Consider the following 56,031-nt stretch of genomic DNA (forward strand, 5'->3'; position numbering starts at 1 on the left):
GTAGCCCAGGCTACCCTTGCCACACAGTCATGCTCCTGCTAGCTCAGTCTCTTAAATTTTTGGGATCAAGGACATTTTTGTCATGCATTCTATACATGTGTGTGTGTGTGTGTGTGTGTGTGTGAGAGAGAGAAAGAGAGAGAGAGAGAGAGAGAGAGAGAGAGAGAGAGAGAGACAGACAGACAGACAGACAGAGACAGAGACCCAGAGACAGAGACCCAGAAAGACTCCTGCCTGCTTTGCTTCCTCCCACCCCACCCCCCCATTCCTAGCATCATCAGGATAAAGAGAAGGAAAATCACAGATGATTAGATGATTCTAATGTGCAAGATAAATACCGCCTCAGTGAGCGCATTATGCAAATCTATGCAATTAACATCACAAATGAGGTGAGGCCTGGGGCCAAGCAGCGGAACTTCTCAGGGGGTATCATATCAGCTCTACACTTCCTGGTCTCTCCAGGCCAGAAAGTGGTCTGGATGGAAGAGACAGACTAGAGTGGTCAGGGCTGAGGTGTGCCTCAGATACCTCAGATGTACATTTTATTCTGTGGAGAAGACGTGGGCACTGCTGCATTTTCTGGCCAAGGGTGGAAGCACCTGGTGTGCCTGGACACTTTGTGCCCAGCTCCGGGTGGGACTCCTTCCCATTAACGAACTGCATTTTGTTCCTTCCTGTGGTACAGTGAACTAGGAAAGAGGTGCAGGGTCTGGGCTAAAGTCAGGTGTGCGGTGACTTAAGGGATCTGTGGGTCCTAGCTCTCTGTTTTGCTGTACACTTCTCCTGTGAAAGGCAATTGTCACCTGTCTTTCAGTTCTGTCTCCATGTTGTCAACCACTGGGCCAAAATACTTCCTTATGGCTCTCAGGGTGGACTCTGTGTGGGGATTAGGTAAAGCTTCCTTATAGCTTGTTGGTCAGGCTCCAAGACAGCCAAACAAGAATGCATTTTTATGTCCCTGCTTTGAAGTCACACAGAGTCAAACTGCTGTCGCACTGTTCTCAAAGGGAAGGGACTTCCACCTGCACAGTCAGGGAGCCAAGGTCAATCTGTAAGAAGGCTTCCTGGAATGAGAGATGCTCATTGTTACGGGCAGCTCTGGATAATGTCGTCCACTGTACCTAGAACCTGAGGACCCTGAAGTGGGGTCTGGGTGAGAGTCTTGCTTTCTGAGAGACTCCAGGATACATCAATTTTGTCAGCAATTGCCCCACCTCCTCCCAGACCTGTGAGACCCTTTTCTGGGTCAAGTCAGTCCCCTCACCCCCCAGTCCTGGACCTTCTTGCACAAAGAACTCAGAGCTGTACAGCAGCCTGGCCTTGGCCACTGGTCTTGTGGAGCCTTTCCTTAGAAACAATGAAGTAAAAGCCCCCACCTACACATCTCCCCATGGCCCAGCAGTGGGCGCAGCGTTGGTCAAGGAGATGTGGAAACCCTGAGGCAGCCATTGAGGAAAAAGACTGTCAGGCCAGAGGGTGTGACTTCGGTGAGGGTCAGAGGGTGGACCGGGCTCGCAGGGTCATTGCTGAATTCTGAGATCCCAGCTGTTGGACCTCAAGGAAGATGACCCCCCCCCCCCCCCCCCGCCCAGGCTCGAGCGTGGAAAGTGGACCGAGGTTCTCTGATGCAGTTTGTTTTGTTGCAGAGCTATGGCTACGGCGTGGGAAGGTCTTCTGATCTGAATGACCCTGACAGGCTCAGGAGGATTGCGGGAAGTGGGAGGTAAGGGTAGAGAGCGGAGGTGGTGAGGAGTTTGCAGGCCTGGTGGGCGGGGCTGGCCTGGTGGGCGGGGCTGGCCTGGTGGGCAGGGCTGGCCTGGTTCTCACACTGAGCAGGACGCAAATCCCACTGCACTAGTTCAGTGAAGGACTCCTTGGGTTCCGAATGCTTAGGACGTGGCTCTGTTGTGCTACCTGCCTCTCCGAGAATCCTCCATGTTGCCTCATCCAAGCCCAAGGCCACAATTTATAGCCTTTTTTTTTTTTTTCTAGAGAAAGACGTGTGACTTACAGAGACGGGAACCGCAAAGTTTGGCTGTCACACTCAGGATGCGTTTATGGGAGCCCCTCCCACAAGATACTGGAGTGCTAGGATGTTCCCAAGCTTTTGTTCAGCTTACTGGAGTTTCCAGGCCATTGAAAACTAGTGATCCCGAGAGACCCTCTGCCTGTCGTTTCCTCTGCAGGAGATCCTGGGACATTCGAAGCCTTGGCAGGAGGTTCTGGGGCATTCAAAGCAGTGGATTGTGCTGACACCCCACTCCCAGCCATCCTGGCCCAAGTAACAGCCCCTTTAACAGACGGATAAACCAAGGTGGACAGGAAATCAGTTCCCCCATAAGGGCTAGGGAGAGCCGCAGTGGGGATGGGCTGGCTGGATGCCTGGGAACGGCAGGAAGCCAGGACAGCCAGCCGCTGCTCCCTGCAACTTCAGACGGTCAAAAGCCCCCCCACCCCCGTGACTCATCCCATATCCCAGGGGCCCCAGCCTCAGCTCCCTACCCAGCCTAGTTCTTCGGGAGCGAGAATGGCCCCAGGACTCTCCCCCTGCTTCTCCCAGGATCCCAGGGAGGTACTGTTCTAAGTACATACAGCAGATGGGATGGGTATCCATGCAATTTACCGGCCAAATTGGAACACTTTAGGGAGTCGCTGATAATTACACTGGGATTCTGCATGGCAAATAGCGGTGCCTGCTGTCCCACCAGATAGTTCTTATTGCTTAACTCATATCTTAGGCCTCAGCCATGGGATTAGAGCCAAAGAGCTCAGGGGCAGGTGTGGGTTTGAGAACTCCACACCCTGAAGGGAACCTGAGTGTGTAAGAGACTGCGGAGGATGGAGTGAGACAAGCCTGCCTGGGTTCACATCCTACTTCTGCCACTTGTGGGCTGTGTGAGCTCAAGCATGTTACTTAACCTCTCTGGTCCTCAGTTTTCCCATTCATAAACATACTCACACGACAGAGGGAACAGCTATGAGATGGGATGATACAAATACACTGAGCACAGAGGCTCACACTTAGTAAGTAAGTGGCTATTGTCAGTGTGTGAGTTTAAGATTATTGGCTCTGACAGGTGTTGAGATTAAACATCACAATTGCAGCCACAGCCCTGACTGGTGACTTAGGCACCGAACTGTAGGAATGAAGGCCAGGTGAACGAGTTGTCCAGGAAGGGACTTTCTCACAGGGCAAGGACATCAGAGTTGTTCCAGGAGGAAGCAGCCTCGGGGCAGTGACAGTCGAGCCTTTCTGGACTATTAAGACACATGTCAGTAGGGCCATCATGTCATAACCCACAGAAAGAAAGCTTTCTCCATTCTGCTTCTTGTGGAGACAGGCTTGCTCTGTAACCCAGGCTGGCTTTGAACTTGTGATCCTCCTGCCACAACCTCCAGAGTGATTGGATTGCATATGAACACAACCATGTTCTGTTGGTGACCTGCTTTTTACCCCCATGTTAAAGACAAACAAACAAACAAACAACCCTCAGTGCTTAGTGATCTTGCAGAGCATCGGTCAGGGCTAGGTTTCCCAGAACTTCGGATCTGTACTTCCGATCCTCGCGCCCTCTTCTGGTCACTGTGGGTACTGCATGCACGTGGTGCACTTAACCCAGTGCACTTAGCTTAGCTCTCTACCTAGCTCTGTTCCTCGGGAACATTTAACAAAATAAAAATAAATAAACCTTAGGAGAAGAACCACAGGGCCCTTTTTGAGATGTCAGCCGCTACTCTTTCCCTCCATAGGTTTTCCTTGATGTCCTTGGGCTCACGTGTCACCTGCATACTGTTTAGTTCAGGTGGGAGGAGAATGGGAGAGGGTGTTCAGAGCAGGGTTGGGGTTAGTGGAGCCTGGCCTGAAGAGGCAGGAGAGGCTGCTGCCTCCAGGCCTCCCAAATCTACCTCTGAGCCTATCAATGAGGCCTGTTCTTTTGATTTCTAAGAACACATGGCCCTCTGACCATATGCTGGGTTCAGAAGTCACCTAACCTCTTGCCCCCCCAAGTTAAAAGCCTGAGCTAGTTTTTCTGGCTGCTTGAGCCTCCCCTCTCCAAGCATCAGTGTACGATGATGAGGCATAGCATAGGCTAGGCAAAGGTCTAACTGCGAATAGAGGTTGGTAAGAAAGAAGTCTATGATCAATTAATGATGTCTGCCACAGGTACCGGCTGGGTAAAGGTGATGTGTGTGTTTCAAACTTGAGAACATAGAACTAGATAAGGCCATGCCACAGGCATGCTGAGTGCTGCCGACTGTGCCCAGTGATAGATACTATTGTGCCAGGAGAGAGAGGAGGCTTCTAAAGGGCACAGCCGGGGCAGAAGCTTAGGTGTGGGAATCTGACCTCAGAGTGCAGAACACTGGGCGGGTAAGCTTGTATCAGCCCTTCAGTGGCTGCTTGAAGGGCAGCTCCCCCAGCCACACCCCTGTCCCTGTCCCTGTACCTGATGTCACAGCCCCAGCCTGGAGAAAGTCATAGGTGGGTCTGCAGCTGAGCCCAAGCTCAAACAAACCCTCTTTCCTTTGCCAGCCCATCCTCTCTGCTGTGGCAGAGGAGGGAGAAGGAGCACGGGAGCGGGAGATGAGATCAGGAAATAACAGGCTTCTCGGGAGCAGTAATGACATTTTAACTTGAAAATTGCAAGAAGACAGGGCTGCGGAGGCATATGCAAATTTCACATAAACGAGATGCAAATGAACCTGCCTCTGCCTGCCTCTTGCACCTGGATGTGGCTCAATGACAAATCCTAATGGGCACAGCGTGGCTGTGTGATTGATTATCAAGGCCAGCTGGGATGACAACTGTGCTCTTTTTCTGGGAGCTTGGGGGAGAGATGTGATTGTTCCTAGGTGGCCCTGAGCTCTTTCTGGCAGGGGACCCCAAGGCATAGCCCTATCAAGCTCAAGGTTAGTGAATTTAGGGCATATCTACTACCTGTATTCCTGCCAGCACCCATGGCAGACATCATTAATCAATCATAGAGTTCTTACTGAGCTCTGGGCAGTCCTTATTAATAGAAAAAGAGTTACTGCTCATTCACTTATTCATTCATGCACCTGACCACCATGAAGTCCAAAGGACACAGAATAGGCAGACTCAGTTCTTGTTCTCACAAAACAGTTTAATAAAATATTGCAAAACGGCAATTTAAGTACATGATATCAAGGAAAAGTATAGGTTTATGTAAGGGGTATGTGTGTGTGTGTGTGTACATGATCCAAGGCCTCTCCCTACTTCAAGCTACACCTTTAGTCCTAAAAGGAGTCTTACACCTTCAAGGTGGCCAGGAAAGGCTGACCCTGCCAATCAGAAGGCTAAGGAACCTTGATAGTTAAAAGAGGCAGGCAGAATTCTCTAAGCCCTAGAAAAAGAAAGCCTGCGTGACACACCATCATTACTATCCAGATTCCCGGGTCACCATCTCTCATTTTCTTTTTTCTGTGCTTTCCTCTTTTTTTTTTTTTTTTTTTTTTTTTTTGGCTTCTGTCTGTCTGTGTTTTATGTGTATGTTTAAAATAGCTATATGGAGATAAAGCCCACATACCCCAAAATCCACTCATTTAAAAAACATTCAACACAATGCTTTCTAATATATTTATAAGTGTATCCTGCCATTACCACAGTTAATTTTAGAACGCTTTCATCTCAAGAGGATGATGGTGATGGTGATGATGATAATGATGATGACGACGACGATGACAATGATGACATCTGGGGTTAGAGAGATCTCACTTGCTCTTGCAAAGGACTGAGGTTCCATTCCCAGCACTTGTATGGTGGTTTACAGCCACCCCTAACTATCACAGTCCCAGAGGATCTGATGCCCTTTTCTGACCTCCAAGTCAACAAGCATGCAAGTGGTGCTTATATATACTCACCCCCCCCAAAAAAATCTACTGAATAAATTTATCAAAAGATCTACTTGGGGAAATGAGAAGAAAGCAAATGGCGTGTTGTGTTCTGTAAGCATCACACTAGACCCGATACAGTCAGTCTTAGGTGCCACCCACGCTTCTTGTGTTCTGTGTAAATGTAGTCACGGTAACTGCAGCCTCCCAATCTCTTCCACATAGCATGAAGTCTGTAAGGCCATCCAGGTTGCCGCATGAATCACTATTTATCGCCGAGAATTTTCACTGTGGGAAAGGAAAATACGCACAGTGTAAGTGTTCACTGGAGTCATCTCCTAAATGTGTGGGCACCAGCACTGGCTATTTCCAAATATCTTTCTTATGTCCAAACAAAAACCCCCCACCCACTAACAATTCCCACTCTCTCCTCCTCCCAGCCCCAACTAACTCCTCCCCGACTAAACGTCTCTGTGAACATCTGGCCATTTCACACAACAGAATCGCAAACAGTCCTCCTTCTGTATCTGGTTCATTGCACCGGCATAAGGTTTGCCCCGAGTTGCAGCGTGCATCGGAACTTGGCTCCCGTTTAAGTGGAGTGTAGCTCAGTAGGTTGAGCTGGTTGAGCATCTCCTTAAGCTCTGGGTGCCATGGCACATGTCCGTTCCAGGGAGGTAAGGAGATTAGAAAAGCAAAGTCATCCTTGGCTACATAGTAAGCTCAAGGCTGGCCTGGGATATGAGACCCAGCCTCAAATAAACAAGGACATTGTTTCTTTCTCTAAATATGGATGGTGAGTGTGTGTGTATCCATATTTTCTGGATATTTGTGTTGCTTCTGCCTTTAGCTATTATGAATAATGCTGCACAGTTTGCATAAACTATCTTTTCTTTTTCCCTGTTTGTTCCCAGTTCCTGGAGTGGGATTGTAGGGTTATCTAAGCATAGCAGCTGCACCATTGTGCATCTAAAGGTTCTGTTTCATGACCTTCCCACATGTGGTATCGTCTGCATTTGTTATTGTAACCCTCCCCCCGCTCCCTCTCTCTGTTTTTTTGAGACAGGGTTTCTTTGTGTAGCCCTGGCTGTCCTGGAACTCACTCTGTAGACCAGGCTGGCCTCGAACTCGGAAATCTGCCTGCCTCTGCTTCCCAAGTCCTGGGATTAAAGGCCTGCACCACCACTGCCTGGCTGTATCAGTTCTTTATGTACCCTGGCTAAAGAAGTCTTCAAAGACTTTTGTATTCGTGTATGTGTGCATGCGTGCATGTGTGTGTGTTGGAGCACAACTGTGGAGACCTGGCTTTTCCCTTCCACCTTTACAGTCAGACTTGTGTGGTCAGCACTTTGTTCTCTGAGTGGGCCCCAGACAATTGACTCATTTCATGTGCTATCTGCAAATATTGGGTCCTATTCTACATAGTGTCTTTTCACTTTCATTTTTAAATTTTTTATTTTATGTGTGTGTGTATGAGTGTTTTGTCTGCATGTACACTTGTTTGTGTATGTCTGATGCCCACAGAGGTCAGAAGGAGGCATCAAATGGAGTTACAGGAAGTAGTGACCCATCATGTGGGTGCTAGGAACTGAACCTGGGTCTTCTGCAAGAGCGACAGGTGGTCTTAACCACCCAACCATCTCTCTATCCCTTCTTTTTGCTTTCTTGATAAGATCCTTTGATGTATAGAGGTTTTAACTGGGGCGAGAGTGTCTCATTTCAGAGCCTACGCTGACCTTGAAAACAACCTACCCTCTTGCCTTTACTTCCTGAATGCCAGGATTAGAGGTATGTGTCACCACACCAGCCTAGCAGCTTCAGTTTCTTTCTGCTGTTGGTTTGAGATGAGGTCTCATTATGTAGCCCAGGCTGGCCTTCAGCTCAGATCCTCCTGCTACCCTCCTGGAGGACAGTGGTAAAAGCCAGATGCCAAGGAGAGGGTGCAAATAAACCCTTATGACATGTTTTAAGCAGCCAAGGATGTGTAGAATAACTCTTATATCAGGCTTCACAGGAGTCTGTTCTTGAATTTATTTTAATTTTTGAGAACTTCATAAATGAGTACACTATATTGACATCATTTCTATCCCTCTCTCTCCCCCTTCTCCACCATCCATGCTGTTATGCCAACTGGTGTGATCTTTCTTTCTTTTTTTAGATTTATTTATTTAGTTTATGTATGTGAGTACACTATAGCTGACTTCAGACACACCAGTAGAGGGCATTAGATCCCATTACAGATGGCTGTGAGCCACCATGTGGTTGCTGGGACTTGAACTCAGGACCTCTGGAAGAGCAGTCAGTGCTCTTAACTGTTTAGCCATCTCTCCAGCCCAACTGGTGTGGTCTTATGCAGGCAGCCATATTATTCAGAGTCTATACACAGCTCCCCTGTCATACCCAGCAGACACACTTGCAGCAAGCCACCATCTCCATCCTCTGGCTCTAAGATTTCTGCCCTCTCTTTTTGCTGTTCCCTGAGCCTTAGGCATAAGGATAATGTACAAGTTCCATTTGGGATTTCACACCCCGAGTTACTTGTTCTGTGCATCATGACCAGTTGTGGAATCTCTACAATAGCTTCTATCTGCTGTAGCAAGCACCTTCTTTGATGAGGAGGGGGGAAGTTGTATTTATCTATGGGCATAAGGATAAGTGTTTAGAAGGCAGTTGGGAGCTATATTAATTTAGCTAAATGGTAGTTATAGATTCTGGGGTCTATGACTCTCCAGTCAGGGGTTCCTGGCTTGGTTAATGGTCCCAGGCATGAGTTCTGTCCTACCGAGCAGGCCATGAGTCTAATCACACATCTATTGGTTGCCCCCAAGATATACATGCCACCATTGCACCTCTGAAGCTATCTTGGTGGGCCAGTTGTTATATTGGTTCACAGGCTTTCCAGCGAGATAGAACTGGTGATAAGTGTTCTCTCAGTTTGCGTAGCTCCTTCTGCCACCGTGAGAGCTAGCTTCAGGGGCGAGGCTTCCAGAAAAGAACCGTCTTGATTTCTGCGAGTCCTATAACCAAAATGTGCAGTGTTTTCAGCGACAGGGTCTTCTGTCAAGTTCTGGCAGTCAACCAAGAGAATTAACTCTGTCAGTTTTATGGGTGATGTGTTAGAGTCAGAAAACAATCCCCCCACCCCACCCCCACATACACATACTGCTTATGTAGTAAAAAACGGCAGCTGCAATTCTGCAGACTGTTACCAGACAACAGTGATACAGTTTTACCAAAATACAACCAACAGGAGCAAATATTTAAGGAAAACTAGCCTGCAGCTTCTCTGCTTGTTTACAGACATAATTCCCTAAGTGACTAGTGTCTAATACCTCTTAATTATTAGGAAGCGCTGCTTGGAGTGCTCAAAGCTGGGGCCTGTCTAATTATCCTTGCTTCAAGAGAACAGTCAGGATACAATGAGGAACACACGGAGCGGGGCCTGGGAACCGTAAGCAAGTCTCCTCTGGAACAGACTGGCTTGGTAAAGGGTTCTCTCCTGGTTCAGATTGTAGAGAGCTGAGTTGACAGAGGGGAACACTTGTACCCTGGACAGGTAGAGGAGCCACTGTTGCTGTAGTGACATGTAAATGCAAGGGCCAGCGCTAGTGACAACAAATGGACCTGTTTTCTGATGTGCCAATACACCCATAGACACAACAGCAGAACGTCTTTAGACAAGGCGAATAGATGTGGACCAGGATTTAAATAGGAGGCCTGCCTACATGGTGAGCCTGTAGTCTAAACAGCACTGATTTAATAATGGCAGAAACTCCAGGGGGAATTTCCTTGGCTCTTTTATGTGTTAAAAATCCAAATATAAAACATATCATATAAAAGAGAGCACTTACTAGTCATTTTGCACACATCAAATTTACATGCTTTTACCTCTGTGAGCTTTTACCTCTGTGAGCTTTGGTATTATATAGGGAAAGGGTTGCCAATGTGGCTCAGAAAGCAAAGGCGATTGCCACCAAGCCTGATGACCTGAGTTTGGTTCCTGGAAGCCACGTGGTGAAAGGAGAGAAGTGGCTCCTGTGAGCCTCCCTCTGGCACATGGGGTGTGGCACGCTCACGTGCACAAACATACACATGGTAAATACATGGAGTAGATTTCAGACTCATCACTCCATGTATTTCTAACCACGGATATATAGAATTAAATGCGCTAAAATCACTTTATAATAGATCTACTAAAACATGAGATCTTGATGATTTAAAAATGTAAATACACACCAAGTTAGATATTAAAATATCCACCTTCATAGCATTATTTATAGCAAAATGCACAATCTATCCAACAATCAGTCAATGCTGAGGGACAGCTTTATTATTCCAGCTGCAAACTTAGTCCATTTCCACACTGACAAAAATATATGTCATTACATATGGAACAAAACCCAGAAGCCCTGCAAAAAAAAAAAAATCTCTCTAAATGTAGGCCAGTATAAAAATGCATATTTTACATTTACATTTTTAACTTTGCCTGGCCAAATCAGCTTAGAAAACTTTTGAGCACTTAACAAAAGCATACATTAACACTCTAGTCACCTTTAAATGCTAGACTTTAGCTCTCTCTTTTTTGATAGGACTTAATAATAATCCTCTTTCCTATTACATTCAGGGTAAGCTTACCAAGTCTTGAAAGCTACTCTTTATAAGGACTGAGTTCTCCTGGAAATTCCATTATGAGAAGGACATTTAACATAAAGATATACATCTATATTTCCATATCTGTAATGGCCTTAATAAAAACTTACACTGGACCTGTAAAGAGCTTACATTTATCAATCTCATATTAAGAACATCTGGCCAGATGTCTCAGAGAGTGAGAGCACCTGCCCCACAAGTCTCACCACCTGAAGTCAATCCCAGGAACCCTCAGTGGAAGGAGACAACCAACTTCTAAAAGCTGACCTCTGACCACCACCAGGGCACATGTGCACCCGGCAACACACATCCTATGCACACATACACAATAAAAATAAATTAATTTAAGCCGGGCAGTGGTGGCGCATGCCTTTAATTCCAGCACTCAGGAGGCAGAGGCAGGTGGATTTCTGAGTTCGAGGCCTTCCTGGTCTACAGAGTGAGTTCCAGGACAGCCAGGGCTACACAGAGAAACCCTGTCTTGAAAAACCAAAAAAAAAAAAAAAAAAAAAAGTCTAAAATAAGAATATTTCTGAAAACCCATATAATAAAAGGAAGGTTCCCCCAGCTTTAATTTCAATTAATTAATTCAAAATTAATATTTGAAAGTTATAGTCTGGAACCATTCTGCAAGTTGTCACTTTGGGCAGTGGTTCTCAACCTTCCTAATGCTGTGACCCTTTAATACGGTTCCTCATGTTGTGGTGACCCCCAAACCATAAAATTACTTCATTGCTACTTCATAACTGTAACCTTAGAACTGTTATGAATCATAATGTAAATATCTGATATGCAGGATATCTGATGTGGAACCCACACATTGAGAGCCACCGCCTTTTATCAGTCACCTTACTAGTTCACAAGTAAACTCAAAGTTAACCTCCCATTTAATAAACATTTGGTTAGGCCTAAGATTAAGTCTATGTCTAACTAGACTTTTCCTTCAGTCTCGAACTATCCAGTGACAAAACCATGCGCTTTAGCTGTTTTGGGAGCTGTGTGTTTGGACGGCTCCCAGTTGGTATTTCAGAGAAAGCGACGTTGTATGATTTATTACAAAGCCGTGGGGAAGCTTCTGTCGCGGTTGAGAACAGGTTCAGGGCCTTGTTACTGGCAGAGCTAAAGACTGTGTGCACAGCACAGAGTCATCCGGCACAAGGCTGGTAACGTCCCGTAGCAGCGGGTGATGATGCTCAGTTTCAAGTGGCACCTGGACGGAGTCTAGGGTCCCCTGAGAAGAGAATCACAATGAAGGCTGTGCAGCAGGCTTTCCGGTTGGCTGGAGGGCATGTCTGTTGGGAGAGGGGGTGTCTTAATAGGATTGATGGAGGTGGAGGACCCACTCTTACCCTACACCCTGTGGGAGGCACAATTTCCTGGGCTGAGTCCTGGACTTTGTGAAGAGGAGAGAGAGTACTGAAAACCTTATATATTCATTCTCTCTGCTTTCGACTGTGGATGTGACCAGCCAGGATGTGACCAGCCGCCGTGACTCCCGTTGTTGTTAACAGGCTGTACCTTGAAAATCGTGAGCTAAAATAAATCCTCCTTCCCAGGTTGCTTTGGCTGGGGTATTACATCACAGCGTCAGCAATGATGCTGAAATGGTTCCATGGGCTAGATGTTTGATGGCTGCTTCCCCTGCTGGAGGTGCTGTTTTAGAAGGTTCTGGAAAATTTGGAAATAGACCTAGCTGAAGACGGAAGTCCCTGGGGTTGCATGCTTGGGGGCGTGTCATCCCCAGCCACGCCCACTCTCGTGCTTCTGCTTTTCCTGGCTCCGGAGGTGTCAACTGCTTTGCTCCAACGTGCCTCCCGCCACGATGGACCAAACCCTCAGAGACCTTAGCTGAGACAACTCCATCTCCTTCGCAATTTTCTCTGCCCAGTGCTTTGCACAGCAATGCCCATGTGGCTAATGCGAGGCTGAGGACAAGGCTCCACAGGTAGAGAGAGTTTGCCTAGCACGCACAAAGCCCTGGATTTGATCCCCAGTGCTGCATAAAACTGGGCACGGTGGTGAGTGCCTGTGATATGGCACTTAGGATGCGGATGCAGTTGGACTAGACATGAGTTAGAGACTGGCGTACACCAGACGACGAAGAAGAAGGAGGAGGGGAGGGGGAGTGGGGAGGAGGAGGAGAAGTATGTGCCCCTCCTGTTATAAACCTGAGTCTCTGGGCATGGTACAATGGCCTGTCTCTTGCAGTCAGAAGCAGCCAGAGCCACTCAGCAGCAACTGGGCTCAGTTCTGTTCTTGGACAGGTCGGCGCCATCTTTAAAAGGCTATTTAATGATGTTTTCATGTAAGTTTTCCTTCTATTTTTACTGTGTGTTTAGAGTTCTGGAGAGGTTCAGGGGCATGCCGTTTCTCTCCTCCGTGCCAGAATGAGTTGTTAGTATGTGGAGAGGGAGGGAGGGTGGGGAGGGAAGAAGGGAGCTTCTAGTGACAATACCCAGAGGCCACCCTGCCATCTTGCCTCCACTCCCTCAGAAGGTCAGTCCTTCACCACAGTCCACTAGATTTCTCTCTAAAAAAAAAAAAAAAAGCCATAGGGTTCTTCCATAAACTACCAGTTCTCTGATGGATCCTGGGTGGGCATTCTTCAACTCAGGTCAGGGTGGTCCTGTCTTCCTAGAGTCAGAGCTGGATGACGTAGGCCACCAGCTTGGGCTCACAGGACAGTTCCAACTTTGGATGCCAATCACCTGCCTTGATCTGTGACTTGGAGACCCCACGCCCCTCCTTGGGCTTCATCTCTTTGTCGAGACAGATCACAGAACTTGGGAACACACTTGTACGTACAGGCCAACTACAACGGTATAGAGGGATGTCATGATGGGAGCTATGGAAAGAACAAGGCAAGCCAAGAGGCAGAAAGCCTTGTGCCCAGCTGGGCTCTCCATCCTCCTCTGTTCCCAAGGACTGGTGCAGCTTCCCTGACCCAGTCCTTGGACTCTTTACAAAGATCACATAAGGCGGCTCTCACTGGTGAGCCAAAGGCTGTGAGTGACCAGTGTGACTTTCAGCCCCTCTGTCTTCCTTGGTCCACAGACGGGATTTTTAAGGGTTGTTGATCATATTCTCCATTCACACTCAGAGACCCTCTCATCCCCTCTGGAGACCTGCCGGGGTTCCGGAACTGTGAGCCAGGGGCCAGGTGTGGAGACCAACTGGGTGCTTCTGAGTCTATCTCAGCATCACACCCCCATTTCGTGGATGGGGACAGTGAGGCCTGAGGAGGTCAGTGTTCCCCCTCCAGAGTCACCCGAGCCTCCGGGGTGCTGCTGTCCTCAGGGTCCTGCTGGCTCACATGTATTGCGCTATTTTTCAGCTGGGTGAGGGTGGGGCTCTGGGCTGGACGGTTTGTCCTGGGCAGGGAGCCAGCTTACAACCCCTGGGAACAGCACAGCCCTATTTCTTGAGGGCAGACTGTGCCTTGACCCGGACCAGCTGTCCCCTCTACATCTGGAGTGAGCAGTTAGTGGGCTCAGAGTGAGTATTGACTACCCCAGAGTGGGTGGCGCTCTCTTGTCAGGCTCCTTGTTGTCCCAGATGCCACACTGCTCAGATATGTGGGTCCCAGCTCCCTTCTCTCCATCCCTTTCACAGATATCTGCCCTTGAACAAGTCTCCCTATCCAGACATCCACCTTCTTGTCTGGAAAATGGGAGTGTCTCAGAGGATAACTGCAATACCATCGGGACTGAAGTGAACATCAGATGAGGAAATGGCCACGTGGAAAAGCACTGTGCAGGGCCTCAGTTTCCTTCTGGGCTCAGTCCTGTCTCTATCCCCACCTCTGCCAAGATCACACTCAAAGCTTTGCCCCTTCACAGGACTGATGGCTGCAGAAAGGAAAGGTGCTGGGATTTGCTGTGCTTTATAATGCTAAACACTGGCCCCCAAGGTCAGGTCACCCCCAGGGACAAGGAGATCCTCACACACCCCAAATGAGGCTCTGTAACCTTGTTCCTCGAATAAAGATGCCAACATCCTGCAGCTGGATAGAAGAGAGGTAGGCAGGGCTTCCATTCCTAAGTGTGTGTGTGTGTGTGTGGGGGGGTCTGAGGGTCTGAGAGTCTGAGACAGAGACCCATGAGGAGAGAAGTAGAGGAGAGAGAAGATGATTCCGTGGGGTAAGAGATGGTGAGAACTGGCCATGAGGGCTGGGCAGTCTGATAAGAGGGGCCCAGTGGACCATGGCAAGTCATAGCTCAGGGCTATTGACTGGGAAATAGACCAGGTAGCTCAGAGGGTTGGTATCCGCTCAGCTCTAGTGCTGGCTAAGGCTTATTATAAAGGTTTGTGACCTCCAATTAATTTTTTACTACCACAGAAAGGCTTAGTGCTGAGCTTGGTGATCCAGATATCAGTGTCTTGACCCAGCAGGCTTGTCAACCCATTTGATAGATGGGAATATGGAGAGTAGCCTTCTACTGAAAACACCAGGCTAGGGAGCCTGGGTTCAAGGCCACAGCTTTGTGTTTCCCAAGGTGGAAAGGGTTTCCATCCAATCCAGAGCACCCATTTGATAAATAAGGGAGTCTGGCTATCAGAGATAAGGAGCCATTTGCCCAGGGTTGCTTTGACATCTCAGGCTATGATCCTTCAGCTGTCCCCAGCCTCCCGTTTCCTCGGGCAGGAAAGGGGCCCCGAGACAGTGGGGTAATTGGTCACATCGCTGGCCTACTTAAGGGTCTGTATGAGCTCCACTTTTCTTCCCCCACAGCAGGCTATAAACCTTTGCCTAAAGTCCCATGGAGGAACACCACAGCCTCCATCTCTCAGAGCAGCCTCTGGGGACAAGGCTTTGCTATTTGAAGCTGTGGCCACGGGGCTACTTCACATGCATGGGAACTCTTTGCCATGTTTCCACCTTGCCAATAAATTAAGTCCCTGTGGTCTTCAAGAGCCTACTGGGGATTCAGAAAACACAGGAAGCCACATGACTTGGAAAGACAGAGTTGGGGGAGTCAGTAGGGGATTTTGCTGGGGCTCTGAAGAGAGTGCTTCCTGGATATTCCAGGTAACAATAACAGGGGCTGGCGGGGCTGGTGCCAAAGCTATGCATCTAGCTACCATTTAGTGAGCAGTTACTATGTTCCAGTGTCTATCTGAGGAATTCCCACAAGCCAACTCCCAGCAAGCCTCTGAGGCCCTGCAATTTTCAATCTACAAGTAAGGAAACCAAGAAACAGAGAGGTACTTCATTTAGCTAAGGACACACAGCCTGTGACTGATGCAGCCTGGGCAGTCAACTCAACTCAGGTCCTCATGGTTAACCATTCTCTAGGTCTGCTCCTGTTCCACCAGAGGTCCTGGTGTAAGTACAGCCCAGAGAACCAGGACTCCCAGCACATGCTTATGGCCAAGGACAACAGGAACACAAAAGAGACAAACCCACAGCCACCGGCACCCAGCAATCAGATCAGTGTCACATGTAAGGTCCACATCAGTCACTTGCTGTCACATCAGAGAAGACATCCCTATGCCCCTAAGAAGTCTTGGCTTCCTCCTCTGGAAAATGATAGGAAATTGATGCCGACTCCACAGGGCTGTGGGGATGCAGTCGGTCAGCTGAGCAGACTTGCAGAGTTTTTAAGGATCTCAGCACAAAGCTGGATGCAACCGAGACACCAGCTGATTCCTCGTTTTTTTTATTGTTAAATTCTTGCGGGTATACGCACGTGCACTTGAGAGCTATTGCCTGTACACATGGAGGCCATACGTGGACGTCCCCACCTTGCTCTGTCTCTCACGGAACCTGGAGCTCACTGATTCAGCTAGGCTGGCAGGCCAGTGAGCCTGGGGCCCTGCCTGTCTCCTCCATCCCACTGCTCAGGCTGATAGGCATGTACTGCCACGCCACACTGGCGACCTGATGCTTGCACAGTAAGAACTTCACAAGCACTTCACCCACTGAGCCATCTACCCAGCCCCTCCTTTGTTTTTGAATATCATTCCCCCATATTCTATGTCTATGCCCCTTCTCCCGAGGAGCCGCTGTGAGCAGGTCAGTAATTGAGGTTCAACCCTTTTTGGAAACAGGAGAATGTGCAAGACCTTGGGGGCCCCTCCTACCTAACGATCCTAGGCTCACCCATCCTTCCCCCCTCCCTCATCCTGTCCTCATTCCCAGCAGTGGTTGTGGGTCTAGCTAAAGGCAGTTTGCATTCTTTCTCCCCAGGTTTCCTGCACCAAGCCTGTGGTCTCCACTGGCTGGATGCTGTTGCTATGGTAACAACGGCTTAAGAGCCTTAGGCCCCCCTCTGGGGTGACAGGCTTGGATGGAGATGGCTGATCAAATTCCTGGAGCATCCTCAGCCTTCTGGATGCAGGGCTTGGGTGAGGAATGCTAAGCTGAGCTGCCTGGAGTCTGGAGCCCCAAGAACTTCCCGAGGGAACCACCCTAGGTTTCCAGAGTCCCCTGAAATTCACGTGTTGGAAACTTGAGAGATGGAGGTGGAAAGGTCAAAAGGGTGCATGCTGTCCTCCCTCAAGATTAACGTGGGAGTGGGCTTCTCATAAGGATGTGTTTGGCCCTTCCCCCTCTTCACATAAGCTCCATCTACAGGTGACACCTGCACTGAAGGTGGTTCTCACAAGAGGCAGCCCCTTAATCTTGGACTTCCCAGTCCCTAAAACTGTCAATCCAAAAAACTTCCATTGTTTGTAAGTCATACAGCCCATGGCGATCTGTGATAGCAGCAGACTAGACCGCAACCACCTAGAAAACACGGAGCAGGTGGCCCCAGTACAGCCTCCAGCCTCCCCCAGGCTCAGAGCCTGGTTTTAGTGTGTCTACAGAGGGGATGCCAGTCCCTGGGCATCCTTCCTTACAATCAGTTTTACTGGTGGGTCTGAAGCAGGCAGACCTCAGGCTGTGCTTAGAGAAATCCACAGTCTTAGAGAAGATTCTTGAAGCTGTTTGGGGCTGAGATGTCTCCTGAGGCACCTCATCTTCCCAAGCATTGTTCAGGCTTTCTCTGTCCCTGTCTCATCCTCACTCGTGGCAGAATAGTTATCCTACTCTTCTCTCAGGGCTTGGAAAGTCAGCTGGGGCTGCCAGGAGGCCATCTCAGGAGTGAAGCCGGATTTAGAGCCCTGTGAATAGTTCCAGCATGTCAGTGCTTAAAGGTGGCGCTAGGGGGCGCTATGCAGCCCTGTAAAAAGCTAGGTGCTGTAGCTCTAATAGTCTTTGTTCATTGTACCCACCCTCACCAGCTTTCAAAGACTGTACTACCCCCCCCCTCCACCGTTTCCCCTGATGATTCAGCACAGCTGGCACTGAAAGTGGGATTGGAGATGAGGTAACACTCCCTGGGGCGTCGATGGATCGCAAGGACAAGATTTGGTGTGGTTCTTTGAGTCTGAGCTGGGGACCCTGGTCCCTGGGGAGAACTCTGCATCAATCAGTTTCTTCCCCTCCAGGTTGCTGCCCTTTGCCCACCAGAGTCAGCTCCTGGGAGTATGCATGCTGTGATGCTCCACCTCAGACGGGCGTCTCAAGAGTCCAGCTGTTGTCCTTGCTGTCTCCTGATTGGCCTCAGCTGGATGGAACTTGCCTGACAAATGCTCTTAAATTCCCTCCCTCTGCCTATCCTCCTCCCGGTGGCTCCTGGGGTCACTGCCAAATGCAAAGTCCTTGTTTTAGGGTCTGTTAATCTAGGGCTCAAGACAAGAGGCCCTGCCCACTACTTTGTTATCCAAGTGAGTGGCAGTTTGGGCTGCCTAAGGACAATTCCTTGACAAGGTAACCCCGGCCAGCTTTGCCATATGAGACTCTGCAGTCTCAACCCTCAATAAAACAAAAACAAAAACAAAAACAAAAAAAACTCCTTTTATTGAGTCTGGATTCTAATTCCCACACGCACTGTTCAGTGTGGGTAACAATCCATTGTCTTGGAGCTTTCTGGAGCCAGAAGGCGGTCCTAACATTGCACCATGGCCATGTTTGATGAGGTGGCATGGGCTCTGCAGATCCCTCTGTCAATCCTGTCACAGCCCCCCAGAGCTGGTGTGGTGGTTCAGGTCCAGTTAGAGGGACGCAGGAGGACTTGTGTGGGGTGAGTCCTCCAGGGATGTCTGTGATCCTGTCCCTTCTGAGGAAAAGCTTCCCCCAGTTGGACGGGAGGCCTTGCTCTGCTTGGGAAGGTGGGGCCAGGAGAAGAGGGAGGCAAGGAGCCGCTCCAGGGTGGGATCGGGGAGCTTGGGGGTGCCCCTGACTTCCTCAGTGTCCCCAGACTGGCCAGGTTCTGGGGATAGCAGGCCTGCCCACATGTTTCTGCTCTGCTCCCCTTGAGGGGTCCGCTGGGATTTGAACACATGATCCACAGCCAGAGAGTCCTGTAGAGACCTGTCCCATTTGGAACCCACTTCTCTAGGCAGACCCTGACCCTTAGCCACTGGCCTGCTTCGGTCTATGAGTGCCACTTGGGTAGCTGGAACCTCTGGGCATGGGCAGTAGGCTAGTGCCTTCCTCAGCAAGCTCTGGATCTCCTGGTGCCGCTCCTGGGCCTCTTCCCACACCTCCTGGCCCAGGCCAGGCCGGCTCAGGGAGGCCACCTGGAGCTTCATGGCCAGGAGTTTCTCCGTCTGGAACTCAGAAGCCAGGCGCTTCAGGTAGCAGTGGAGTCGGAGGTGCAACTGGTCCCCAGGGCTGGCCTTCACAGCCTTGCCCAGGCTGAGCTGGGTCAGCAGGTTCTGGCAGTCCATGTGGAACCGGGACATCTAAGGACAGGAAGAGAAAGGGAGGTGGGGGCTCCGGAAAGATGATGCGTCTCTGAGCAGTGGCTTTTGAGACAGTGTGGCTGAGTGAACTAGCATGCATCTGACAATAATCTGCTCACCGTGATGACCACTATCTCCTTTCCTGTGGGCTCCATGGGATGCCCCCCCCCTTGCAAATAGCCTCTAGCAACCCTGGGCTCTTCAGGCCCCTTCTAACAGATCCACAGACCAGCAGGGCATACTGTGAATCAAGAGCTCCAGAAATGACCAGGAAAACCCTCTTTAGACTGAGTGCCGGGATGGGGAGAGGGTTCAGTGGGTAATGTGTCTATAGCACAAGTGTGAGGACCTGAGTTCAAATCCCCGGAACCCATGTAAAGCTGCCGGGTGGAGCTTACAACTGAAATCTCAGTGCCCATGATGTGGGATGGGAGGCTGAGGCAGGACAACCCCGCCCACCAGTTCTAGGGCCAGCTAGCCCAGTATGCTCGGGGGCAAATGACAAGACAAACATTTTTTGTTTCAAAAAATGTGGAAGTCAAGAACCTGAGATCTGACCTCCAAAGGCACAAGGGTGTCTCTCTCTCTCTCTCTCTCTCTCTCTCTCACACACACACACACACACACACACACACACACACACACACACAAACTGGGTATAGACTGTCCTGGCCACTCAGAAAGTCAAGGCTAGAGGATGATACATTCAAAGCCTTCGTGGGCTATAGAGCGAGTTCAAATCTAGCCTGGGCAACTTAAGAAGAGTCTGTCTCCAAATGAAAAGGGGTGTGACTTGGTGGTAGAGCATTTCCCTACCTGGCTTGAGACTTTAGCTTTAATTCTTAGCCTGGGGTCCGGGGGAGCTGAGACACTGAGGACCGTCCCTAATACATCCCAAGTGTCACCTGTTTGTCCTGTGTCCCTACTATGAGCTGGTTTACAGCCCATTTCACAAAGTGGGAAACTGAGGCTCAATACACTGAAATCACTCGCCCCAAGTCGTGCTGTGAGGCAAGGAGGGGCTGGAGTCCCATCCCAGATCTGGTCTGCCCCTACAGTTCTGTTCTTTGCACCCATAGAAAAGCTGGCTCAGGTAAGGATGGGCGGTCAGTCCAGCAGTCCCTACAGCCCGTATACCAGCTGGGCCTCTGTTCGTCATGTGACTCTGCCTTTTCCTGACACCCCCCCTCATCCTACCCCCATAACCCTCTGGCTTGCTACAGTAGCTCATGCAAAGGATAATCTCTCCATTAATTTAGGGCCGACAGCAAGCCACTGGCCAGGGGACAGCAGAGCCATTTGCTGCGAGGAGGCGTCTTTCTGTGGATCAGGGGAGCTTGTCTTTAGATAAATGGCTTCATATTCACGGTAGCATTCAAAACTCACAGCATCATAAATCTCCCTTAGTGGTGAATCGAGTTAGGATTATTTAGGGCAGGAGGTCCAGTGCCTGGGCACCCCACCTGGGCAGAGTCCTGTCTGTGGCTTCATCCTCCCAGCCAAGTCTGACAGTCACGGCCAGTGACTCAGACACCATATCCAACTCCTCAGTTGCACAAGGGAGCAGTCAGAGGACTGGAGTGTCCAGCCTTGATCAAACCGCCAGAGGTGGACAGGGGGACAGTCAGGCCTTCCCCCTTCCACGATGCTGTTCCAACCTGGATGAGTGCTACCTTTTCTGGGGCCCAGGCTGCCTTCTTCTCTCTTCCTCCTTTTTGCCCATGTCAGGTTGACTCTCTATGAACACCAAGTATGTTCCGCAGCCCCAGGGAGCTCACAACCCACAGGGCACATCAGGGACAAGCGAGTGACATGCTGCAGGGTCATATCAGGTCCTCGGGTGCACTGTGAAGCTATAGCATGGGAGGTGTAGCAATCTGGACAGGCCTCAGCTTCACCAGCCAAGGAAAAGCTTTCCAGGCGGTAGGGATAGCAGGCTCAAAAGCTGCAGTGCTAGGGAGCTTGGTTGATTTGGGGGGAAGGTCTCAGGGAGGAAGCGGGCAGCAATCACTGCACAAAGAGAGGCTTCCAGATGCCCTTGACTCTAGATACATTGCTCTGGGGGCTTCCTTGCATCTACTCTGCTTTTCTGTCTTAAAATAATAATAATTTTACTTTTCACAAGTGAGTATCTTGCCTGCATCGAGTGCACGCCCAGCACCCAGGGAAGCCAGAGAGAGTGTTGGGTTCCCTGGAATGGGAGTTATGGCCCTTTGTGAGCCATTATGTGGATGCTGGGAATCAAGCCTGAGTCTTCTAGAAGAGCAGCCAGTGCTCACAACCACTGAGCCTTCTTTCTCTCCAGCTCAAATTTGCTTCTCCTACCATCCGGCTGGGAATACATTCAAGCCCAAGGTCTGGGTTTGAATTGCAGGCCTGCCACCTGCCAGCTGTGTGGTTTTGGGTGAGTCGTCTAACCTCTCTGTCTTCAGCGTAGGGTTGGTGTGACAACAATTGGCACAGAGGCTGGCACCGGGAACCCAACATCAGCACTAGACGCTTTTATTATCAACAGAAGCGGAGGCTCAGAGCAGTGGGGGCAGCTGTGGTGGTCTCTCTGCCTATATGGGCACAGGTGGCCCATGTCTCTGGGTTCTGGACTTTGCTCTCCCATGCTCTCCATGGTGGGGGGAGGGGGAGGGTATCCCTTCACTGCCACTGTTGACATCTGCCTGCTTTGTCCCTAACCCTAGGAGACAGAGAAGCCCTGTCCTCCAGGTCCCCAGGCATGCGTGAGTTGTCTGGGTCCCTCCTACTGTCCTCTGAAGCCTCCCTATGTTCCAATCTGTCCCTTCATGCCCAGCCAGCCAACAGCTGGGGCGAGGTCAAGCTCCTCCCACGCTCTGTCCCTCTTGGCAAGTTCAAGGGGCAGCTGAGGGCATAAGGCAGCCATGTGGCTTCCTGTCCAGCTGGGTCCCAGCCCTCCCAGCCTGCTTTTTTGTTTATAGACCTCAGTTTTTCCATTAGAAAAATGGGGGTGGTGATGGTGGTTATGTGGGTTTAGGAGGTGAAACTTGGAAGTCAAATCCTACTCAGCCACTGCTTAGTCCTACCTAAGTAGCTGACTTTTTCTGAGCCTTGGTTTCCTCACCTGTAAACTGGGCACAATGCAGGTGGCCCTGAGTCACCCATAGGTATGAACTCACCCACAGGTATGAACTCACTCACATGTGTGAACTCACCCACAGGTGTGAACTCACTCACAGGTGTGAACTCACCCACAGGTGTGAACTCACCCACAGGTGTACACTCAGGCTGCTGTGCCCCTTCTAACTTAAACACTTCTGCCTACACCATGCCTACTTAGATAAGGGTACCTGCTGCCATTCTGCCTCTCTTGGAGAAAGACCCAGGCACGTCCCATGTCACACCTCTCCCCTCTCACCACTGTGGGCATGGCTCTCACAAGGTGCCTAGTGTTGTGTCCAGACCTCCCTGACCCTGTGCCACCTCAGCGGGAGGGTGGAGCTTTGTGCCAATGGCCCAGGAGGCACACTTACCTTCCTTCTGAAACGGTGGAGATGGAGCAGGGTCTCCAGGTCAGTGCGCTGCCTCTCAGCGGCCATGTAGAAGTGTGTCAGCCTGGCTTGGAAGGCCTGCTGGGTGGAGGCGAAGGCCGCCAGGTCTGGGAGCCCCATCTCACCTGCCCCTTCCTCTGCAGCTCCCAGCTGGGCCGCCTGCTTGGACAGGTCAAGGCCCTGGCGGTACTGGGCCTGAGAAGGAAAAGAACGTTCAACTCCTACCTGAGGATCCACCCAGCAGTCAGGAGTCTCCATGGACCACGAGCCTCAGTTTCCCTATCTACAAAGCTGAGCCCACAGCCAAAGGTTAACACAGGAGTTGTCACACACCCAACACACACATCCCAGCCTTTGCCCTGGAATTTCACAGTCTTTGGGAAGTTTCTGTGACGTTCATGCCTGGGTCAGAGGCTTCGATCCCCAACAGCCCTCTCTGCTGTGTCCAGGCTAGCTCCATCCTCCAGTGTCCGGAGTTCTCTGAGAGCTGTGACAGCCCAAGGCCTCCTATGTCATCACAAATGTGACATCCCGTCTTTCTATGCTGACCCAGCAGGTTTAGGTTTGGGCCTCGGAACCTGCATTTTGAGAAACCACCAGGGATTCTGACTTCTTGGTACTAGGTCTTGGAGGACTTCCTGGAGGAGGCAGAACCTAAGATGATGGCTCTGTGGTCCAGGCTGCTTCCTGCTGTGCCTGGAAGCTCCCTTGCATTTTCCCATCCCTGCATCCAGGACCTAGCTGACCCCACCCCAATGCCCTCTCGGCAACTTGGGTCTTAGAACATACCGCAACCTGCAGGAAGAAATCCTCAAACTCTGCGTGGACTTTCTCTACTGTCTCTGCACATACATGCACAGGAGCGAGAGCCTGCAGACTCTGGCTGCCTTCTCCCGCCATCCAGTCACTGACCTGGGCAGAAGACAATGGTTAAAGTGTGATGTGGGGTAAGGAGCTGCATCAGGCTACCTGCTTACTTTATTGTGTGTAGATACATGTATGTGTGTGTGTGTATGTATGTGTGTGTGTGTGTGTATGTGTGTGTATGTGTATATGTGTATGTGTATATGTGTGTATATATGTGTGTATGTTTATGTATGTGTGTATATGTGTGTGCATGTGTGTGTGTGTTTATGTATGTGTGTATGTGTGTATATGTGTGTGCATGTGTGTGTATGTGTGCATATGTATATGTGTATGTGTGTGTATATATATGTATGTGTATGTATGTGTGTATGTATGTGTATATGTGTGTGTGTCATATGTGTGTATATGTGTGGATGTGTGTGTGGATGTGTATGTGTGTATGTGTGCGTGTGTGGGTATGCATATGTGGGTACACTTGTATATGGAGGTTAGATGTCAACCTAGGTTGCTCCCTTAGGAGCTGCCCACCATTTATTTATTTATTTATTTATTTATTCATTCATTCATTCATTCATTCATTCATTCATGCATTCATTTATTTATTTCTGATACAGGGTCCCTCACTGGGCTCTGGGGTTCACCAATTAGGCTAGGCCTGGCTGGCCGGTGAACCCCGAGGGTCTCGGCCTCTGCTGCCTCGGTACTGAGGTTACGAACACACAGCCGTACACCCAGTGTTTTATGTAGCTTCTGTGGATCAAACTCAGGTCCATGTACCTGTGGTAAAGCACTTCACTGACTGAGCCTTCTCCCTGACCCTTGACCTCTTGAGGGGCCATAGTCTTCTTGTCCTCAGCCAGTCATGGGCCCGGATGGAAATCCCAGTAATGACCTGGCTCAGCTCAACGCAGAGGGGCTATGGTTCTGAGTGCCCTGTCCCTGGGAGACCCTCTGTCTGTATGGTTGTGGAAGGAAGCCAAGATGGTGTGAGGTCAATAAGAAGGTAAAACTTGAGTCAGTCTGACCACTTACAGTCACCTGATCATAAAAGGTTGGTCTCTGGGGATGAGTTCTCTGTCTTAGGGGTATGTAACTGGGTCTGGAGAAACCCCTGCCAGTGGCAGAGAGTCTCCCAAGAACTCACTGACGCCCCTGGCTTCAGTTTATGGGTGGTAATGGATAGGCATGAACAGTCACTGAGGGACAGATGATAAAAAGGTCCTCTGACCCTGTGATGGTTATGATGTGTGTGTGAACATGACAGAGTATAGAATCAGCTAGGAGACTAGCCCCTCGCGCTTATCTTGATTTTGGTGATTGCAATGGGAGACACGCCCACTGTGGGTGGCGCCATTCCTGGCTGGGCTCCTGGGTGTATATTCCCAATTATGGATGTGATATGACCAGCCGTTTCAAGGTCCTTGTCTTCCCCACCATGAAGCACCCTTGAACTGTGAGCCAGAATAAACTCCCCCTGGTTGCTTTTGCCAGAGTATTTCCTCATAGTGACAGGAAAAGAAAATGAGGTATTCTTGCTCTGGGGGCACTGACAAGCTCCTACAAACTTACAAAATTCAAGGCTAGAAATGAGAGTGCAGAGGCTTGAGCAGTCAGGTGACCTGGGGCTGCCCAGCCAGGAGGACCTGGCCCAAGGCAGAGAGAGCTGTGTGGATTTTAGGTAACCCCCAAGTGAAGGGTTACCAACAGCTCCAGGCTCAGACTTCAGATGTGCAACCACAGTGGGCAGCATATGCCAGCCCTGGATTCCCCATGTGTGGTGGGGAATCCCCAAAGCTCCTTTGTCACTGATAAGAGACCATGCTGGAAGACAAGGATATTCACAAGTACACTAGTCTGGGGCACACACACAGCCAGTGCTCAATAAATGCAGCCCCTGTGACTGTATCTTAATCACTGTTTGAATGCATGTTTTCTGCCTTGCCCCAAACACCAAGGCCTGCCAGCTTGATATGTTAACTGCAGAACATAGTGAGCCCTGTAAAAATGCCATGTCCCCTGTAGCCTCCCCTTCACCTGGTGGATGGCAGTCTCCAGGTGGCCCAGGCGGACGCGGAGCTCCAGCCTTCGGAGGAGTTGATTGGACGCAGTGACCAAGTCATGAAGCTGACCATCCACAAGGTTGTACAGGGCAGCAGCCTCGGTCAGATGGCTCCTGGGACGGGGCAAGAGGGTGAAAAAGATGTTCTTCTCTGTGCTCTCATCAGGCAAGTGCCTGCCCTCCTAATCTGTGGCCACAGCTGGGCTGCCAGCCACTGACTTACTGTGTGACCTAGAGCAGGTCCCTAGCCTTCTCTGGGCCTCAGTGGCAAACCTGAGGGTGCCACAGGAACTGAAATGATTCTTCTCCTTTTTGGTGGAGTATTAAGCCAGCTGGGTAGATCCGAGTCTGAACCCCAACTCTGCTAACTGCTAGCGTGGGTCCTTGTGCAACATCACCACTTCGGGGGTCTCTGGCTCCACAGGTGGATTTCTGAGTTCGAGGCCAGCCTGGTCTACAGAGTGAGTTCCAGGACAGTCAGAGCTATACAGAGAAACCCTGTCTCGAACCCCCCCCCCAAAAAAAAGTGGGGATAGTAACAGAACTCACTTCCTGGAGTGGCTGTGAGCAGCGAGTGATCTGAGCAGGGGCTTCCAGAAGCTCAGAGCTCACATTCCACTCCAGGCCGGCATCAGGCCCTGACCGTGAAACTTTCTAGTACTGCTTCCGGGGTTCTGGCCAGCCAGGGGACCTTGGACCTTCCCTATGTCATGAGAAACATTCAGTGGAGTGTCAGGCCCAGGAGGCTGGGTGGCATTCACCCATTTGCAACATGCTATCTTCCTGACCTCCATTCTGCAGGGAACAGGTGCAGAGAGGGTAGCAACTGTAACCAGTGATGGTCTTTTGTCTCGGATAGAGACTCAGGGTCAAAGGCTGGTTTCAAATTCCTATGTAGCCAAGAATGGCATTGAACCTGGGGTCCACCTGCCCTGCTAGGCATTTTTAAATTGGCCAAAGCCAGAGGATCTAAAGCCAGGGGACTTCTCCCATGGAGGTGCTTGGTGAAGGGAGAAACCTGGAGTCTCCCATCCCTTCCTGGGAGCCGGTTTTCAAACAAAGATGATGGAAGGAAAGGTGCCTTTTCAAGGGACCCCAGTCACGGATCCGACATTCATCAGAAAAAAAGTCCAAAACTCCTGAAGGAATGGGGAGCCACAAGGGCTGCAGGGATGAGCACAGAACAGCAAAGTGCTGCGGTGAGCATGGGCCCACAGCGCCCCCTGGTGGAACTCCAGGTCAAAGGTCTGGAGGGACCTCAGGTAGTCAAGATGGGCTGGGTGAAGCAGGTGAGGCAGTGACATGGTGGATAACAACAAGGCATTGTGAGGGGCAGGAGATGGAAAAGGGAGAGATCCGTGTGTGGAGGGGGGAGACAAGAGCGGAAGTCCTTCAATGCCTGTCTCTGGCTAAAGATGAAGGAGGGGCTGGTGAGGTTATCCCCAAGGTTCAGAGGGTAAGAAGGTGGCTTCCCTAGCCTCACCCTACGCATTCTCTTCACAGGGCGGCCCCACTCCTGAACTGTAACTGGGAATGAAGGAGGGGAGACCGGGTGTCTATACCTGACATCGGGGTTAGCATTTAGCCCGCTGGCCTCTTGCTGCAAGCTGGCCAGAGTAGTTCCACCTTCCCTCTGGAGAGCCAGCAGGCCCGGGTCCCTCAGCACCGTCTCCATCAGCTCCTTGGACTTGCTCAGGCACCTGGTAGCCTCCTGCCAACAGAGGGAGGTGTCCTGAGGCGCAATCTCCTCTCACCACCTTCCAGGGATCCCCACAGGGAGAGAGCCTGACTTTCCCAGCTGAGTCCAAGCATCTCCATCTGTCCTTCAATCTCTAACACATCTGAAGCTACGGCCCTCCTATCACCATGGTAACCTCACTGGTCCTAGCTCCCTCTTCTCTCTGGAACACCCATCCCAGACTCTTGGTTGAGCTCTCTGATGCTCTCTGGTTTTCCCTGTAGCCAAAACGTTTGTTTTAAACAAACAAACAAACAAACAAACAAAACAAACAAAAAAACAAAGGGTATACCCCATGATCCCCTTCTTCAAACTCCCCTGGGCTCCGCAGCCCAGCTCCTGGGCCCATCTCTCAGAGATGTGGTTCTTAGCCTCCCCCTAACTCTGCTCCACAGACATGCAGCTACTCTGCCTCAGGGTTGTTGCACATGCTTGCTCTCTGCCTGGAGGCCACTCACCCGCCTCGCTCTTCTCACTCAATCTTACGTTTACAGCATCTGGCACAGCTGGTACTGTCTTCCTTCCCTCCCCCACCCCATTCTTTCCTTTTTCAGCATAGGGTCTCATGTATACTAGGCAATTATTCTCACCACTGATCTATATCCCCAATCCCTCATAACTACGTTTTAAACGGCCACTCTGCCACTGCACCCTGACCCTCACCAGGGCACAGACAGGCAAGCCAGTTCCTCAGGCTGGGTCCCCAGAGCAGGGTGCATGGTGGATGCCCAAGAACTATTGGCTAAAAACTAATGAGTGAAAAGCAGAGTGCCCCTCGCCAAGTGTCCCTTTCCCCTCATGCGCTCTTGGTACTTAAAAGCCTGAGGTATGCTGGTAGCTTCCTCACCCTGCATTCCAGGTTTACCTGCACCCCACCAGGGGGTTCACCCTTCTCAAACTCTTGGATGGAAGCCTGCAGCAGGGAGGAGGCCTGGCGAAGGTCAGTGAGGAATGGGTCCAGTTTCTGCAGGGACAGGAACCAGAGCGGAGCTCAGCCTGAGGGAACCGAGAGGAGAGGCCTTTCCCTAGGGGACTCCGGAAGGGACCAGGCTTACACTACATCAGAACCATCAGGAGAGCTGGTGAAAGTGCCTCTCCACCATGCCCCAGTCTTCCTCTCACCTCTACCCTACCCCTCGCCCCATAGATGTGCCAATGCTCTGGGGCAGTCTGAGAACATCTACCAAGTCTCCAAGCCACAGTGCCACTACTGCAAGTCACTGTGGTCTGCAGTGGGGGAACAGGAGCCAGAGGAGAAAGAGGGAAGGCCTGAGCTGTTCACAGACCCTGGGGGTCCTTGCAGAAGGGGTAGGATGGAGGTGTGAGGGTGGGCTAGAGAAACACCTTGGCCCAGTTGAGCCATTGGCTAGCTGTGAGATCGCATGCAACCTCTCTGGGCTTCCCTGTACTTCTGGGAGGTGAGAAATACAGTACATATTTTACAGCAGGATGAAGGGTTGATGGACTAATTTGTGACAGAATTGAGTACAGAGCCCAGAGCTTGCCAGAATCATGATCACCATCAGTTTTACACTCTGGATCACCCAGTGAGATTCCCCTTAAAGGGACAGCCTGAAAGTTGAAGTTCAAAGGTCATGGGGTTAATGGGAGGCCTCTGGAGAGGGAACCTGGAGCCCGGGAGCAGGACATGCCACTGAAAAAACGAGTAGACGCTGCTCCCCTCTCCCTGTTCAGGCGGGTGATTCCAGGACACCGAGGCCAGGATGCCCAAAACCCTGTGCTAAGTGTCCTGTAGAACCTTGCACATTTCCTGGGGACTACAAATTGGCTGGCAATGACTCAGGTACCTGATGCCAGTAGAAGCCTGCAGAGGGTCCCAGGCATCAATGCCTCCCTCCCCTACCTCCATATTTTGTTTCTTTCTTTCTTTAGTTTTTATTGGGAGAGGGGTATGCACACCATTCTTCCTCTCTCTGTCTCTGTCTTTCTCTCTCTCTCTCGTGTGTGTGTGTGTGTGTGTGTGTATGTGTGGTGTGTGTGTGTTTGCATGCATGTGTGTGCGTATGTGTGTGTGTGAGAGAGAGTGTGGTGTGTGTGTGTGTGCATGCATGTGTGTGCGTATGTGTGTGTGTGAGAGAGAGTATGGTGTGTGTGGTATATGTGTGTGTGTGTGTGCATGCATGTGTGTGTATGTGTGTGTGTGTGAGAGAGATTGTGGTGTGTGTGTATGTGGTGTATGTAGTGTGTGTATGTGGTGTATGTGGTGTGTATGTGGTGTGTGTGTATGTGGTGTATGTGGTGTGTGTGTATGTGGTGTATGTGGGGCGTGTGTGTGTGTGCGTGTGTGATTCAGGTGATGTGTCATGGAGCTGGTTCTCTCCTTCCGCCTTTGCATGGGTACCACGGATGGAACTCGGGTCACCAGGCTTACATGACAAGGGCTTTTACCCGCTGGGCCAGCTCACTGGTTGCTTTCTCTGAGTTTGTTTAGTTTCTTGCAACAGGGTCTCATGTAGCCAAGGATGACATTAAACTCTGTCTCAGGTGCAGGGATGGACAGCTAAATACTCTCATCCTGATTATCCACAGTTACACTGCACTCAGCAGGACATGAGGATACAGGCCTGTTACCCCAATACTTGGGACTCAGGAGGGAGGAGGCTCTTGAGTTTAAGGCAAATTGGACCACAAAGTCAAGAATATATGGCCACATGGTCTGAGTTATGTATCTAGACCCTGCCTCAGACAAACAGGGCTGGGCCTGGAAGCTCAGAGCACACCACTCCCCCCGCTCACTTGGGGCCTCTTGTTCACATCCCAGGGCCACTGACAAGAAAAAGCAAACCAAACAATTCAAACAAGATCGCCTACAAGAAGAACAGATCATCAGCCACCTGTCAGACTGCCTGAGGAGACAGGGGTTCTCCGAGGACGGGTGACTTTGCCCCCAACCCTGGCTGGAAGCAGTTATAACTTGGGAGAGGCAGGAGGCTGTTGGCCATACCACAGTGCAGAAGGGAACCGCAGACCCTGGCTGAGAGGTCCAGTGGGTGGAGGGGCCCTGCGTGGGCCTTCAAGATAGAGTATTCCATGGCTGCTGCCTCGCTCTGGTGGCCTCCGGAGTTAAACTGGGCACCAAACCTGTGGGTGCAGGGCAAGGAGCCAGGAGCAGTTTCCTTCCCTGCCCTGTAGGCGGCAGTGCATACTAACCCACAGCGTCTGCGCTCATCAATCCGCTTTCAGCTGACAACAGCTGAAACCTTCCACGTGTGCCAGATACCCTTCCAAGCTCGTCACTCACATTAATTCAGCACTCATAAAAAAATCCCATGGAAAGGCGACCTCATTACCCTCCCCATTCCTCACTTTGCTAACGAGGAAGGCACGGCCCAGAGAAGGTGGGGAAACTCACAGAGCAGAGCTGGACTGGATCCTAGCAAGCTGGCCTCAAGAGCCTAATGCCTTACTGGGGCTACACCGAACCTTCATTGTAAATGTTTGTTGAATGACTATCTGTCCTTGAACCCTGTTTTTGACAGGGTTGAGGGACCCATGGGGCAGGGCGGGGAAAGGGAGAGGAGAAAGGTTGGAAATTGAAGACTCTGAGGGTAGACACCTGGAAGAACTGCACCCACTCGCTGTGGTGGTAGGGAAAGGGGCCCTCCAGAGCCTCCGGCAGCTGGCTAGGGTCCACGTGGTTTCTGAGGGCCTTCAGCGACGTCAGTACCTCCACCTGCAGAGAAAAGGAGACTCAGAAGGAACAGAGGACTCTCCCCAGAGATGTAGGAGGTCTTGCTTAGATCTCTGTGCAGGCTCCACATCTCCCTCTGAGTAGGTCCAGAATGGTGTTCTGAGCAGTGAGTCTTCTCTGGAAGCTTTGATAAATCCTTTGACCCAGACCCTGTTTCTGGAATGGCACAGACAAGTCACACATACTGCTACTCCCAAGGCGCTGCTCAAGGCAGACATCATCAATCAACTGCAGCGCTCATTGATCTAGAACTCTTTCTCAGTGCTGCTGTCTCAGGGATGAAATGTACGTAGTTCTCACACTGCTCTCAAATGACCCATAACAGTGTTGTTCCCTCCTAGGGGCTGATGGTTACCAAATCCTAACAGTGTCCCCTGAGACACAGAGAAGGCATTTGCCAGGCAGCAAGGTTTCAGGTTTGAGCTGGAACAGCTCCCAATACGGAGGCTTTGGGTGCAGGGATGGACTCATCTGCTATCCCAGATGTTCCAGGGACCATTCACAGTCAGCAGCCCCATCATCCCCTCTGAGCAAAGAATTGCAGGATCCCAGCCCCCACAGGAACCCCTGAATCAGAGCCTACACCTGGATAAGATCCCAAGGGTTGTGCCCACTCAGATCCTACCACAGCACCCACCTGCTAGCCCAGGACAGGCTGGCCCTTGGATTTAAGAGTTTTTTTTTTTTTTTTGAGACAGGGTTTCTCTGTGTAGCCCTGGCTGTCCTGGAACTTACTCTGTAGACCAGGCTGGCCTCAAACCCGCCTGCCTCTGCCTTCCAAGTGCTGAGATTAAAGGCGTGCGACACCATGTCTGGCCTTAAGAGTTATTTTCAAGGCAACCAATCTGGATGCTGGAGGCAGGTTCAAATTTGAGAGGCAATGCCAAACAAACTCTCTCCGTGTCTCTTTTCTGTTTTAATCCATGCTATTTTATTGCGTGTGCACACAATTGCTACTGAGCACATGCGAAGGTCAGAGGACAACTTTCAGGAGGTGGTTCCCTCCTTTCACCATAGGTCCCATGTGTTGAACTCAGGTGGTCAAGCTTGGCCGCAAGAGCCTTTACCAGTAAAGCCATCTTGATGGGCCCCATGCCTGTTTTCTAACCCGGAGGAAGGAGGCCTCCAGAATCACTTCCTGCAGCAGGCAGAGTCGGTTCCCACTGCCCTTGTGGGGCAGGGTGCTCTCTCACAGCCCTTAAGTCTGTCACGTCTGAATCAATGAGGGGGGGATGCGGGGAGGGGGGTCCCAGAGCATCGGGGACTCCAGTTCTGCGTCAGGGAACTGTTGCAGTGGTCTTATCCCTAACCTATCTACAAAGGAGAGGGACTGCCTAGATGGAGTCTTGCTTGCAAGTTGATCTCTGCCCTGTGGGCATCTTAGTCCTGTGGGAGTGACCACCAGGAACAGCTGGGATTCCAGAGAGGTCACGTGACAATGGCTCCTGCGGAGGGGGAGGGGGGCATCCCTGGCAATTTTTAGGCTAGGGAAGATGCTTTCAAAGTGGAGCAGGACCATGCAGTTCTTCCTCCCTTTGCCTGGCTCCACTCAAGCCCGGCCCCTGCCGCGGCTGCTCAGGGCTCCTCTCACCTGGGCAGGTAGCACAGATAGCTGGGGAATGGACGCCTTCTCTCCGAGGAGGAGCACTTTACTGACGGAGGCCGGAGCCAGAGCCTGTGAAGAGAGAGCCTCTTCAGGAATGCTGTTTTCCCCTCCCTCTTGTTGCCTCCTCCATCTCCCCAAGGGACATGCAGAGGCTTGGGGTGGTCCCCAGGTGGGGGCTTGTGTGGCGTGTTTGGAGTGAGCCTCTAGCCTTAAGAGAAAGCAAATCTAAGCTGTTCTGCAAGACTTCCTTGAGGCCTCAGTTTCCCCAATTCTGACAAGAAGTCAGATGGCCAGGTATATCATACCTTCGTCTGTCCAGTTGTCCATACTGGCTAGTCAAGATTCTGCCCTGGCAGAGGGTTTATGCTACCTAAGGCTAGACCAATCAGAGCCCTGTACTACCCCAGAACATGGGGCTTAGTCCATGTGGACTCCTGAGCCCATCAGGTCTAAGGATACACTGAGAAACTTTTGCGGGGACTTCTCTCACTGTGTCCGGCTGGAATCAAATCAAAGACTGTGTCTTGCAAGCTACTGGGAGCCATGCTGCTCCCTAGTGGAAGTGGAGCCTTGAGAAAATGTCACCTTTCTAGGAGGAACTGCACAGAAAACAGGGTTGGTGGAACTCTCTGAGCCTTCAGATGGGGCCCTACCCACAGCTAGATTCGACTCTTGGCTGTCAGAATGTGGGCCTGCCCCTGTAAGGCAGTAGGCAGTCCTGAGAGGTCCGACCCCATAGCCAGAAGAGACCAGGCCAGACGTTCCTGCAGCTCTCTGTGGGACAGAGTTAAGACACAGTCTGTGGCTTGATTTTCATTTGCGGTGCCTGGCTCTTCCTTGCTCTGTCTCACACAGTATACTGAGCTAAATCACAGGATGTAAAACTTCCCACCAGCTCCTTAAGCTTATAAAACATTGATGTTTCTCTTGTTCCCGGGATTACAAGAGGGATTTGCTCTGGGAACTTCTCTGAAGAGACTCCTCTGCCCACCCCCTCCCTCTCAAGGTGGCGCTCTCGCTCTCTCTCTCTCTCTCTCTCTCTCTCTCTCTCTCTCTCTCGCTCGCTCTCACTCACTCTCGCTCTCTCATCCTCACTCCTAATAAAGCTCCTCTCTGGATTTTTACGGGAAGTCCCCTTTCTCTTTAAGTTGTGTCTGCACCATCTCTCTCTAAAGTTCTACCTCTCTCCGCAGCCCGGAGCCCCTTTCAGTCTACTACAGTGCATTTTCTGAAGGGAGCCATTCCATTCATAGCTTGCTTTCCAGGACTCGTGGCTGCCGCTTTTAACCTCTTTATTGATATTTTGAACCAGCCCTGTTTCCTTTGCCTAGAAGCCTGGCTGGAGGGCCTTTTTGGCTGCCACTGAAAGACTCTTCCTGGGTTTTGTGATGCCAACCACAAGCCCACTAGTCCCCACTGGGGACTCCCAAGACCAGCTAGACTAAGGCACTCTACCTGGCACTCACCTGGATGCCCTGCAGGGCGCTGACCAGACCAGGCCTCTGGGTCCCTTTCCTGGCATCAATCACCACCAGGAGCCCCTTGGCTTTATCTTCCAGCCTGAGGGTAGAAAACCGAAATCAGGTCCTGCTGGGCAAGGACAGCCTGGTGGAAGGGACGTGGCTCAGAGGTTGTGTGTTCCATTCCCAGAGTTCTAAGCAAAAAATAAATATAATGAACCAACCCCCCCCCCAACACACCCCTGTTTCTTTGTGTAGGCAGGACTCCAGATTGTTCAGAATTTACCAGCCCCCATGTGTGGCTCCTGACCTATAGAGGCTGCACTAGTAACCCAACTTCCCTGGCCAATGACTGGGCTCGATGGGGTCATGTGACCTACCTTTTCCCAATGAGATGAGACAAGTTAACTAAATGGCTTCAGAACAGGCTATTTTCTCCTTTAAGGGGCTCTTTGAAGGTGCATGGGGGGGGGTGAATATTGGGAGGTGGGGGACAAGCAGCCAGTGGAGTGAGACAGAGCCGTAAGGAGACCCCCTACTTTGTATATAATCACTATAACTCATGCAGTCTTGCAGGGAAGTGAGGAATTCTGGGCCTCAGGCAGACAACTAGAGGTTGTTCTGAATTTGAACTTAGCTGCCTGCACCTGCCACGCCCCCTGCTGGTGTCACCAGAGTGAGCATGGTGGAGAGTGGCTGCTTCTCAAGTCCCAGGCTGGTCCAGTTATAGGCCTAGGTCAAACAGCAGTCCTTCCCTGACCCTACCTAATCCAGGGCCCTCAGACTTTGAGCAGCAGTGGGAGGGGTGGAGTAGAGGAGTAGGGGGTACAGAGGGAGTCAGGTGGGCTGTATGAGCCAGTCTGCTGGTCAAGGGGATTTGGAAGACACCCCAACTGCCTTCAAACCTTATACCACCAGTTCACAGGCACAGCCCGTGTGGCCCCCATGGGTACCTGGTCACCTGGACACGTTGTTTTGTGTCCCCCTCACCAACAAGGCTGAGTACCAGTGGCTCACTAGTGTAACACACCCAGTTCCTGCCTGGTGCAAGGGTGGCATACATGCTTGCTGTGACCAGCCTCGGGCAGGTGTGTGTGTGTATGTGTGTGTGTGTGAAACCAAGACACAGAGCAGCCAAGCAGGATACAGCAAGAGGAGTTGGCATCATGTAGTCTGCTCATGCCAGTTTCTTGTGACCCTATCCAGACTCCCTGGTAATTGTGGGGGACAGGGTGTACCACAAAGGAGGAAAGTCAATGCTACAAACCACAGAGCAAAGTGGATGAGGGAGACGTTCCAGGGTTCTGTCTGCCCCAGGGCCAATTCTGCACAGAGATGGCGGCCATTTTCCACCCTGGCTTCCCAGGGGAAATCAACCTCTCAGCTTTTCTGTGCCATAACAGAGCTTCCAGAGAAAAACCCAGCCACATCACTGTCAGTAGGAACCTTACTAGAAATGCAGGTTCTCAGGCCTGCGGACCCCTCAGTGCTGGGGACAGGCTGAGTGTTCTGCTCAACAGCTCATCTATGACTCCAGTGCACCGTCAGGTCAGAACTGTGGGCTCCTGCTGTGTGTCTGTGGAAGGTTCCCTGTCTCACACCAGCCCGGGGAAGGCCATCTGCCATCCCCGCACCTAGCCTATGGCTGGCTCTTTGATCGTACAGTGGATGGAGGGACATGGGACCTCTCTATTACACCCGACAGAAGGGTGAGGTGGAGATGGTCAAGGTATGAGAGTGTCCCCTTACCTAGGGACACTGCATAAGTAGGACAGCAACTCCGCGACCTCTGAGGTAGTACACCATGGTGCCTCCCAGGCATCCTCTGCGGTTGACACCAGAAGCAGCGGTCTCCCCACCTTGTCCCTACCACCTGAAGAAGAGAAGACACATGAGCAATGACGATTCTGGGGAGCCTTCCATGGGAGCCTCCTCTGTGACTCTTCAGGCCCTTGTCTACATTGTTTCTGCCTGGAAGGTCCTTTCTTCTCTTCCTTCTGTGACCTCCAAATTCCTATTCAGCCTCCAAAGGCCCAGCCTCAAAGCCCCTTCCTGAGAAAAGTCTCCCTGACCTCTTCTTCAGCACAGAGGACCACTCACTCAGAGCTCCGAGGGGCTGCCTCTGTATAATGCACACACCCCAGGAAGCAAAGCTGAGGCAGCGAGCTCTGGCTCATAGAGCTCACTAGTTGATATCCTCATTTGCTGTGTGTTCCTGGGTTGGTCTGGACATCTCTGAGCTTTGGTTTCATCTATCTGATGAGACAGATTCCGTTCTGGAGAGATGAGGTTTCTTTGGGGATTAAGTGAGCCAGTTCCTGTGAGTGTCCGACACTCAGCCAGGATCAGTGGGTGCAGCTGTGTTGACTGGGCACCATCTTTGTCCCCGGCTTACACAGCTCGTAGCTCTGTACTATAGCGGTGTACTCTTGACAGACCGTTTCCTGTTCTAGGGATGGCGGGTATAGGTCTCACTGTCCTCTCAGGACTCAGCAGGGCCTTCCTTCATCCTGTTCTGCTTGTCTAGTGTGCCTCATTCTCCTATCTCCAGCTCCTGAGGTCCTCTGTCCCCCAGTCCAGCCAAGGCACCATTTCTGTGTTCCTCGCCTTCCTGGCCCAGGATCCTGTGGTAAACTGCCCCTACAACTCCACTGCCTCCTGGGCTTGGTTCCGGACAGCATCGGAGCACAGAGGCCTGAGGTGTCGGCCAGGGCATTGAGGTCAGAGCAACACAGCTCTAACCCTGTAAACCCAAGAGCCTGCAGAGTGCAGATGGACCCAGCAGCCCCGCCTGCCTGCTCTCCCTAGCTCCCACGAGGTACAAGTGGAGTCAGTCCCTGCACAAGTTTGAATAGCAAAGGGTCAGACGCTGGATGTCCTAGGACACGACAATCATGTGACTGGTACCTGGTGGGCTCTGCCTACCCAGCAAATGCTGCCCAGACAGGAGTAGGGCAATAGGCAGTGTCTGACATGGGAAGCATCACTGTACACCCGATTAGCTTCTCACTGACCAAAACACTGCCCTTGCCTGGTAGGTGGTACCAGAAATACTGTGTCCAACCTTAGAAAACCCTTTCTGCTATGGCCATGCTGAGTGACCAATGTCACAGAAATAGGAACGGCGGGTGGGAGTGCAGGAGGCTCTTACAGCCACTGAAAAATTCAATAAAGCATCAACAAATGACAGGGACACCAGCAGATGGCCACTCTGGGACCTATGGGTAGATGGTGGCCTGGGAGCTATGGACGTCCAGGAGTAGCGAGGCGGCAGGATAGTTCGTTCCCAAAGGCATGGTGGCCCTTGCTGCTTCTGACCCTAACAAGGACTGTTTTCTGTTTCAGAAACACTGCTCCCAACATTTCCATGGCTAACTCCCATCACTACTGAACTTCTTCCAGAAGCCTTCCTGGCCTCTCCCATGGGAAGCCTGGACCAGGAGTACTATCTGTGTCTCCTCAATTCCTGGAGATTTATGTTATGTTGGATTGCAATGGCCTGTTGAATTTTCTCTAACACCAGAATAAAGGCTTTGTGAGTACAGGGAATCACATCAGACTTGTTTCCTAACAGCACTGAGTTTAGGGTTCAGGAAATAGACATAGAATAGCTACCTGCAGCATGGAAGCTGGAGGGACTCAGAGCCTCATAGATGCCTCCTTCCCTGAAGACTTACCCTTAGCTGTGCTAACTTATTGGCTCAGCCTGCATCCCATTCCAGGATCAGCCTGCAGTTAATGACTGACAGACTCAGGCTCAGCCTGAAGTTAATGTCTGACACACCCAGGATCAGCCTGCAGTTAATATCTAACAGACCCAGACGTTCAATACAGACCCTCATGCCTTAGCCAGCTAGGTGGTATAATCCATCCCTCGGAGCCTCCCCAGAGCCTGGCCACAGTCTTCTCCATCCCTTCCTCTGCCTGCCTTGCTTCACTCTGTCCCTTTCTCGTGGGAGCCTTTCCAAGAATGTTTGTCTCAGGCTTCGCCTTGGCTGCCTCCCTGAAGCCTTGACAGATGGATGGACAGATGGTTGGGTGGATGGACAACTGAACAGACCAGTGAATAGATACCTAGAAACTGCTTTCCTCTAAGCCTAGCCTTTGGCTGGGAATTTAGCAGCCTCCTGAGCCTCCCCCCTCTCACTCCCCTGCCCCCACTGCCAGTGTCTGGAAATGCTCTGCACCCCTGACTCCCCTCTGCACCCTGGGACCTGGCAGGCAGGCTATCCCGGACTGGAGAAGCTTGACTCCCAGGGTCTCAATCCTGGGCTTAGTCCTAGAACACTCCTCCAGGCGAAGTCCTCCCCCTGGAGGACCTGCAGAATCTCTCCGGAAGCCAGGCGGCTCCCCAGACAGTGGGCCTGAGCCAGATGTTGTGGGGAGAGTTGTTCCATCTGGGGAAGAAGAATGACAAAGCAGGAGATGTTATCCAGGAGACAGACTTTTCAAGGGACAGCGTTTCCTCTCCCACCCAAGTGACAACACAACTTATAGTGTGATCTGCTCTCTGCCAGTGATGCTAAGTTATTTCCTTCAGGCGCATCTTTGAACCATCAGAGCATCTCTGAGATATAAGTCCCCAGCAGAGAAAGAGGCCTAAATTCAGAGAGGCTAAACGTCTGGCCAAGGTCACACAGCATGCCCCAAAGCTGGAATGTGAACCCAAAAAACCCCAGTAGTATTGCTCAGCTGGACAGTAGTGAGATGTCTTTAGCCCCCTGAGAGTGGGACAGCAGTGTGGCCCTGATCCTCACAGCCCGAGTCTTCTGCACCAAGATATAAGTCTGCCTTTGTCCTGCTGAATGTGGGCTCTTACCTTTGCCTGGGGCCTTGGCTTCACAAGGCTGCAGAGAGTAGAGGGGGCACAGGGCCTTCCGAGGCCTGGCATGCTGGAGTAGGGCCTTCTCGGGGGTCACATGGGGTACCCTCTGTTCTTTCAAGAAGGAGAACTGGAGCCCAGGAGCGGGGGACCCATGGAAGGAGGCGTTCTTATTGAGGCAGTCCTCAGGCTTGGAAGCTCTCCCATGTCCTAGTGTGGTCTCCTCTGTCTTTGTCTCAGCCGCTGGGGATCCAGGGCCAGCTGAAGACAGGAGGGGAGAGAATGCTTGTCTTGGCCCAGGCCTGAGCCGAACCATGGCTTCTGGCATTCCCACAGGCTTTTGCATCTCAGAGGCTGCTGGTTCTTCCTCAGTGTCTTCCACCAGGCCAGAGGTACAGTCCGGCAGCTTCTCCGGGACACTAGTATGGGGCTGCTGTGGCTGTCGCACTGCAGTGTGGCCAGATGCTTTATGCCTGGCCTTTCTCCTTGAGCCTCCGCTACAGGGCTTCTCCCCTGAGCCTGCTGGCCTTTCACATGCCCATCTTCCCAAGGGAGGTGCCCCAGCAGGCCCCGAGAGAGGAAGGGTCTTTCCAAGCAGAGGTGCCCCCTTAGTTCTGGGTCTTGTCTCCTGTGATTTTTGAATATCTACACTTAATGTCACTACCTCACTGTCTGGGGATGCCCCTCTATACTCTTGGGGAAAGCCCAGGAGAGCCACATAGTCCCCCTCCAGGCTCTGGCTGGCCTCACTGTCTGTCCTAAAGGCGAGCTGACCTGACCTTGCTGGCTCCACCTTGATGAGCCCTGGATACTTGTCCCCAGACAACTTCCCTTTACCCTTATCCCAGATCTGGGCCACAGATCCCTTGCCGCCCAAGTCACCAGCCTGGTATGGCTCCTGGGGTCTGCTCAGATGGAGGTCTTCTAGTGGACAGGAGTCCCCGTCTGAGGAAGGGACCTTCACTATTGGGGGTCTGTCATCTACAAACTCTGGACTGGTAATCTTGGTCCAAGGCACAGGTGTGATCCCATTTTCTGAAGCCACGAGACAGTTGTGTAAGGGACGTCCCTCAAAGTCATTGTTGATGGCCTCCAACCATTCTGGGGTGAAAATGAGAGAGTAGGAGGACTCAGGAATTGGCTTCTTGTCCACCTCACGGAGGTCTGAAGAGAGACACTTGAGTGTCATGTGGACAGACTGCTCCTCCCAGGACTCTACTTGAAGGTAGAAATCACCCTGACGTAGCAGGAGTGGATTGAGTGGTGCCAGGTGTACCACAACTTCATCCCGCAGACACAACGGCCAGCCCTCATGCAGGAAGAGGCAGTGGGTATAGAGGGCCTGCAGAGAGAGTTGGGGGGGGGGAAGCATAAGAGAAACTGGCTCCAGGGGACCTTGGCTTTGGTCAACTTCCTTCCCTCTCCCACATGGGACCTCAAATAGCCAGGGACCAGGCAAAGGCAAGAGAGATGCCCAGAACGAGGCACCAAAGAGGCCTTTGCTCTCAGAGTGTGTGAGGTCACTTGTTCCTACCCTTGGTGTTGACTTTGAAGATGCTTGCTAGCCTCCTGGGCCTGAGGGAAGGCCAGTGCTCCAAGTACCAATCAGCAGGTGCCTTCCATGGCAACCCTGCTTGCTTCATGACCCTCTCTTCCCATCTACCCTAAACTTTTCCCAACCCAGCTAGACCCTCCCTCCCCTCAAAGCCAGAAAGACATGGATCTGAGGTCTAAATGGGTTGTTTATATCTGTGACTGAGCTGCTCTGAGATTTGATCTCTCTATCTGCAAATCGGAGTTGAATAAAACACACTGGTATTTCTGGGCTGGTGTGAGATAGATCGAGTACGGATGCAGAAGGGAACATGAATTCACTCCCTTCTGAAAATACCTGCTTGTGTGCATGTGTGTGTAAGTGTATCAAAGCAAACATCCATGGGGAGGTCACAGACTAACTCTGAGGCCTGGGTTCTCTCCTTTCATCTTTGTGTGGGTTCCAGGCATTGACTTTGAGTCACCAGGCTTGGGTGGTGAGAGCCTTTGACTACTGAGTCATCTTGCCAGCCCAGGTGTCTGGTTTTCAAGCTGAGCATTTAAAATGACACAGAGACAGTACTGAATGAGAAGTCGGGAAACTTGACCTACCTCTGCCTTGCCAGACCAGCACCTTAAGATGGCCATTGCTAGATTAGCATTCTGCCATTGTAATCTCTCTTGCCTACAGGGGTGGAGGTGTGGCGCTTCAAAGAGGCAACATGAATCCCCCATAGTCTCAGTAATTACGTCTTGGTTTGAAGCAGAGAGCCTGACTTCAAACGACCTACTGTGTGCTTGTTTTTGCTCCTGTCTATTCTGAGGTGACATGGATTTGTCCATGACAGCCAAATCAAAATTAAAAATAAAGACACAGAAAGGCTGTAAATTTGCCACTGAGAAAGGAGGGGACAGGGAAAGCATGGTTTTGACTTATTTTTCCTTTTAAGACAGGGTCTCTCGTGTAGCTCAGGCTGGCTTAGATCTTCCACTGTAGCTGAAGATGACCTTGAACTTCTGATGCTCCCGCTTCTGCCTGCGGAGTGCTGGCATCATGGGCATGCATCACCATGCCATCTAATGTGGATGAATGCAGCCCCGGGGCTTTGCATATGTCAGGCAAGCCTTCTACCAACAGCGCTATGTCTCCAGGCCTGCCCTTGTGGTTTGGTCAGCTGAACAAAGTGACAGTTGTGTGGCTGGTCAAGAGGAGGTAAAAGGGGGTGGGGTGGGAGGAGGATCTTCATGCAATAGGGTCAGGGAGCCATGGAGAGGCCATTGGCAAAGGCTTCTGGAGACACTGCATTCTACTATTCCCATTCGGGTGCAGTTGCCATGGGGTGGGGGCATTCCTACTAGATGCTGTGACTCCTAGGATTGGCAGCGTGGCTCTTGTTGGGGGTGGCAGTGGGCAGGGGAGCTAACAATTGCTCAAGAGGCATCGGCAAACCTCTGAGGGACGAGGGCAAGGGGAATCAGAAGTCTGACTCTTTGGTGATCACCTTACTATTGTCTTAAAACGAGAGAGGGGGGACAGAAGGAGAGAGAAAGAGAGGGAGAGAGACAGACAAAGAGACAGACAGATAAAGAGACAGAGAGACAGAGACAGACAGAGACAGAGAGATAGAGACAAAGAGACAGAGACAAGAGAGACAGAGACAGAGAGACAGACAGACAGACAGACACAGACAGACAGACAAAGACAGAGACAGACACATGACTCAGAGGGTTTGGTCCATCTTAATACCCTGTTCCTCTGGTCAACTGTGATTGGTCCAGTCATGGACACATGACCACAGCTTGGCCAATTAAGATCCTTCCTGGGACTTCTCTCTTTACAGCTCTTGTAGCCTCTGGCCAACAGAGAGAAGCAGAGGCAGGAAGCAGCAGAATGTATCTTCCGGTGGGTTGACTGGGTCGGCTCAAGCCTGATTGGGGACTAAGTTGTTTTCCACTACTGCCTAAAACATTTGGTTTCTCACTTTGCCCCAAGAGTCACCACCCTGAAATCTCAAGAGCTTTTCAGGGCTAAAAGTGACAGTGTCTTTGGGCAAGCTCTGGAACATTCTCTGGCCTCTGTGGAAGCCATCTCATCAGAGCCAGAGCCAGGTGGTACCACGCATGGTGCCAGCACCCAGGCAGGCCCCTCGAGACCAGGCAAGGTCAGTAGACACCTGGATTTACCCCTTGTTGGTAGAATGCAAGTGCCATTGGCTGTAAGGCGTCAGAGGATCGAGTCGACTAGCCTTCTCTCTCTACTGACAGGTGGCCTTTCCCTCCGATAAGCAGTGGTTCTTGGGAACTCTCCCCACAGCCACCATATTTCTTGTGGGGGAGACACACCTTGCCCATCTCTTTCTCTCCTCAATTCCAGCCCTCAGGCCTCCTTAGGGAGCCCATTACCACAGCCCAGGCCCTCCCCAACTTACACAAGCCGCTTCCCGCACTTGCTCACACAGACGCTTGGCAGGGATGAGAAAATCCAAGAGGAAGCTCAGTCCATCTCCCCGGAAGTCGGAGTCCAGGAGCCGGAACACTTGACCCAGGACAGTGGGAGCAGTGGCTTCGAAAGGCGGGTAGAGTCCTGCCAGGGCATGCTGGATGGCCATGTCAAGGGCAGAAGGGTCCTGATGGGGACAGCAGGGAGGAAGAACAGTTACAGTAACAGTATGGGCAGGAGCAGTGACCGCTCCTGTGATCTTCAGACCCTCACTTCACCCCAGCCTACCTCAGGAACTTTCCAATCCCGTACCTCCTTGCCTCTGCGCATCGATGGCCCCACAGCCAGACCCCATAGTGGCAAGCCCTCTGCAGCTTCCTTCGTGACAACTGTCCCATCGGCCTTCAGCCATATCACATTCAATGGCCTCTCCTTCTCCAGCTCACCCACCTATGACTCTTCCCCTGTCATGTTTTATGACCAATTTCATGCAATCACTTTCTCTGCCTCACCAGCCTTCTGTACTTCAGCCATCTTCCTCCAGGACCCCAGAGCAGGACTGACTCTCATACACCCGGCCTCCAGCAGCTTAGGTCTAACTGCTGTGCATGACACCAGCCTCCCTGAGCCCTGCCACCTCTGTCTGTTCCTCCACGGTGACAAGAGGAGTCTCCAGCTCACCTCCTCTGCCAGCGTCGCCCCTTCCTCCCAAACACCTGCCTACCTCTTTCTCACCTCACCTGGCAACGCCCTCTTCATTTAACTTCAAGACTCAGGCCAGCCTTTGCCTGTTCTGGAAGGTACTCAGACTTTACACCTGCTTCCTCCCGGTGTGGTCAGATGTCCCCCCTTCTCTGGTACCTTATCAGAAAAGTTCCCACATTAACTTCTGGTCCCCAAAGGGCAAGGGGATCAGGCAGGACAGTACCCAAAGATACCCAAATCCAAATCTCCACAGCCTGTGAGTACAGGCAGAGGGACTGGAGAGGCAGAGGGACTCCGAGTGACTCTGAGGCAGGTGAAAAAGCACAGCTCACTCTCAACCAGATCCCAACACCAAAGAGAGAGGCTGCGGTCCTTCCCATCTGGGGTCCACACAGCAGGCCACCCGCCCCCATCATTTTGGCAGAATAAGTGAATGAGAAAATGAACACCTACAGATGCACTCTGAAGGAGGGTGGGTCACCATGCTGTCGTGCTGCTGAGCTGTGTGGTGGGAATGGGGAAGTCACTCCCCAGAGCGGGGGTGAGGGGGGGTGGTGGTGGGGGATCCTTAGTCCGGTAGAACAGGAAGGGTTTTGCCTGGCCTGTAGGCCTCACTACTGCTCCAGCCCCACCCACCCGCCAATCCCTGCTTCTTTACTGCTATGGTCTGAGTGAGAACAGTCCCACAGGCTCACATGTTTGAACACTTGGTCACCAGTTGATAGAACTGTTTGGGAAGAGTTAGAAGGCATGACCTTGTTGGGTGGGCGTGGCCTTGTTGGAGGGGTGTGGCCTATTGGAGGGGTGTGTCACTGGGGGTGGGGCTTGAGGTTTCAACAGCTCAAGCCATTCCCACTTGGCATTCTCTGTCTTGTCCTTGTAGGTAAAACACCTCTCAGCTACTGCCTACCACAGCACCAAGCCTGTCTCGTGCCTTGCTGCCTGCCATGATGGTTATAGACGCTAATTCTCTGGAACTGTGAGTGCCCAGAAAAATTCTTTCTTCTATAAGTTGCCTTTGTCATGGTGTCTTTACAGCAATATAAAAGTGACCAAGACACCCACCAACCTGGGGACAGAAAGAGAAAGAGATCCCAAGTGTCATCCAAGGACATAAGGACATAAAGCCAGTAAGTCCATGGGCCTGCATCCCTTCATGCTGTGTGTCCCACCCTGTCTATGTTGGGACACTAGCACACCTGGTTTCTACCTCCTTTTGTGACCTCCATTAGGGACCTGCCCCCTCTAGACCTCATCTCCAGCCCGGCTGTCTGGGGCATCTCATTTTGCAAGCAAAGGGTCAGAGCCAAACTTGCTCAGGGTCTTAGTGAGAACAAGAAAGACAGTGCAAATCCAACCCAGATCCATGGCAGTGCAGACAACTGGCTTTCTTTCCCTGCCTCTGGCTGCCTGCTCTGTCTGGGGTCCACTCCTTTCAGGATGGTCTGCCCAGGATTCTAGTGGCCTAAAGAAACCACAGAGGAAAAACAAGGTCTGCCCACTGAGCTGACCTTGGCTTACACAGGCTACCTACATCTGCCACGTGCTTTAGCTACCTTTAGAGGTGGCTGGAGAGTGGGAAACTGTGACAGGCAGACAGGCTACACTCTTGGCGGCTCACTATCTATCAGTCAGGGTCTCCTGGGTCTCAGAACTGTCCAAGAATTCAGGAAGAACATGGTGAACAGGCCCCAGAGGCTGGAGGGAGGAATGCTGGCCTCTTGCCAGGACAAATGAACTGGGCAGGCCAGCCTGGGACCACAGGAGTCTAAGTGTTGCTGCCAGACTCTAAATGATCGCTATGAAACTTGATCGATGCATTTCCATTCCTTCCCAATGAGGGCAGCCCAGCCCAGGAGTCTGTTATTCCTTGCAGGAGCCAGGCATGAATGGATGCCGAAAAGGATGAAGACAGGACCCTCTTTGCAACCTGGGCCAGAAAAAGAGCCCAGCACCCCAGCCAGAGATTGATTTATGAGATGGAGCCCTAGTTTTCTTTTTGAAGTGCTGAGCTGGAACCCAGGGTCTGTGCACGAGAAGCACCAATAAGCTAGCACAACAGCTCCTTCCACTCCCCCCCCCCATCTTTCCCCACGGAGCCACACCTCCAGTCCTCAGTCTTTTCTGATAGGTTCTTACTAGAAGCTAAGGTTAACCTTGAACTCACTCTGTAGCCCAGGCTGACCCCTACTCCCTACTCCTGAGTGCTGGGACCACAGGTGTGCACCACTGCTCTGGGCTGTACACATTTGTCTTAGCAGCTTTGCAGTGAGCCTGCTCTATTGTCATCCTCAATGTTCATTTTATCAAGCAAAATCTGCAAATGCGAGGGGTGTAGTCAGATATACTTTTACCCACGTATCCATCCTTGCAAACAGTATCCAGCTCAGTGTACAAGAGTTCTGGTCACCCCCACACAGAGCTCATTCCTAGCCAACTTCCCCCCACCTCTAAAACTAAGCTTTTATTATGAAGTTTTTAAAGAAATTTTTCCATACAGTATAATCCACAGAATGTGAGTAGGTTCACAGAACCCAAGAGGGCATTAAGCAACGTAACCCTGAGGGTAGTGACAGGCAGGGGCCTCATGAGGCAGCCTTTTAATTTTCTTCTGAGCTTGCTACATTTTCCAAACATTCTGGAACCAGTGAGTGTAGCTTTTATAACCATGGGGAAAACATAGAAGTGTGATCGTGTACTTTTAAGGCTGGCTCCTTTTTTAAATGGCCTCGCCAGATGTTCTTAACTGGGCCTTCTGAGATGTGGGTTGGATGGTCTTAAAGGTCCAGATCTTTCCACTTACTCCGAAGAGCCAAGATTCTAGTCTCATTTGGCGTGGCTGCTTCCTCCTCCTCCTCTTCCTCCTCCTCCTCCTCCTCTTCCTCCTCCTCCTCCTCTTCCTCATGGGAAGGGCTAATGTGGGCAGGGTCCTAGAGCATCCCCTGCACTCTGTGGGAAAGCTAACATGTGACTGGGGAAGCACTTGCCTGATGTGCACAGACTTGGGCTCCATCTCCCACCACAAACAGAAAAGTAAACAAACAGCTAGAAAAGGTGAGACACTGACTCTGCCACACCAGGTGACTTTGGCCACAGGCAATAAATAAACACATGTATAAATAGGAGCCTCCGGAGTGCCCAAACCTCCTCAGAGAGTTTTCTTTCTGCAATTGACTATGGTTAAGGCAGAAGCTCACAACTGGTCAAGATGCAACAAGTGTCTGTGGCATGCTCAGCCACAAATGAACATCTGTACCATACCATACCATACTGACACATCAGATCGACCGCTCAGACCATCATGGAAGATGAGGCAGAAAGGTTTTAAGACCTAGAGGTTGGAGATGCTCAGTTGGCTTTCAAATCCCAGCCTAAACAAGTTCTAAAGGAGTGTCCCCCAGAACTGCTGGGGACAGTATCTCCTGGCCATGACAGAAACAGGCACTCATGAGTTCACGGCGCCTATGGTTACCTGCACAAGGGCTGCACAAGATCAAGCCAGTCCGCACTCCAGCATGAAGTGGGGAGAGACCCACACCTTCCTTCCCCTGCTGAGAAGGAGCAACTGACAGCTGAGACCTTCTGTAGAAGGTAGAGTCCATTTTCTTTGATGGGGAGTAGCCCTGAGTAGATTAACCAATCTCCAGTGGGTGACCCCACGACCATGAATATATAGGCAGCACAAATTGAACTCCACCAGTTATAAAAAAAAAAAGCAAAACAAACAAAACAACAACTACAGCAACAAAACCATCGGATTTGGAAGGGAGACGGGAGGGAGAAAGGGTCTGGGAAGAGTTGAGTATGATTAAAATACATTGTATACTTGCTTGAGATTCTCAGAGAATTTTCTTTTTCTCTTTCTTTCTTTCTTCATTCCTTTCTTTCTTTCTTTCCTCTCTCTCTCTCTCTCTCTCTCTCTCTTTCTCTCTCTCTCTCTTTCTTTCTTTCTCTCTCTTTCTAGCACCAGGCATGTCCATTCTAGGGCCCTTCTAGAATTGTCCATATAATTTTGTTCCGGAAGGTGTGGGGTAAGGATGTGGTTTCTAAATGGACAAATCTGTAGTTGCTGAGGAAGTTCCAAAGGTCTGACCTCAACCCATGTCCCTGCTCCTGCCTGGGGAGGGTCTAATGAGGGGGCTTGCCAGTGAGAAACGGAAGCAGATGAATGTGAGAAAGCACACCACGGACCCTTGCTGAGGTCCCCCAACTACCCACCTCAGAGGAGCAACAGGCTTGGGACACTGCAGCCTGTCCTGCCTTGATCTACAGAGTATTCAGTAAACCTCCCAGGGTTTTGAAGGTTGGCCAAAGCAAGCAGGTCTGTGAGCCAGCTGCTGCCCAGCAGGTGTCAGGCTTCCAGCTTCCTGGGACTTGTCTAGGCTGAGGTCCCAAAGTCAGCTCCCCAACTGCCTGATCACGTCCAACTCAAATTGCTTGCGCTTTTTGTCTGTGTGGGGGTGGATGGGGGTTGGCGTGAGAATCCAGATCTTTATAAACCAGTTTTCAAATCCGCTCTTTATAAACAAACTTTCAAAACTGGAAGTAACAGCCCAGATGCAGTGAACCGGGACAGGAGTGGGTGTCAAAAGAGCTGTGTTCAAGTCCAGCTAAGCCATGTGGCATCCAGGGAGTTGTTTCTGCTTCTATGAGCCCTCCCTACTCTCATGTTTGTCCTTGTCTCTACTCTTCTGTGTCTCTGGCCTGGGGCACAATTTCTCCCTCAAGCCACAAGATGACAAAGTTGTTCCCTAGAGCTCTGCCTCTCAGCTGCCCTGAGCAAGCCTTCTGGGTGAGGCCTGAGCTAGGTCCATTCCATTTATGGTTCTACATGATTGTCCTGATAATTCTGTGGACTGGCTATCTTCTCCCCATTTTACAGGATAATAAACAGAGGCTCACATCACCCTTCTGGTCAGTGGAAAGGAACATCATGTGAGGCTTTCTGAAGACTTTCAGACACAGAGCTGTGGCCCTCAGTAACATCAGGTGGCTCCCTATTGCTTCAGCAGCTTGTCAGCCTAGGTCTGAGGTCCCCCATCCCATTGTCCCTGCTTCCTAAGCAGACCCAGCTCTAGGAGGGGCTCCCCCTCATCTGCCTGCCCCATGTGCAAGGTTTTCTTGCCATCCTCACATACTTGGATTAGTTATTTGCTTAGTGTTTATTCCTGATTATTCAATGTTTGACTTTTCTTCCTATTCATCTTCAGTGTAAATTTGCTTTATTTATTGTCATGTGTTTGTGCCATTTCAACCACTTCCATGACAATTCCCTCTAAGCGCCTCCTCGGTTAGCCTATGGCATCCCCTCCTGGGTACCCGCAGGCTCTGCTCATGCTGTACCCATCTCTGTATAAGGTACGTGCCTACCCACTATTCAGAGTCCTGCCAGAGGGGCATCTCTTCTTAGGTTTCCAAGGCACCTGTGCTCACAGGCAAGGAATACAGACTCCTCTTGGACGTGCCCATTTACTCTAAATATGAGAAAGAGTTGCAGGTTGAAGGCTGGCCCAGGCAGCTTAGTGGGATCCTGCCTCGAAGTGAAAAAGAGAGCTGGGGGTGTGGCTCAGTGGTAGAGCCATTGCTTAGCATGCATGAAACCATGGGTTTTAAAAATCACAGTATTAAATCTCCTCCAGAGGCCAGCAAATGGCTCAGCAAGTTAAGGTACTTGCTTCCAAGCCTGATGACCAGTTTGATCACACTACAGAAGGCGAGAATCCACTCTGACAGTTGTCCTCTAACCTCCACACGCATGCTGCAAAGGCATGCTAGAGTGACACGCTGCAGTGAGCGGATTGTGAGCAGATATAGCACGGTGGTTTGGTTTGGGTGGATATTACAGGAAAGAGGAATTTCCCGGCAAAGAAAGCACATGCAAAGGTCCTGGGGCAGGAGGGACCGTGAACCCTGAGGGATTCTGAAGCCAGGTCTGAGTATTCAGGGCTCAAAGATGGGAGAAGAGGTGATTACATTTCTAGTCAAAGGGAAAATAGTGGTGTAGACCCCAGTGCCCACATAATAACCTGGATGTCGTCGCATACATGCTCACACACCCATCACGGAGCCGAACAGGCATGGGAGAATCCCTGGGATATTTCTAGCCTAGCCAATAAAATGCAAAATCCAGATTCAGGGAGAGACCCTGGCTCTAAGGAGTGGACGGAAGTTATGAAGGCCCTCCTCCGGCTTGCATGTGATGCAGGCACACATACACAGGCATGTGCCGTGCCATACACACCTCACATGTATACATATACAAACATGGACATTCCCTAACACCACATCACAAGATACACACACATGCATATGCATACACATGCGCATGCACACGCATGCACATACACGTGCATGTGCATATGTACACACACATATGTAAATAAAGGCAGAGATGAAAACATGGCTGTCCTACCCCTCAGGAAAGACTCTCTCGGCTGTTCTGAGGAGCACCCCAGGGCCTGACCTTTGACCTGAGAATCCGGGGTTTACTGAGGGTTTGTTTGTTTGTTTTTAAGAAAAATGAATAAACTGATTCCGTCAAAACCAGAGCTTTGACAGACAGATGAGCTGTGGCACCGAGGTGACTTTGCAGGGTGTGAATTCCAGCGGTTCTGCTTCATACTTCTGGAAGGGTGACAGTGTAGGCTCCTTGGCTTCAGGCTCTCATCGGTGAGATGAGGGGCTACAAGTCTGCAGTTAGAGTTGGTGGGCGTGGTATGTCTCCCACTCATAGAGAGCCCAGCACAGGGTCTTGCTATAGAGAGAGGCAGACAAACACTGCCTTAGGCCGAACCACTTAGGATGTACTTTTATGCCCCAAGAGCGGTGTCTACCGTGCCTCTGGCTCTGGGGTCTGAGTTTGGGAGCCTAGTTTTGTACTGTCTGTGTGCAGAGGTGTCTGTCCATATTTCAGCCCGAGCAAGCAGATACATGAGCCCCGTGTGCTTGTGTTCATTGTGGTTCGGGGATTGGTGTGTGCAGGCACGGAGTGAATGCATTTCTCTGTAGAGTTCTGGGTATGGATCTACACAGGAAGGGAAGCCCACCCAAGCCAGCACAGCAAATCAGAGTCAGGGGGTGAATGCCCTGGCCCATCTCCCAGCTCTGTCCAAATCCCCGGAGATTTGCAAAATTGCTCCAGAGAATCTTCCCCAATCCTGAACCTGTCTGGAGCCCAGCTAAGACTCTGAGCAACAGACTTCACTTTGACTCCTTCTTCCCAGACACAGGCACAAAGGCACACACAACTCTCCTAGAGGTCCCGTTCCCAGGTGCAGTCCAGGAAACCCATGCACAGAAGTAAGCCCTCCGCCTTCTCCCCAGATGCCTCTACACCTCATGCCCATGGGAAGGCCCCGTGCCAAACCACCGTATCTAAAATAGCAAAGGCACCCAAGATTTGGTGAGCAAGTCCCTCGAACCCACTCTCCTGCCCTCAGGGTCCGCCCTTTCTCAGCACTACTGTTCTGTGCTGGGTTGGGGCGGGGGGGGGGGGGGAGGGGGGGGGACACGACGACTTTGATTTCCCTCTCATTCCAGACCCCCTACAGGACACAGCACTGTCAGTCAGCATAAAGTTTAAAGCGCTAAAAAAAAAAAAAAAAAAAAAAAAAAAAAAAAAACAACCAAGTTTTCTGCAAGGCTCAAGGTCCAGAACTCCAGTTCAAATTTGCATACTGGTTTGGAGCGAGATGAAAGCGTGCATCTCTGCAGAGAGGCCCAGGCAGGACGCGAGGCCCAGGGGTGGATCTGAGCCCCACTCTTGCCCTAATTCTGCGGGAGCTGCGCACGCAGTTAAGCAACGACCCACACCAGGAACCGAGGGTCTCTAGGTGCGTGCGTGCGTGCGCGCCGCGTGTGCACACACAGACACACACACACACCCGGGGGCGCGGGGGGGTGGGGTGGGGTGGGGGCGTGCTGGAGAAAACCCAGCAGAGTGAGGTGGTCCAGGCCCAGGAGGGCGTTACCATGGTGATGCTCCTCTGGTCCCCGCGTTGGCAGTCTCTGTCCCGCGAAGCTCTGGCTCTCCTAGCTCTGGAGAGAGTGCGAAGGGCGAGAGGAGTACTCCTAACCCGGCCTCATCCCGAGGGGCAGCCAGACCCGGACAGGGAAGAGGGAGAGGGGACCCAGGCTGAGGAGGCGAAAAGGGGGGGGGGGGAAGAGGCGGGCCACCCCGTGGGGGGGGGGCGGGGCGGCGGCGGGACAGCGGCCCTTTGTGCGACGCCTTGCTCTGCGCCGCCCTGCTGCCGCCGCCGCTGCGGGTGACAGGAGCCCGACGTTGGTCCACTCCGCACCCCCTGCCGAGGCCACCGGAACAGTCTAGGGGTGTCTGGCGCTGCCCAGCGCTCCCTCCAGCGTCCCCACCCAGGACTGCTGGCTTCTTGTTCCTATCTGCAAGTCATTTTGTCTCCTAAGCCTCAGTTTTTCAACTGTAAAATAGGAAGGTGGTGGAGGTGATGCTGGTGAGGATAGCACCCCTTCCTGGAATTGGGGAGTAGATGTCAGCATCAGTCCTGACGGCCCAGTGTCAGGCTTGGGATGGCGGCTAACACACACACAGAGCCTTCAAGAACTTGAAGCTCCCATGGCAGACACCCACATTGCTATGAGGCAGGGTGCCCCAGACACCCACCACGCCTGTGGACTCCCTACCACGGAACCAATCGTGGAAGGAGAGGTGGGCTGTTTGGAAGCCCCTTCCTGAGGTGTTCTGTAGTAGCTTTCCCGTTGGATGACTCTGGAATCGAGCTTTTTATTATCAAATACTGCACTGAGCCAGAACGACACAGACTCCCTGTCCTTGGGGAGCGATGGAAGGGGGTGGGGGTTGTCACCTACGGGGAATGGGAACAAGAACGAGAGGAACAGAAAAAATAACCGTGAGTTAACTGCTGAAAAGGAATGGAGTTGATCAGAAACTCCCGAGAGGGGGCTGGAGAGATTTGGCCACCCTTCTCCAAGACACAGGTTCAATTCCCAGCACCCATATGGCCATTCACAACTACCTGCTAAGGGAATCTAAGGCCCTCTTTAACCTCAGAGGGCACCAGGAACACACATGGTACACAGATACACACTCAGGAAAAATATTATTATTATTATTATTATTATTATTATTATTATTATTATTAGAATGACGAGACCTGAGTGAACAGAGAGGGGCCGCAGGAAATGGAATTCCAGGCAGTGGGAACAGGCCACGGGAGGCCTCCAGGGGGATGGCTTAAAAAGATTGGGACAAGTAAGTGGAGACCGCAGGATGGCATGGTGGTAAAGGCTTCCCTTCTAAGGCTTATCCACAGTCATGTCCCCCTCACCGCACCCTACCCCACCCATTGATTATCTAGTCTCTTCACAAGAACCTGTGCTAGGAGCCATCCCAAATCCTTTTTTACTGAGGGACTAGTAATTCCCAACTAGTAATCTCACTCTGCTGTGGGGCTCCGAGCATTCCTTAGGGATGTTATTTAAACATCAGATAATCCCTCCCTAAGAAGCAGAGAGGGGAGGGGGCTTTTGTTGTTGTTGTTTTGTTTTGTTTGAGAAGGGTCTTATGTGTCCCAGCCTGAGGTAAAATTCCATATGCAGCTGAGGATGGCCTTGACCTTCTGACCCTTCTGTCTCTGCCTCCCAAGTGCTGAGGTCACAGGCATGCGCTGCTACTTGTGTTTTATGTGGGTCTGGGCCTTTGTACACGCTAGGCAAACACTCTGCCAACAGCCCCATAGGAATGCATTTGTTTAAGGGGAAGAAACAGCCTTCAGTTTACTGTGCAGAATTCAGCTGGGAGGTGGGGTTGTGAGTTCCGCGGACTGCAACGAGGAGACACAACTAGCAAAAGGGTCAGTTTTCCAGGGTCACGGGAGACAGAAAGGATTCTGAACTAAGTAAGCAGAGAAAATGGAATTGAAAAGGCCTTAGGAGCTTACAGAGTCTTTGAGAAAGCTTGGGTCTCTCCTCCGGGAAGGATGCTCCAGGAGTCTCACCGTCGGGAATAATCTAGAAGCCCCTGAAAACCTGGAGGACGACTTCAAGCTGTGAGCATGCTAAAATGGAACTTTCTGCACATCAGACACTCTCACAAGTAAACTGTGGGGCGGACCCAGCCACTGGCAACACTTGAGAGATGAAGAGCCCCAGGCAGAGCCTAGGGGGTGGGGTGGGGGTAGAGAGCTGCATTCCTGGACTGAACAAGGCCTCCATTCTAGAAACCACTCCATTAACTACCTTGGTGTGCTGCCTGCATGAGTCCCAGACATTCCTCTTGCCTGGGTCACTGTCCTTAAGCCTTAGAAGGACAATCCAATCAGGCCCAGCTTATGTGTGCTCAGGAATCCAGTAGAACTGTCCAGATGAGGAAGAGCTGGTCATCCAAGAGGAGACTAGATAGGAAGGAGGGGAGAGGACGTAAAATGGACTCTAAATGACATGGGCCAGTACAATCCACTGCTGGGCTTCTGAGCAGCCATCACACCCTATGCCTATGTAGTTCTTCCCAAAATGTGCTGTGTGGATGTGGCATGACAGTTTGACAGGCACCCAGGTGTGTGGATGCTCATGTGTGCACTTCTATAAATACACATAAACACACAGAGACATATACAGACATATACATAGGCACAGATACATGTAGACACACATACAGACATCTACACAGACACAGATACCCATAGATATACACACATAGACACAGACATACACACAAACATATACACAGACACAGGCACACACAGATACACACATATACATAGACACAGACACAGACACAGACACAAACATATACACAGACATGCACAGAGAGACACACACAGAGAGACAAACACACACACAGATATACAGAAACACACATACACAGACACACACAGACACATGCCCAGACATATACACAGACCCAGACACAAACATACACATACACACACAGAGAGACAGACACATACAGATACATAGACCTAGATCCACACACAGGCACACCAACATACAGACACATACACATTCATACACAGATACACAGACACCCAGATCCACACATACAAAGAGAGGCACATACACACTTAGCCACACACAGAGACACAGACACACACAGATATATAGACACTCAGATATACACATACATACATAGAGAGACACACAAATGCATAGACACACAGAGACACAGACACACACAAAGACACAGACACACAGACACACACAGACACACGCACACGCGCACACACACACACACACACACACACACACACACGCCAATCTGGTGTGAGCTTATAGAATCCCTTCTGAGCCTCAGATTCCTCTTGTGTCCAGAATCCCACTTGTCACAGGACTGCTGTGGGGCTTCATCAGGGAAGCAAATGTTCAGGGCTCTGGGCTGGACGTGGTCCCTCAGGACTTTCCAGGGGGATTCCCAAGGGTTGGTTAAGGATTCAATCTTCTCCCTTCAGTCAGTGAGGAACTGAACCGTGTCCAATTGCTAAGCTACATTGGAGAAATCAACCCCACCCCCGCCCTGTCTGACATCTGCTGGTGGGAGGATGGGAGACAACATGGGAAGAGTGTCTGCTGGTGAGTCCTTGGGTGGTCCTGAGAAGATCATATGCCTCTCAGAGCCAGAGTTTCCTCAGCAGGCAATGGAGGTCCCAGATGCTCCTGGAGGAGAACTGAGAGGATCCCCTGAGATAACCCATTGGGAAGGTGAAAACCAAGCCTGGGCTATGACAAGTCTTAAGCAACTGGAAGTGACCTTGAGACTTGTGAGGCCAGGTGCTAGGACACCTCACCAAGAGGGACAGGTTCATCTTAGGAAAAGGGGGGTTGCCAAATTTAGGGAGAATGTCATGGGATTCAGGGTTCATTAACTCCTTTGCTAAATATGTGTACCAATTATAAGGATGCCAGACACTTGGCAGTCATACCCTTACCCTTCCCTGTCCATGACAGACATAAATAATCAATTACAGAACTTCCAGTGAAACCTAGAGGCAGCCTCAGAATCCACCTCAATGTACAGTACAGGCAGATGCCACCAGTCAGCACAAGTGATCACAGACTTGACATTCATTTGTTATTTGTGGTCTAAAATGTTAGTGTGGGCTGGCATGGAAGAAGACACAGGTTCCCACGGCTGAGGATTCAGCACTGAGTCTTGCCTCAAAACCCCTGATGGGGTGGAAGAGTGACTCAGCACTTGCTCAGCATGTGTGAGGAAGCCCTGTGTTCCATCTCGGCCTGGCAAAAGCAAACATAAGCCACACCTCTTAAGGCCCTTGTGAGACTGAGTAGATACTGAACGAGTGACAAATAGAATACATGGAAATTCCCTCAAGTCAAAGTCAGAGTTA

At 51.2% G+C, this 56,031-nt stretch overlaps 1 protein-coding gene and 2 long non-coding RNA genes across 6 annotated transcripts; 2 read left to right on the forward strand and 1 right to left on the reverse strand.

Annotated features, from left to right (window-relative positions):
• Nucleotides 1–1,646: 1,646 nt before the first annotated feature.
• Gm34514 lies at nucleotides 1,647–2,156 on the forward strand. Its single transcript, XR_375177.3, has 2 exons — nucleotides 1,647–1,723; nucleotides 1,993–2,156. It is a non-coding gene; the product is annotated as a predicted gene, 34514 (long non-coding RNA).
• Nucleotides 2,157–5,115: 2,959 nt separating this feature from the next.
• On the reverse strand, nucleotides 5,116–52,512 carry D630003M21Rik (RIKEN cDNA D630003M21 gene). 4 transcript variants are annotated; one of them, NM_001131021.2, is made up of 16 exons: nucleotides 51,667–51,807; nucleotides 42,981–43,178; nucleotides 39,016–40,360; nucleotides 38,411–38,593; nucleotides 35,946–36,069; nucleotides 34,203–34,296; nucleotides 32,722–32,805; nucleotides 30,996–31,112; nucleotides 28,284–28,382; nucleotides 27,243–27,391; nucleotides 25,656–25,794; nucleotides 23,544–23,666; nucleotides 22,737–22,949; nucleotides 18,917–19,236; nucleotides 8,703–8,870; nucleotides 5,116–6,141 (listed from the first exon to the last, which is right to left on the reverse strand). In NM_001131021.2, the coding sequence occupies exons 1-15, from the start codon at nucleotides 51,667–51,669 to the stop codon at nucleotides 8,741–8,743; spliced, it is 3,321 nt and encodes a 1,106-aa protein (NP_001124493.1). In that variant the 5' UTR covers nucleotides 51,670–51,807; the 3' UTR covers nucleotides 5,116–6,141; nucleotides 8,703–8,740. The 4 variants fall into 4 exon arrangements, 3 of the variants coding, with proteins under 3 accessions (NP_001124493.1, NP_808325.2, XP_006499419.1); NM_177657.5 differs by lacking the exons at nucleotides 5,116–6,141; nucleotides 8,703–8,870 and having other exon boundaries at nucleotides 18,331–19,236; XM_006499356.4 differs by lacking the exons at nucleotides 5,116–6,141; nucleotides 8,703–8,870; nucleotides 18,917–19,236; ... (1 more) ...; nucleotides 23,544–23,666; nucleotides 25,656–25,794 and having other exon boundaries at nucleotides 27,275–27,391; nucleotides 31,015–31,112; nucleotides 51,667–52,512.
• Nucleotides 14,591–18,320, forward strand: 1700060C20Rik (RIKEN cDNA 1700060C20 gene). The gene is made up of 3 exons (NR_036606.2): nucleotides 14,591–14,642; nucleotides 16,694–16,851; nucleotides 17,938–18,320. It is a non-coding gene; the product is annotated as an RIKEN cDNA 1700060C20 gene (long non-coding RNA).
• Nucleotides 52,513–56,031: the final 3,519 nt, after the last annotated feature.

Source organism: Mus musculus, chromosome 2 (genome assembly GCF_000001635.26).
Source record: "Mus musculus strain C57BL/6J chromosome 2, GRCm38.p6 C57BL/6J".
NCBI lineage: Eukaryota > Metazoa > Chordata > Mammalia > Rodentia > Muridae > Mus > Mus musculus.

What these genes read in the sequence shown, in the direction of transcription:
- D630003M21Rik (NM_177657.5), bottom strand. An exon ending in CGGGATAGCCTGCCTGCCAG is followed by an intron (nt 36,070 to 38,410) that starts GTCCCAGGGTGC and finishes TCTCTTCTTCAG; the next exon opens with GTGGTAGGGACAAGGTGGGG. An exon ending in AACCCCCTGGTGGGGTGCAG is followed by an intron (nt 27,392 to 28,283) that starts GTAAACCTGGAA and finishes CTCTGTTGGCAG; the next exon opens with GAGGCTACCAGGTGCCTGAG.